This window comes from Arachis hypogaea, chromosome 17 (assembly GCF_003086295.3).
Source record: "Arachis hypogaea cultivar Tifrunner chromosome 17, arahy.Tifrunner.gnm2.J5K5, whole genome shotgun sequence".
NCBI lineage: Eukaryota > Viridiplantae > Streptophyta > Magnoliopsida > Fabales > Fabaceae > Arachis > Arachis hypogaea.
The window spans coordinates 30,217,094-30,289,182 of NC_092052.1; the positions used below are offsets into that span (position 1 = coordinate 30,217,094).

The 72,089-nt window shown below is 35.3% G+C and overlaps 2 protein-coding genes and 1 long non-coding RNA gene across 7 annotated transcripts; 1 reads left to right on the forward strand and 2 right to left on the reverse strand.

The window, feature by feature from the left end:
- The first annotated feature begins 13,299 nt into the window (after window positions 1-13,299).
- LOC112762554 (uncharacterized) lies at window positions 13,300-15,587 on the forward strand. The gene is made up of 2 exons (XM_025808427.3): window positions 13,300-13,500; window positions 13,701-15,587. Exon 2 carries the CDS (start codon window positions 13,738-13,740, stop codon window positions 15,445-15,447), a length of 1,710 nt encoding a protein of 569 aa, XP_025664212.1. The 5' UTR covers window positions 13,300-13,500; window positions 13,701-13,737; the 3' UTR covers window positions 15,448-15,587.
- Window positions 15,588-17,535: 1,948 nt separating this feature from the next.
- LOC112767118 (uncharacterized) lies at window positions 17,536-19,808 on the reverse strand. Of its 4 annotated transcripts, none has more exons than XR_011875107.1 (4): window positions 19,458-19,803; window positions 19,208-19,289; window positions 18,128-18,541; window positions 17,536-17,856 (listed from the first exon to the last, which is right to left on the reverse strand). It is a non-coding gene; the product is annotated as an uncharacterized lncRNA (long non-coding RNA). The 4 variants fall into 4 exon arrangements; XR_011875105.1 differs by lacking the exon at window positions 18,128-18,541 and adding an exon at window positions 18,969-19,115; XR_011875108.1 differs by lacking the exon at window positions 18,128-18,541.
- A 1,918-nt stretch (window positions 19,809-21,726) lies between these two features.
- Window positions 21,727-31,872, reverse strand: LOC112765189 (ribonuclease E/G-like protein, chloroplastic). 2 transcript variants are annotated; one of them, XM_025811070.3, is made up of 14 exons: window positions 31,407-31,872; window positions 30,171-30,274; window positions 29,646-29,827; window positions 29,149-29,401; window positions 27,995-29,058; window positions 27,558-27,875; window positions 27,386-27,427; window positions 26,560-26,684; window positions 25,601-25,748; window positions 25,315-25,387; window positions 24,566-24,678; window positions 24,068-24,187; window positions 23,550-23,705; window positions 21,727-22,457 (listed from the first exon to the last, which is right to left on the reverse strand). In XM_025811070.3, the coding sequence occupies exons 1-14, from the start codon at window positions 31,559-31,561 to the stop codon at window positions 22,278-22,280; spliced, it is 3,033 nt and encodes a 1,010-aa protein (XP_025666855.1). In that variant the 5' UTR covers window positions 31,562-31,872; the 3' UTR covers window positions 21,727-22,277. The 2 variants fall into 2 exon arrangements, with proteins under 2 accessions (XP_025666855.1, XP_025666856.1); XM_025811071.2 differs by having other exon boundaries at window positions 29,646-29,905; window positions 31,407-31,815.
- Window positions 31,873-72,089: the final 40,217 nt, after the last annotated feature.

The following is a 72,089-nucleotide window of genomic DNA, read 5'->3' on the forward strand; positions in this document are numbered from 1 at the left end:
ACAGCACTCGGATGCAAACAATGCAAGCTGCAATTCTCAAGTTGATAGAGCAATTTGATGGCCAATAGGAACAGCTCGCGGCTATAACCCAGTCGATAGCTTTACTCCAGCACCATCAGAAGGGACATCATGAACCGCCACCGCGACAATTTTTTGCGCCTCCACGTTAACTGAAGGTGGATTTTCCCAAGTTTTCTGGGTCGGAAGATGTCACACAATGGATTTACCGCGTGGACCAATTCTTCCGCATATACGAGACCCCAGAGGATCAGATGATGGATCTCGTTGCAGTCAATTTGGAGGCGCATGCCCTTGCCTGGTTCCAAGTTTGGGAAAAACTCAACCCGGTAACATCCTGGCTTGAATTATCTACTGCTAAGAAAATGCATTTTGGTCCTTCGTTATTTGATAATCCACGTGAAAAATTGTTGAAGCTCAAACAAACTGCTTCGGTGAAACTTTATTTCGATGCATTTAATGAGTTAGCTACAAGGGTTTATGGGATGGATGATGCTTTAATGCTTGATTGTTTTGTTGGTGGGTTACATCATGACTTGAAGCAAAAGGTTAAATCTCGATCCCTGACCTCTTTGATGTAAGCCGTTTCTTTGGTGAAGTTGTTTGAGGATAAATTCTTACCGCCGACCCAAAATTGTCGTTCGTCTCTTCGACCGCAGTTACCTTCCCAACCACGTACCCCTACCCATACACAACAAAGGATTGTACCCACTTTACCTCCACCTCTTAACATTTCCCATACACATCTGTTACTGCCTATACCACCAGTTTCAAACACATTGCGCAAACTTTCACCTACTGAGATCCAATTCCAAAGGGATAGAGGCCTCTGTTTCACTTGTGATGAGCGATACACCACAGGCCATAAGTGCAGTTCAAAACACTATTTTCTGATCCAGACCTTGGAGGAAGTTCCAGAGGAGTCACAAGCTACGGCACATGCGTCAGAACCCGTGCAGGCTGAAATCAGAGTCGAGCCAACCATGGAGGAATCATTGCATTTATCTTATAATGCTTTGACTGGGGTACCAAATCGACGCTCCATTTGATTTAACGGGGTAGTCAATGGTCGCCAGATAGTATCTTAATGGATGGGGGTAGCTCGGACAATTTCTTCCACCCAGCCTTGGCGAAGCGGTTATCGTTGCCTGTGTATGTAGCGCCCCCGTTCAAGGTAGAAGTCGGCAATGGTGAATTATTACAGTGTGAAGGTGAAGTGCGTACGGTGCCAGTTAAGGTGCACGATCAAACACTATTTATCACAGCTTTTTTACTCTCAATAGCCAGTGAAGAATTGGTACTTGGTGATATATGGTTGGAGACGCTTGACACACACTTGGTCAATTATCGAAAGAAATCCATTACCTTCTTGGACAATAACCGACTCATTACCTTACAAGGGGAATTAAATAACCAGCCAACCCAAGCTCAATTCAATTACTTGAAACGGTTGTGTGCCACTAAGGAAATTGCAGAAATATATACTATTCAATTACAAGGGCCGGAAGCTGCATCTCCTCAATCTCTGGACATACCAAGCAGTACTCCTCTTGAGTTGGCAATATTGTTGCGCCAATACAGTTCAGTTTTTCAGGTGCCTCAAGGCTTACCCCCGACACGAATGCAGGATCATGCTATTCATTTACGTCCAGGCACAACCCCTGTGAAAGTGAGCCGAAAGACTGAGATTGAGCGCATTGTGGGTGACATGTTACTACAGGCATCATTCGGCCTAGCTCGAGCCCATTTTCATCCCCTGTGCTTTTGGTGAAAAAGAAAGATGGCTCATGGAGATTCTGCACGGATTATAGGGCTCTTAATGCAGTCACAATCAAAGATTCCTTCCCAATGCCAACAGTTGATGAACTCTTAGATGAACTCTTTGATGCACAAAATCTTTCCAAGTTGTACCTCAGGTCGGGGTATCACCAAATCCGTGTGAGGCCTAAAGACTGTTTCAAGACAGCGTTTCGAACACACCAAGGCTTGTACGAATGGCTCGTAATGCTCTTTGGCCTTACAAACGCACCGGCAACTTTCCAAAGCCTCATGAATTCAGTTTTTGCACCTGTATTAAGAAAGTTTATCTTTGTCTTCTTTGACGACATATTGATATATAGTCCTGATTGGAATTCACATATTGACTATTTAGTGCAGGTTTTAACTATCCTCAAAGAGAATGCTTTATTTGCTAAATTCTCTAAGTGTTCTTTTGGTAGGACAGAGGTCGATTATTTGGGCCATGTAGTTTCCAAAGAAGGGGTGAGGGTGGATGCCTCAAAAGTAGAAGCCATCAAGCAATGGTTACCTCCTACTTCGGTGAAGTAGTTGCGAGCCTTTTTAGGCTTGGCTAGTTATTATTGCAAATTTATCTATAACTTTGCTTTAATTGCTGCGCCTCTTACCGACTTATTGCGCAAACATAACTTTGCGTGGTCTACTGCAGCTAACGCCGCGTTTGTGAACTTGAAGCGGGCTCTGTCGTTGGCACCAGTTTTAGCCTTGCCAAATTTCTCCAAACCTTTTGTTCTTGAGACCGATGCTTCTGGATCGGGGATCAGTGCCATTTTGAGTCAAGATGGACACCCTATAGCGTATTTTTCCAAGAAATTATCCATGACAGCCCAGAAACAACCGGTGTATGCTAGAGAAATATTGGCCATTATTTCAGCAGTCGTGAAGTTTCGACACTATCTCTTGGGGCATAGATTTGTTATCAGAACTAATCACAAGAGTTTAAAAGAGTTGCAGAATCAGACTATACAAACTCCTGAGCAACACTTTTGGTTGGCAAAATTACTTGGCTACGATTTCACAATCGAGTATAAGAAAGGTTCCGAAAATCAAGGAGCTAATAGTCTATCTAGATCATTTATGGGTCTCTCAGTGCTGAATTGTTCTTTGGTGCCTCAGTTGCAAGCTGAATCGAAGACTTATGACCCCAGGTCTGAGTTTTCAGAGTTGGAATTAACTTCGGGAAGGTGGCAGCAATGTCAGGGTTTGTGGTATCGCGGGGACAAAATCGTGGTTCCCCACACGTCTTCGTTAGTGAAGACCTTACTCTATGAATTTCACGACTCAATGGTGGGAGGTCACGACGGCTACTAGAAGATTTTGACCCACATCTCAGCACAGTTTTTTTTTTGGAAGGATATGGCCAAGACTGTGAAGGAATATGTCCAAGCTTGTCCTACATGTCAGCAGGCTAAGTACTCCACTTTACCACCTGCAGGCCTCTTACAACCTTTACCCATGCGCTCACACTTATGGCAGGATATATCTATGGACTTTATCACTAGCTTACCGGTGGTACAAGGACTATCGGTGATTCTTGTTGTGGTTGATCGACTCTCCAAGTTTGAACATTTTATTTCTTTACCCACGAATTATACAGCACCTAAAGTTGCCGATGCATTTTTGAAACATGTGGTGAGTGTTCATGGGGTTCCCCAGTCAATCGTTTCAGATCATGATCGAATTTTTACTTGCAGATTTTGGGAGCAATGCTGTCAAGGCCATGGAATCACCCTCGCACGAAGCTCAGCGTATCACCCCGAATCAGATGGTCAGACCGAGGTACTCAATCGGGGCCTTGAAATGTATTTACGTTGTTATACACAAGAGAATCCTCGCGACTGGCCAAAGTTGCTTCCTTGGGCTGCCTTCAGTTATAATACATCATACCATTCAGCTATTGTTATGTCACCCTACAAGGCTGTCTTTGGAAAAGATCCAGCCCCAATTATACACTACAACCCACAAGCTTCAAACACACCTGCAGTTCAAGAACAATTACAACAGCGTGATACTATGTTGGAAGCTTTGAATCGTAATTTACAGCGAGCACAAACTCGGATGAAGGCTACAGCCGATACCAAGCGACATGATATTGAGTTCAACATTGGTGACTTTGTTTATGTCAAATTGCAACCTTATAGACAACACTCTTTGGCTGTGCGCAAACATCACAAGTTAGCCATGAAGTATTTTGGTCATTTTTCCATAGTGCAGCGAATTAGTAAAGTTGCCTATAAATTGGAACTGCCACTTGGGGCTCGCGTCCACCCTGTGTTTCATTTGTCCTTGCTAAAGAAGTGCGTGGGTAACCCTACTCCAGCCAATATACCAGCCCCATTACTCATTGATGTCCAGGATTGCAAATTGTACCCCCACTTAGTATTGGGTCACCGAATGGTTAAAAAAGATGGCCGATGGTATGAGGAAGTATTGATCAAATGGCTTCAACTTACTGCTGAAGAAACCACTTGGGAGTCTTATGAAGATATGAAGATTCAATACCCTCAATTCAACCTTGAGGACAAGGTTGTTTTTCAGCACAGTGGTAATGATACAAATGCAAGAAGGGAGGCCAATAAAGGAATAAGTCACGTGGAAGAAGGTATGAATAGCAAGACCATAACAAACCATTCACGCGGAAAGCAACAAGGATGGCAAAAGTGGAAGGTAGTTAAGGGGAAGGAATGATCAGAGAAAAGTGTGTATGAATTATGGGCTCATTCTCTCCTTGCTAATTCTCCTCTCTCTGAATTCTTCAATTTTCTTTATCTTTTTCTCCTCCTGATTGAAATTCTACTTTCGCCAGGTAAGCTGGGAGTCTAATACTGCTGGTGGGCTTCTCCCTTAGTTTTTTTCTTTCTTTTTCTTTCTTGCAATTACTCTTGACCTCATACACCAAATATTATTCTTTGTTTTAGTTCTATTTTTTTATACTATACACAAATTATCATTGGACATCCGTATCATATTATTATTTAGGGGTGGCAAAACGGGTCGAGCCCGTCGGGCCGATCCGCTAAACCCGCTAAAAAACGGGTCGGGCTAGGATTTGGAGCCCGCCAAATTAAAAAAACTCGTCAAACCTGCACCGCCAAATTGGCGGGTTTTGGCGGGGCGGGGCGGGCCAGTCCGCCGGGCCGAAGATTTTTATTTTTCTTTTTTTTTTATTAAATAAAAGAGTGATTACTATTATAAAATTAATAATTATAGAAATTTTAAACACTTTTTTTCATTTTTTGTTTTTATTTTTCTTTTAGTTATTAACTTTATTTATTTTATTTAAAATTTCGTATATATGCTCAAATTATGTGACTTATTTTTTAAAATAAAGATGATTCTATTGACAAATATTATTTTGAACAATTTTATTGAAATTAAAAATTAAAAAATAGTAAAAAAATTATATTATAATTTGACTATTTTTTATTTGTATTTAATTTTTTAATTATTATTTTTGGTTAATTTTAATGAATTTTATTTTTCAAAAAAAAAAAAAGCGTCAAGCGGGCTAGCCCGCCAACTCGCCAATCCGCCATAAAGCGGGGCGAGCTAGCATTTTGAACCCATTTTAGTTAGCAGGACGGGCCGGTCCGCCCCGTTTATGGGGTGGCCTAGGCGGGGCGGGGCGGGGAGGGTTGGGGCGGGCCGACCCGCTTTGCCATCCCTATTATTATTACATTGTACTACTTTATTAAAAAAATAAAGACATTTTCATTTTAAAATTTGGTTGTTTTATATCAAATGAATTTTTGTGAATATTTTTTTTAAATGATCGAATTTTTTTAAAAAAAATTGAAAAGAACTTTAAATATCAAAATTTTATCTATTTTTTATTTGTATGTTTAAACTATTTAAATGTTTTTACACAAACTCAAAGTAAATAAATAAGATATTTTTAAATATAAAAATAATTTATCACTTATAAATTAACGTTTTATTATTTTTATCCCATTTAAATTTTTTTTGGAAATTTATGTATTATGTATGTTTTTTAAAATTTTTTATTTGATTATAGAGACTTTTAAATTTTAATATTTTGATAGCCTAGGACTCTACGCTGCACAAATTTAAAACTGTACAGACAAGTATGCCACTAAGTAGCAGCTGCACCAGAAAAGTTATAACACCACCGTAAAAGACTCTTATCATAATAATTACGGAAAAATATTAGGAATATTAAAATTTATTATTTTAAATTTTTAAGTATCAGTTAGTTATTAATTTAATTTGGTATTTCACTAATATATTTTATTTTATATTTTTAAATATTAATAATTAATTAATAATTAAAAAATAAATTTTGATAATTTTTTAATATTTTTTAATTAATATCTAAATAATGATAAAAAATTAACATCTAAATTTACCATGATGCCACTGTCGGTGACCAATATATATTCTATTTGATTATTTGCCATTATCTTAAGCAGGATACGCATGTCCATGTCCATGACTATTACTGTGACATCAATAAATCAATGTCAATTAATAATCCATATTTCGACCAAAAGAAAAAGAAAAATATTCATTTCCATGGGCACCGGCGATAGTTGCGCATTGCGCCACTGCTTTACATGTTCGCGTCGATTGTTTAGGTTATAACTATGTCCTGTATATATAAAAAATTAATTATTAAAATTTTTTTTTAAAATAAAAAGTTCAACACAATAAGATAGAGCATCAATATCTCAACAGAAAAGTACTAAACAGATAAAATAAGTTAATTTTTAATTATCTTTGACAAAAGCCATCAACAACTCAAAAGATCAAATATCACTCCACTCTTTGTAACTCTTAATCGACCTGTTAACTACTTCTGCAACACCTTATTCTTGATTCCTGAAAATTCTGTCATTCTTTTTCAACAAAGTGCTCCAAATGATAATAATGAAACCAAATTCACCAATATTCTATTAATTTGACTGCACGATTGACCCCCCTAAACCACGTACCTATATCCACTTACAACCTCATTGAAGACACTCATATAGCAAAGAGGAACCTAGCATATTTCCGATAAAAAACTCAACTCTTCTCACACAGTAAGCTTCTCTTCCCTTGTATGCGCACCATACACCAAGCAAACAGCACAAATAAAATTATTGTTTGTCAATTCCCCTTCTATACACAACCATCTCTCCCCTTTGTAACAATTACTCAACCTAAACATCATAACATCCCACATTATTAATAAACCTCCAGAAGCACCTTCCGATCACACAAATTCCAAACTCACCACATCATTACCCCAAAATTGCACTACATCAAACTTAGAAATCACCTCCTTCTTTGTCTCTATCAATCCTAATATATTCACATTATTTTTACTCTTAAATTTTTTACCATTTTTCACTTTCCAACACCCCCTAAACCCCTCATATTCCACAAACTAAAATCATTTAAAAACTTTATTACACACCTTATTTCGGTTTTTAGGGCAGCACCTTCTTGCTTTCTCTTTCTGTTTTGCTTGCCTTCTTTTTTGTGCCAATGCTTCATTCTGAGCTTGGAGAATAGCCATAATGTCCTCATCCTCGTCATATAAAACAGCTCCTGATTTGACAGCCAAATCCCAAGCAACTCTATTTTCAGCCAATCTTTATCCCAACTTCCTTCGTGTTCATCTTGATTAGTTTCACCGTCTGCATCCTACTCTGAGTCCTCCGAATCTTCCAAGTTCCTTACAGCCCTTTCATCATCCAACCCAATCTTCTACACCATTGTATTCTCATCCTCTAAATCTGAATCTTTCACTGCATCACCCCTCATCTGACATATGCCAACATGCTGCTTACCACTCTCATCCAAACTAGCGTGGATCTCATTAACTACACCTGGTGGAATATTTTTTTCCGCTGTGCTGTTCGAACAATTTTCCGCACCTCCGCCAATCTCTTTTCCAGCTTGATTCTACTCGTCAGGTGTATAAGGGGCTTCACGCTCCTCCCTGCCCTCCACGCCATCAAGTTCAGCGCGGACATTATCACATCCGCCACTAGCAGCTGACTTCCACACTGCTCCTATATCTGTCTCGTTGGCGCTGTTCACCGTGGCATCAACCACGCAAACTCCATGACTAGCCACGCCCCTCTCGTCATCGTCGCCCGCGGCAGTCAGCAAGGAGGCCATTTTAAAACGCATAATGACATACTCTCTGTCACACCACACAGCCACTTCGCCGCCATACCCCACTAACATATTGGGCCTTATATGCTTCAACTCAGCCCCAACTGAACTTTTGTTCAACACCAGATCAACCCTTTCTTTCCGTTTATCCCCGTATTTCTAAGTCTCTATTCTTTCAGAAATTGCTTCGTTGCTGATTGTTTGAGATCTCATAGATTCCGCACTCACCATAACTGCCAGATACATCAAAGGATTATCCGTTCGCGTTTTCAAAAAAACCCTCATGCCACTCATCTAAATCCTCAACAGCAAATACCTTTCTATCCTTGTCATGCTCTGCCTCCCGTAATCCATGTGGCATCATTACCATCGCATCCCATCCTACCTCCAACGGTTCCCTCTGAATTTCTAGTTCTTCACTTCTATGGTGTTCCAAGACAACTCTCTCTTTCTCGTTCACCTCAATATTCTTTTCTTTGATTTTTTCTTGTTTTTCATCAGGAGACTTCCTGACATCTTCATCGTGTGTAGTGGTTTTTCCCCGGACATCAATCCTCCTCCTGTACTTAGCCTCACCCACAAAGATCTCTTTGCTCCTTAATCGCATTCCATTCATCTCCTTGATGGCCTTTAATGCACCTCCTTTTGTAGTATATCTGATAAAAGCAAACAGATGGATCCGGCCATACTTCTCCTTACGTGCCAAATAGATGTCATTTATCCTTCATATCCACTTGAACATATGAAATAATTCATTTTTCGAAATTATACTCTCCAATCGGAGATACGTTTCCCAATTCTAAATCTGTGGATCTTTTTTAATATGAGGTTGTCTAACTTTATCCCGCCTTACATTAGACATAGATAGATTATAGAGTATCAGGAATACTTACTCTCATACTTTTATTTGAAGCACCATTCTAAATTAATTATTTATATAAAATATATATTAAAAATAAATTAAATAATATAATATTATTATATAAAAATATATAATAATTAATTTTTAGTATTAATTATTAGAAAATATTTAAGTATTTCGCTTACTTTATTGAAATTTCAATGTTCTATGTACCATTAAGTTATAAATTGATTTATCTCGTAACTATTCATAAAAAGACGGATATAACCCTTCAATCATAAAGAATAAAAGACAAAAAAGTAATAGACTTAGCTTGAAGAAACTTACACAGTCAAATCATGTACATTTGTACAGAAATTTTATTTCTTTATTTATTATAAGTTATATTGTTTGTGAAGTCTCGTAAAAAAAAAATTATTTAGAAGATATTTAAAACAAAAATTACTTACAGTAGTTTAAAGTAAACGTATAAAAATTAACAAATTTATTAAAAGAAATAACATTTTCTTTTATTCCAAAAATTATATATATCATGTTATTTTATATTGATTAAATAATTATTTATCTATTTTATATATTATTTCTTAATTTGAGAAGTTATAATTTATATAATTGACACATTTATTTTAATTGAAAAAAATTAAAATGATAAACTTTTATCTTATTTCATACATGATACATGATAAATTATTAAATTTATAAAGACTTAAATTTAATATTTGCAAACATGATAACATTATGTTGCTACAATTTATTTCTTCATTTATTTGATTAATTTATTTTTTATTTTTAAAGGTATAAATTATAATTATTAATTATGATAAATGATATTTCTAGTAAAGAAAATAATTAAAACTTATTTTACTTCTGTTTTTTAAAATCAAACTATTATTTGTTTTTAACAAAATCAAATAATTTGATTTGTTAGTAAATTTTTTTCTTTTAAATGTATTTAAATATATTTAAAATTTAATAAAAATATTTTATTATTTTAAAAAGTACTTTTTTCAAAAAAAATTCAATCCAAACAAATACTTATTTTTCTTAGATTATTCAATGTATTTCATATTAATATTATTTTTCTTTAATAAGTATAGATAAGCTAAATAAAAAGATAATCATATTTTTTTTACATATAATTATTTTTTTCTTATATAATAGTATTTAAATATAACATATATATCGCTTTAAAAGTATTTTTATATTATATTATTGAAATTTCACTTTTACTATATTATTTTAAATTAGAAAACAAAGAGAAATAAAAGAAAAAAAAAAACTAATGATAAATGTTAAATAGATCTCTATAATTAAACATAATTTTTCTTTCAACTTTTATTTTTTTCATTCGTTTTTAATTTTTCTGTTTCTTTACTTTTATTTATCTATTTATTTATAAAATATTAAAGGTGAAACTACATATTATTATGTTAAAAAACTAAATATAAGTAAGAAATATTGTACATACATCTTAATAGTGAAATTGGCATATTTTCACCATTCAATATTTTTTTTTGTCCATCTTTAATTTACTACTATTAAGATCTTTTTCATTTCGTTTATTTTTCTTAATTATCATAAGATATGAAAAAAAAAATAATAATAATATTTATTAAAATCTAAATTAAAGAATGATTACTCTAAATAAATTCTAAAAAATCACAAAAAAAAAAGTTCATGCGTGATAATTCATTTCTTTGATAAGAATTATCATTATTTTTAAAATGTTAAACTAAATTTTATCATAAAACAAAATAAAAGAAAATACTCGATCAAAAGAATATTAATTTAGCACAATTATGATTCTAAAATTTTTCATCTAATCAATTATAAGTAGTATAAGTAGTTATCCTTAATTTAAAAGTGCAAGGAATTAGTTAATATAATTTAACGAAAATAGATTTAATATTAATTTTAATTTTTTTAATTAAATAGTTTCTTATATACAAAAAAATTAATTCATTATAGCTTTACAAAATTTGCGAGTTTATAAGTATGTGTCGTAGGTTTGAATCTTGCCTTGTGTATGCAACAATCTATTGGCCAATGATAAATCCTTAAATAGAGTTCAGATATGTAATAAATTAATCCTTAGTCTCGGGTTAAAAAATACCGTAGGCAACTAAAAAAATTCGCGAGTCTAGTTCTGATTTTTTTTTTTTAACTTGACTACATATATTTTTCACTTAAAATGTTAATTAAAGATTTAATATTTTATATTTCTTAATAAATATTTCTCACTAATAATGTTAACAATGCACAAAATTATTATTTATTTTTTCCATCAATTCCTTGTTACTTATCCATTGTTAATTTCTATGTAATTTTTTGACAATTTCTGCTCAAAACTATCCACTATCCTATATTATAATTTAGTTAACAAGAATAATGATATTAGTTTTTTTCCTAAGGCTTATCATTAATTAATTAATTAAAAAAATTTTAATAAATTTTATTTCTTTAATTAATGAATATTAGGTAAAAATAATTTATTGTCAAATTCTATATTATTCTTAAAAATTTAGCACAATAAATTTAATACTCATACTTTAAAATGAGTTTAGTCAATAAAATTAAAATATAAGTAATATTATTTATGCACAAATTTTTATTAATATTATTACAGTGATGCTTACTTGAGCAATTAAATTTAATTTATACTAGTATTAAAATTATCCTATTTATTGTTCTATGCATTTAAAGAAAATATATTTATTTAAATTCATTTTACATTCAATTAATTAAATTAAAAATATATTTAGTGACAATTCCAGTCAATATATCATATTTATTTTTTTTCTAATGAAACAAATTAATAACACTTATTTACTAAAATAGTATCATTTTCTATTCAATAACTTTTTTTATTAAGCAAATATGTAAGCTCATTTTTTATATAAAAAAAAATTATAACAAAATTATCAACTTAACTCATCCAATGATCCAGCTTTAAATTTTAAAATATATAATATATCTAGTTATCTACCCAAACTAGTTTGAAGTCAACTTGAACAAAAAAAGATATTTTCAAATTAAATAAACTGTCCAAAGGATATAATGGTTGCATACCCACCATACACTTTCTTTGTGAATGTCCACAAAATTTTTTTTCTTAAATCTAGACCATTTATATTTTTTTATATTAAATCTGGTTGGTACCAAACAATGGAATAGCCATATTCCAGAAAGTACATGTGAAAAGTTTCCTTAACTATAATCGTAATATTTTTGTTTACCTTTAGATTCATTGTTCCAAATCCCAATGCCTCCATGTCTCCATGGTGCGCATTTCGCTCACTGCTCTATCTTACTCTCTTCACACACTTTTTAATTTAATTTTTTTCCTAACATGTATTTTAGTATTGAAAATTATTGGGCTTAATTAGCGTAAAACAACAGTTGAAAGTAAATTACTAAATTCATCAAAATCTAGTTAATGTGACTCATGTCCAATGTCAGTTTGATTTCTTCTGGTACTAACGTTTCCATTAATAAATTTAAAATTTGTATTTACAATTGAATTAGCAAGTAGCAATAATTTTACCTTTTTTGTAGTCTTAGCAATAATTTTAGCTTAGAAACCAGTTTGAGTCGTGTTAAACACATAATCAAGTTTTGATTAAATGATAGTTAAATCAATTTTTTGATATAAAAAGAAAAAAAAAATCAAGTTGAAAGTATTACATTTAAATATGTCCAGATTTTATATTAAATAATTTTAAGTCATTAAATTTAAATTCTAACAACTAAATTCAATTTTTGGTGTATAAAAAACTGTAAAATATATTACATTACACACTTTCTATGAAAATTGAAGACATGGGATGTTTAATAACTATGGTACGTATATAGTAAAAGTTAATTATTAAATATAAATTATATATGGAAAACAATTTAAAAATATAATTAGTTTTATGATTAATTATTTGTGTTTACGTAATATTTTTAGTTGTTTAAACAATTCAAATTCTATATCTTGTGATTTTATACTAAATAAGTTGATTTTCATTTGAACACTGATTTGGTTTTTAAGTCATTATTTAGTTATTTAAAAATATTATTTATATATTAAAATTAATTATTAAAAATAATTATTATATATAAATATGTGTATAATTTAATTTATTTTTAAGATATATTTTATATTTTAATATATATATATATATATATATATATATATATATATATATATATATATATATATATATATATATATATAATAGTTGGTTTTAGAAAGTGATTTAATGATTTTGGTGCATATAAAAGAATGTTGATAATTATTTTAGATTTGGATTCTCTAAAGTTTGAATTTTACTTTAAAGAGTAAAGTGTGATTTTTCACCATTTATTTTATAGGTAAGACCAAAAATAAATATGAGAGAGAAACCATTCAAGAATAAAAGATTACATTTTATCTTCTAAAATACGAATTTAAAATTTAGAGTATCCAAATTTAATTATTTTACTATAAAGTATAAAGCGAGCGTTTCATTTTTGTTTTCTATGACCATTTTTTTATCTTTAATGTTAGATCTATAAAGATCTGATTTTGAGCTTAAGAAGAAGACACAGCTCATGAAGGCAAGGGACCTTGACCTTATGCGTGTGAGTGAGTGAGCCACATAACACAGCGCGATAGATTTCAGTGATGCGCTTTTGCTCCATTCTTCGTCTTTCAAGGTAGCAACACTAAACAGGTTAGTCACCATAATCTGCATTCAGATCTTGCAAATTTCGAGATTAAAATGTTTCTCTCTTTTTAGCTTTTTTCAGATCCATTACTTCTTGTTCCTCTTCATTGCGTAAACAAAATAAAAAATGAGAACTTTGAACCTTTGGGTGCTATATTCTTGAATTTTAGTTAATTTGGTATTCTTGTTTGTTGATTTTTGTGTAGGATACATATATTGGGGTTGATCTTTTAGGCATTAGAAATGTTGGGTAGGTCTGTGTTTTCCAGACCTGGAAGCTTCAGGCCAGAGAATTTGGGTCACAGTGCATTGGCCATGATTGGGAATGTTTGTTTCTCTGTCTTTGTTGTTGGGGTTTTGGTTTTCACAATTATTGCTGCAACTTATGAACCTGAGGACCCTTTGTTCCACCCTTCAACCAAGATCACCACATTCCTCACTTCTGAATCCAATGCCACTTTCAAGTCCGATAACACTGTTGTTAAGACCGGGGAGGATTTTGTTGCTGCCAACGAGACTGTTTTTGGCTCGATTATTAACATGGAGGATGTTAATAACTCGGCTAATGCTGAATCCGGGGGCGAGGCTGCTACCGTGGCCTCTGAATGTGAGACCACTGGCCCTATTGATTGTAGGGACCCTGAGGTTTTTCATATGTTGATGAGGGCCACAATTGAGAAGTTTAAGGATATCCATTTCTACCGGTTCGGGAAAGCGGTTCCTGGCTCTAATGATAGTACTTGTGATATGGCATGGCGGTTCAGGCCAAAGGAAGGGAAGGCTGCTGCATTTTATAAGGATTATAGGAGGTTTGTTATTCAGAGGGCCGAGAATTGCTCGCTTAGCATTGTTAGCATTGGTGAATATCATAGTGGGTTAAATGCTAGGAAGAGGAAGAAGAATCAGAAACCTGGGCTTGAGAAGGCTCCACCAAAGGTGGATCAGGTGACTGCATTACCTGTTTTTGGTGAGACTAATGTTAATGACAGCCTCCCCGTGGTTGAGTCTGAGAGTTCATTTAGTCATGGTAAATACCTGATATATGTTGGAGGTGGAGATCGGTGTAAGAGCATGAATCATTACTTATGGAGTTTCTTGTGTGCTCTTGGGGAAGCTCAGTACCTAAATCGAACATTGGTTATGGATTTGAGCATTTGCCTATCTTCGATTTACACTTCGTCGAAGAAGGACGAGGAAGGCAAAGATTTCAGATTTTACTTTGATTTTGAGCATTTAAAGGAGGCAGCATCTGTGTTGGACAAGGAACAGTTTTGGACAGATTGGAATAAGTGGCACGAAAAGGATGGGATGGGTCTTCATCTTGTGGAGGATTACAAAATCACACCGATGAAGCTCAAGGAAGTGAAGGATTCTTTGATCATGAGAAAGTTCGGTGAAGTTGAACCGGATAACTATTGGTACAGGGTCTGTGAGGGAGAGACAGAATCCGTCGTTAAAAGGCCGTGGCATTTGATATGGAAATCGAAGAGGTTGATGGATATAGTGTCCGCAATAGCTTCAAGGTTGAACTGGGACTATGATGCTGTTCATATTGTGAGAGGGGAAAAGGCGAGGAACAAAGAGCTTTGGCCAAATCTTGATGCGCATACCTCCCCGGACGCACTTCTCTCAACCTTGCGGGACAAGATTGACGATGGAAGGCACCTTTACATTGCAACAAATGAACCCGATACTTCCTTCTTTGATCCCCTGAAAGATAAGTATACCACTCATTTTCTTGATGAATATAAGGATCTTTGGGATGAAACCAGTGAATGGAACTCAGATACGACAAAGCTCAATAACGGTGTTCCGGTAGAATTCGATGGTTACATGAGAGTCTCCATTGATACAGAAGTTTTCTTGAGAGGTAAAAAGCAGATTGAAACTTTCAACGATTTGACCAGTGATTGCAAGGATGGTATCAATACCTGTAATGTTCAAACAAACTAAAATATCTGAGAAACTTGAGATTCCAATGTTTTGGTTGAGATATACTTGTACTTTTAGTTGCTATTTGTGTTGAATTTGAGAGTTTGTAACCACAGTTACTAGTCCCTAGCAATGAGGAGTAAAAACGTTTTGTATTGTAAGAGTAGTGTTTACTTTTCTACTTGGAGATTTTTGAAGTCCTTTTCACCTTCTTTCGTTGACTCTATAGATCTAGATTGAAGTCTTTTTGGTGCCTAAATCTTTCATCTGAGAAGTTTAAGTGTCACGTAAATGGTCAAACTCGTTTATACTACTATAGTATTTTTTTATTTATATTGAATAGATACAAAGTAAATCCTTTGTTTTATATAAGTTTATCATATTTTCATTCCTTTTCCTCTTGCTAAATCCATACCGATTCTCTGGATATTCAATGATTTGAATGGTTTTTTGGAAAAATCTTTTATCATAAAAGACAACATAGAAACTAAGGATATATAGTAGTATTCTTGTTACCATTATGACATATATCTTTTCAATATTTGGCTAAGGTTTGTGGTGGGTACAGGCAGGGTAGGTTGATGATTATGTAGAAAATCATGTGTTAGTTAAGCTTTCACTATAATACTAAAAGGAAATCTTAAGGGGTATACTTAGGTGAACTTAAATGCACACAAAACATCAATTTTCATCAAACTACTCTTTTCACTATTGATGTCAATCTTTTGATTTATTTATAAGAAAACTGGGCCATTGATAAGAATAAAGCTAAACATTCAAAAGGACAAAAAGATCTTGTGGCTTTGTTTTTGGTAATAGGCTTCCACAAAGTAGATGCAAGCACCAAGCTCCATCCCAACAAAAATACTAAATTATATAGGGAAATTTCATAAATTACGTCGACGAAGAAAAGTTAAACTAGAAGAGGAATCTCTCACTAAGTGGGGTCCTTCCAAAAGATAATTCGAACTCGATTATCTACCTCGAAAGAAAGCAAAGATCTAAAAGTGGTATAACCTTAAGCAACATATAATTAGATCTAGTTATGAATAAAGTTGAATCCCCCAACAAAAAAAAAAAAGTAAAATGTTTGATGTTGTTTTTATGAACATTATTCTTAGATCATTAATTAGTATGGAAAAGTCTCTTGATAACAAAATAAGTATTTTAACAAAATAATTGCTCTCTTGATAACTCTCTTTACTCCTTTGGACACTATGAAAAGGGACAATACATTTACGAAAAATAAACCAAGAAAACTTGACAACATGAACCAAAAGCAAAAGACTTCGTCTTGGTTTGGAAAAGCTTTCTAAAAATACAAATTTTTTATTTTATTTTTGATAAATTAAAAAGACAATATGCTTATACTTACAATTTTTAAAAAGTATCGTACTTTTTTTGAAAACATCAAAGATAGAATTTTTTAAAAGATATCGTACTTTTGAAAACATCAAAGATAGAATTTTTTAAAATTAACTTGTACTTATTAAAATTAAAAAGTTTAATATAATCTCGTACATTATTATAATATTTTTAAATTTTAAAAATTATTTTACCAAACATGATTATTATTGCTTATGCTTATTAAAAATTATTTTTAATTTAATTTACTAAACATATATGTTACAACTTTAAAAAAAAGTTTAATTACTCTATTGGTCTCTATAGTTTCGCAAAATTTTCAATTAGGTCCCTATACTTTTTTTCCTTTTAATTGAGTCCCTATACGTTAATTTTTTTTCAATTTAGTCCCTACTAACGTTAAACGTCAAAAAAATGTTAGTGGATTGTGAAATTATTTTTATACCCTTATGGACCTAATTGAAAAGAAAAAAAATATAAGGACTTAATTGAAAATTCAGTAAAACTATAAATATTCAATGAAAGATATTCCTATAATCCCTATTCAATGATTCTAAGACATGAAAAATATTCCTATATAATCCCTTTTATTTTGTTACTATCATTCTTTTACTTATTTATATACAAATTATACCAAAAGTACTTTTTTTTTTTTTTACTTTCAAAATACCTTATCTTAAGAACCTAAAAAAAAAAAGAATGGAATTGGAATTGGAGCTACCAAAAGAAGAATGCACACAAAAGTAATGACAACATAATAAACTTTACATTAATACTTAAGAGCATACTTACATCTAGTTTGGAATTGGAGGAATGCATCCACCAATTGATATTGTATACAAATAAGCAATAATCGATGTAAAATAAAATACTACAATTTTGTGTGCGCCCTTTAGCAAATGGGCAAAAGATTATCACTATGAAAATCCATGCTATGCCTAATGAATGCAAAATTGGGTGACTTCAATTCAATAGGTAGCTACTCATGTCTGTCTAAGAACTTCTCTATAATGACTGAGAATGTCGCAAAGCCAGCACAACCAGCACATGCTACTTTTGGACCACCTACAATCACAAACCAACACCAAAGCATTCTGAAATAAAGGCAGAGAACATATTTTTGAACTAAACAAGAAACATTTAAATCTTAATTGAAAACAGTGTATTCATGCCACATTTAGGATCAGAATAATTATAGTTCTTCAGATCATCCTGAAAAATTTTAACCCATTTTTATCCTCCAACCAAACATACTCTAGTATTAAATTTTTAAGGTAATTTGCACGTTCACAACTACAGATTATGTCAGAGGCAGAGCAAAACTTGAAATCAATACCTTTCTAAGTTTATCAATCTCCCAAACAGAAGCATAAGACTAGAGATAGGACTTCAAATCAATGGCTAGCCACAATTTTGTTCAACGGTTATCTAAAGGTTTAGGACCTTACCACCTAAGAATGCAAAATCCTTAGGCTTCAGTTGCCACTTCTCATGTATAAACACATTCTTCCAAGCACCAAAAACGTCAAGAAACTAAATTTATAAAGCAGAAATTAATCCAACTATTAGCCCTTCTAAGGAGCTATGTTACATGCAATTAGAGCTACAAAGCTTTGATTCATAATTAGGTAAAAGAGAGAAGAAAACTTATCCCATTCATGGCATTCTGCTCACTATCGGTCAAACCCAAAAACTCCAATTCCCTTGGCTCAAATACTCTTTGAAAGATACGAGTGCAATACAATACATCCTTAATTTTGAAGAATCCATGGATCATAGCCATCAACAAAATTTAGAATATAAATTTAGAATATAATTTGAGAAATAAACAGAAGTTGCAAATAATTAAGCAAAACTGAAACTGAACTACAAATTCACACAACTTAAGAATTCACAGCTTGAGAGTCAGGAACTGAAAAAAACTGAAAAAAAATAACACAATACGAATAGAACACTCCTAAAACATTCAGCTTCTCCTTATTCCCAATCTCAGTCAATCAATTCTTCCTAAAAAATAAAGAGATTAAAATGGGACACCAAGATGAAGAAGAAAGGTTAAAATATCATCATATCTAAAATATCATTAACTATGTTGATCAATTAACTGGCTACACAAAAGATAAGAAAATATAACAAACACCACAGGTAAAGAGTAATCACAGCTAATTCTTAAATACTTGATATTAGTCCTTCACTGAGTCAGCATCGAAAGATGGACGATGGCAAACAAATGAGGGAGGTGCAGATATTATTGAAACATTTTTGGTAATCCAGTTTTACATTGAAAATCGGAGCCTCCAAGTTCGAATTGTTTTCCCCCAATTCTGAAACCAAGACAATGTGAAAAAATCGAACAAGGAGGTGAAAGAAGAAGTTGTAAATACAGAAAAGGGGAATGAAAATCAATGTCTCTCACCGTAAACTTACACTTGAGGAACAATCAATTCCTTCTGGAACTACCGCAACCGAAGAAAATAAACAAGCGAGTTTTCGATTTCCTGCAGAAGAAGAAAACGTAAGGAAGGAGAGAAAAAGAGATGAATCAGAGAAGCTATAGCCAGCAGATAGAAACGAACATCAAAATTGGATTCATCGCTGCAAGGTTGCAATGAGGAGAATCAAACGCACCCAGTTCCAGCTCTGATTAACTTTGTTTAGTTTCTCACCTAAATCTGGTTTCCCTGTCGCATGAGACGGAAAAAGCTTCCCGATTTCAGTTCCTAGGCTCTGCAGAAATGCGAATCTATGTCTAAAATCCAAATAATGGCGACATTTCAGAGCTTCTGTCTCCGACTATGGCTGTCAAATCCAGTCGGCCACGATCGTCCCTATAATGAGAAAGACACTGAAGACAAAGAAGAAGAATAGGGAAGGGTAGAGAAGGAGCTGGTTGTTCTGGTTTCTTTTCTGATAGAACGAAAATGGTGAGAACGAAGGTAAGAGAGAGAGGCTGGTGTAGAGGAGGGAGACGGAAATGTGGAGGAAGAGTAAAGGGTTAATTTTGTCTCTCTCAAAATAAAAAGGGAGACATAATTTATGAATTTAAAAAAATTGAGAGAATATTCAATTTAGGAATAGAATATTCCGTTAAATCAAACGCTTTTGTTACGGTAAGGATTTAATTGAAAAAAAAAATTTGTGCAGGAATCCAATTAAAAGGAAAAAAAGTATAGGGATCTAATTGAAAATTTTGTAAAACTATAGGAACCAACAGAGTAATTAAACCTTAAAAAAATTATATTTTAAAAAGAGGTAAATACCAAATCGGTACCCGAAAGATTTTGACGCTGACAAAATGGTACCTGACTTTTACTATTGACAAAATAGTCCTTAAAAAGTTTTAAAATTTGAGAAGCGTGTCCTCAAACTCGCCGGAGCAAATCTCCGGCAAGCACAATGCTAACGTAGCCGCCGTAACTTGGCAAACCACCCCCAAACCCTAATCCCTCCTCCCCATCGCAGCCCCCTTTCCTCTCCCTCCCCAATGCACACTCCCCCCTCCCTCTCCATCGCAACCCCCTACCCAATGCACACTCCCTCCCCATCGCAGCCCCCCTTCCGTCTCCTTCCCCATTGCAGCCCCCTCTCCAACGCACACTACCTCCTTCCTTCTCCCTCCCCAATTGCAGCAGCAGAAGCCTCAATAACAGCAGAAACAACACCATCAGAACCCAAAACAGAACCAATAGAAGAACCTGCACATTCAAAACCTAACCTTGCTTGTTCCTCCTTCTCTCTTTTCCCTCATTCCTTTCTTCTCTTATCGGAGGACCATAACAATAACAATATCTATTCACACACACAGACATTTACACAAACACATAACCTACATATATAAATATAAAGAGAGAAAGAGAGAAAGGCTGAGGGGCTGAGGAGATGCGGCTATTCCAGGCCTTGTTGTCGCTCCGATGGTGGTGGCAATAGTCCTTGATAGTGCTCTTGCCGTTGAAGTTGCTATTGCTGTTGAGGTTGTTGCTGCGATAGGAAGGAGAGAAAAGTGTGCGTTGGAGTTGCTGCTGTTGTTGTTGCTGTTGATGTTGAGGTGGTTGTTGCTGCGAGTGGTAGTGGAGGAAGGGAGGGGGGAATGTGCATTGGGGAGGGGGTGCGATGGGGAGGGAGAGGGAAGGGGGCTGCGATGGGGAGGGAGAGGGAAGGGGGCTGCGATGGGGAGGGAGTGTGCATTGGGTAGGGGGAGGGTTGCGATGGAGAGGGAGAGGGAGGGAGGGGAGTGTGCGTTGGGGAGGGAGAGGGGAGGGGGGTTGCAATGGGGAGGGAGAGGGAGGGGGAGTATGCGCTGGGGAGGGAGGGATTAGGGTTTGGGGGTGGTTTGCCAGGTTACGGTGGCCACTTTAGCATTCTGCTTGACGGAGATTTGCTCCGGCGAACTTGGGGACACGCTTGTCAAATTTTAAAATCTTTTAGGGACTATTTTGTCAATAAGAAAAGCCAAGTACCATTTGGTCAGCGTCAGAATCTTTCGGGTACCAATTTGATAGTTACCTCATTTTAAAAATCAACTTTTATAAACTACATTTTAAAAAATAAAAACTTTACCAAACTAAATTTTCGTATTTGATTTTTTGCGGCAAGCAGGGTATTTGTTTATTTCAATTGGTCGGTATTAATCAATCAACTAAAAAATTAAAAAAAAAAAAGAAAGAAAGAGGCGGATATTCAGCATTGTGTGACCGGTAATACTAACGTTATTGGAGCAATATGTCACAATAAAGTGTTCTTTCACCAAAGCTTCAAAGCTTCCTTTCTCTTGTGTTCTCTTGTATTCTTAGCTTTCTTACTAAGTATTGAGGGTTAGGCTGACTTGGTCTTAGCTCAAGAGGTTGAATAAATCTGAGTGCCGACACGGTAGCGTTGGAGTATGTCTAAGGCCGTGACAAATAGACCAATAGTTATGAGAGGACAGAGAAGTTATACATTACCATAAAATTGTGAGAAATTGAAAGACTAATGTACAAAAAGGTGGCACAGAAAACATTGACAGGGTAACTGGTCTTCCAGTTTCGTAGGTTATACAAATTTACAAACGCCATTCCATTGAATGACTCTGCTCAAGCTATTGTTCATTATGAAGAAAGCCAGCAGCCCCTGAACAAAATCTGATTTTTTTTCTTAATTTTTTAAAAAATAATATCCTTACTCAGACTGCTAGTTAATCTTCTCATTATTTTTGTAGATAACTAGTGAAGTGAATGCCTACTTTGGCTAGAAACTACTCATGAAATGAACCGTTACAAATTGCAATTTACAACCAAAATTTTCTCACAAGTGGATGGTATATGTCTGCCTCAAAGCTGTTCCCTGTAACTTCACCCTCAAAGGTCTAATCAAATCTGTTTACGATCTTCGACCTGCAGCTGCAGTTTTCTTCATCCTAACATGATATATATAGCATAAACAAAAAAAATGTATACAAAGGGGAAGAATAAGCCTGTTTCAAGAACCACCCCAGGGGAAAAAAGGGATATTTATTTTCCCCTAGCTTTTGATTTCTTAACTGGAACAATTGTCAACTTTTGGCCAGGTTTTTTGGTACTGGCCTTTGAGGATCTCAGCATTGAAATTGGAGCTTGATGCTGGTTTTTCTCTCCTTTGTCATCTATAAATGGTTTAACCTCGAATGCTCCTCTCGTGAACCCTCTAGCAACCTGAAGGATTAAAAACAGCCTGTCAATGTAATCTTCAGCAATGTTATATATGTATCTGAAAATAATTGATACATCAATGGCAAGCAAAGCAGTTCTTTATCTCACCCAAAACCATATTTAATAGGATTTACCACAAATATCATAGATGGAACAAAGGGAAAAGAAATGGCCCATCAAATAAAAAATCCAACTAAAAGCTTTTTAATTCCTAATCCTTCAAAGAGTTTCTGACTTAAAACTGTAGATGAACCCCCATCAGATTGCAGCCTGCTCGTATCCACTTAAATTGATGAATTTTAATTCAGATATAGTGGCTTGTAACTTCTGAAAATTAAAAAAATTCACCACCCGTTTCTCATTAAAAGAGTGAGCAAGTGCACGAGCCACCTGCCTAGTCGGGTCAAAGAGTTCACTCCCCTTTCAGAAGAATTTAAACCTGTAACCTTCGGATCACAAGGCAGCAACGTTACTATTGTGCCAAGGGCCGTCCTCCCCTCTTTGCTTCATGGAGGGTACATGCATCATTAAATGTATATCTAGTACAGAATCAAACCTAAACTACCTTGCCTAAACATATGTGCAATTCAGTGACTCTACATACTTGTCCCCTTATTTCAAAAAGGATTGTACGGCTGCCAGTTTTTCATGTCACAAGTATTGCCTACAGGCTCTCATTTGAAACCTTGCATGATCAACTTGGGGTTAAGTCATTGCCATTTAAGCGCTTGTTCGTATACCTTAAAAGGTTACTCTCCAGCTTCATAGTTAGTTTTGCACCCTTTCAGAGACATGTTATATTTCCATGTTGAAACTTATTTTGGGTCAAGACTTTAAACCCAGACCAGATGTCACAATGCAACATTACCATTTTGCTGAAACTCACCCCATTTATCTTCATCGAATCAATTTTGTATAAATAACCGGCACTAAAGTAATAAACAAAAGACAAGATGTTTTGTTTTGTAAATAGTGGGCAGTGAGGGGATTCCTCCCACACTTTGTGATGTAAATCCATTTCCTTAAGCAATAGCAGGTTATTTAATAAAGTAAGCTTAAAAAATTATTAAAAAGAAATTTGTTGATCATTTGTACCTTTAAAAGAATCCAGACTTTGAGGGAACTACTCAATGTTGCAAGCCTTGTCTTTTTCCCTGAAGTTAAGTACTCACACATATGATGGTCAACTCTCAGAATAAATTTTGGCCATGACTTGGGGCTTATACTGTCTGCCTTAATGTCCAATGTTGCCTGAGATATCACAGTAGAAACAAGAAACCACACTCACTACAAGGATAACAAGCTAACAAGATTAAGGGAAGTGGATAAAACATTGTTAAAATCTAAATAAATGATTGATGATTCGCCAGTAACTATAAGGAGAAATAGTACAAAGATAAAATATTACAACAAGTGACATGCACCAAGACAAATTCATAAGGAGATGCCGAAATCCATCTGACAGAAAACATAAACCTAGTTGATTCCAGGTGCTCAAGGAATTATAATATAAATTAGAGCTTTTGAAAGTTTTTTTTTTAATTCTCTTTCTGTTTCTTTTTGCATCATCTTACGGCTGAAACATAATTTTCGGATTGAAAATGTCTACTTACAATAAACCGACAGATTTGTTGTTCAATTTTGGAGAAGGATGTCTCTAAAGCTTCAACCCTGCCTGTGGCATGGCAACAAGCACATGGTTCGCTAATCATGAATGTCACACTTGGTCGAACCTGCCAAACATCAGTAAAGCCTTAAATTATTTTAATAACCTTGAATAAAACAATAATCAGAAATTCAGAATCAGAGGACAATGAACTTTGAAAAGTTGTAATCTATGCATTATTCTTTTTCAAACCATAGTTGTTTTCTTTTTTGGATTTGAGGCAACTAGAAAGGATCATGTTCAGTAAAATAACACAAATGAAGTGAAGTTGTCACATTGATTGAGAAATTAAATAAAGCCATAATAAATCATTGGAAGAATCATGAAACGATCTATCTATTTCTAAATTTGTCAATTATTTTTCCTTTTTGAAAAATCAACTATGGCATAGTGGCAACATCAAAGTAGAATCATCATCATGGTACACTAAAATACAACGGCATACCCTCTTTCGTGTTATTTCCATGAGTCCATGTCTTGACAATTCAGAGACTTTCACCATGGATTTGTCTCTCTCAACAGCTTTCTTGACTTCTTCGTATACCAATCTTTTATTTGCTGATAAAGATTGCAAATTCAAGAAATATTTATTTGTATGGACTACATTAACAACAGGAAATGCCAATTCCGAGTGGCACAAAAGGTGAACATCTTTAATCTAAATATCATTGCTTTACTTGAAATTTGAAAATATCACTCCATGAAAATATGTTGTGAGAGCAACAGTTGAAAAAACTTTATATCTCTTGTAGCATTAGTAACATTTTAACTAGAAAGTCCCAAAATAACCCAATGTCTGTTTTTTGTGGTATAAGGGCAACCACATACTGAAATGCAAAGCTTAGGTCAACCAACTACTAGTGTCAATTTACTTCTTTTTTTCCCAGCAAAATATTTCCCCTTACATTGGTTTTCCATTTGCTTACAAATTTGAAACACTATGTGAAACACTATGACAATCCAGAATTATGCATATATGAATTACACATTCATGACCTACAGAATAAGTTCGCAAATTGTGCAGTGAGGCACAACAAAAAAAAAAAAGATTAAGCAGACAGAAATATTTTAGGCAATGATTTTTGTACTCAAATCAGTGATATTAAATATATTCTAAAGTATATTTGAGATCTCGTAGCTTGTATGACTTGCTGTATAATTCCATTGCACAAAAAGTGGGAGATTTCTATTTACCTTCATCTGTCATGTCAATGAAATCTACTACAATGATCCCTCCAATGTCCCGTAATCGCAACTCCCTTGCAATCTATAATACATTGTTTTAATTAAGAGCTTGAATTGCAGAGTTTATGCGAAATAATGTCTCAAGATAAAAGGAAAAGAAATCCTATATTCTTTTTCAATGTAAATATAGAATTATCTAAATCTCTGTGCCACAAGTGTTAATGTACTGTCAATCATCCTAAAGCATTTGTGAAGTACAGATAAATAATAATTAATAGAATGACATCTAACATACTCGTTTTGCAGCTGCAAGGTTGACATCTAAAATAGCTTTCTGCTGTGATGTTCCATGACCAAACATCCCATGTCCTCCATTCACATCAATAGAAACTAATGCCTCAGTTTGTTCAATGATTAAAGAACCTCCATTAGCAAGTGGAACCCTATAAAATGATCAATACAAGTTAGAAATGTTATCATTAAGCTTTTCAAGGATGCCTAGATCAGTTGACATTTGTCATTTTATATAAGAATATTGGCTAAGAGAATGTCGATCAAGGTTTGGGCTTTCGCTTTCGTTTCTTATAATATTCCACTGAAAAGTAATTCAAGAAAGGAGAAATTTAAAGGCAGGAAAGACACTTTTTCAATTGATCATTTTGAAATAAAAGAACTTTTTTTTACTCTCTATAAACTCACTTGCTATAGAGTTCTGCCTTTGTTGTTTCTGAATATTTTCTTAAAAGAGGAATCCACATGACTTGAAGTCTGGAACTTAGAAGGCTACTCTTGCATATTTTTATGGTTTATTTGTTGAGTTTTTTGAAAGTCGTATCCTCTGAACTGCAGTTGTTCAGTTTGATAAAAGACTTAAAGTAATGAAAAATTAAATAAATATTAGATTAAAACTATAGCTACAAAGCTATAGTACTGCAGCGCCCTTCAAATAAGGAGGTTCATTAGAAATCAAAACCAAATTTTCTTCAGCAGTTGTATTTGGCTATTGACAAAACTCAGTTATGATTTTTCTCATATAAAACCAGTAATTACATGATTAACATCCATTACTTTTTATCATCAGCTTAAAAATTTCCCAAATAATCCTCTAGAATATTGTATGTCACTAGGTTAGTTTCATATGATGAGTCAAAATACATATCTAGAAGATGGGAAGGAAAGAGAATAAACAATAACACACTAGAAGCCACACATGATGATTAATATTAAGTAAGAAGAGAAGTAACAATATTTCACCTTTTCTTAAGGATATTGTCAATCTCTCCCTCAATGTTGAATTCATCAAAAAGGGGAACCTTTTTATCATACAGCTCTACTCGATCACATAGATCAGGGGCCATTTCCTGCAGGTAATTGGTCACCTGAGGCTCAACGGAAAAGGTCAAAATCAGCAAATCAGAATTATCATATCCGTTTTATGCTGAATCTTATATTAGTCACCAATACAAGTGTTGCAAATTGCAACGCAAAAGATATTACTATTCATATACGTCATGAAAACACTTATCTCAAAAGTTAAGCTGATAAAAGGAGGCATATGTATAGTTATATCTCTAACACACCCCTTAGCAAAAGCCACTATTGGGTTTGAAGCATGATTATGCATAAACCCTTTTTTTTTTCCTTTGTAGTTTGCCTTATGTTGAATTTCTTTTTTTGGGGATAACAAATATCGAACTCTAAACCTTTTGGTAATAGAAGCTCATGAAACCATTTATCCCAAAAGCTAAGTTGATAGGAGGAGCCATATAAATAGTTATATCTCTAACAATATAGAAGTAGCATTATAAGATTAAAACAACTGGTTCAGCATACTAATATAGAAGTAGCATACTAATGATAGAGTTCTTCTCGTTTTCCAGGCTTTGACTGGCAATTGATGACAGACCAATCTAGGACAGCCTATCCTACATTTGGGTTTGCAAACTATTGGTAGCAGAGAATTACTCAACTCTTCTAGATTACCTCTATCAATGGAGGTAGAAAAAGCCAATTTTGTTTAAATGCACAAACTGGTCTGCTACATGGAAACTTAACATTCTGCAATTAGCTGAATAATTACCTCATGAAATGTTCTTGGAGAGTCAACCACCATCCTGTTAACCTGAAGTATATCATAAAATGTATTCAGGATACAGAGTGCTAACCTGGACTTTCTTTCTGATATACATAGATACAATTAAAAAGCTATAAGATCTTTTGGAAAGTGACATAAAATTAGCAACATAACTAACATTTTCATTGAAATAATCCTGAACCACTGAGAGAGTCTGACCCATTGCCCGGTGTAAAATAACAGGAACAGCTCCTTCCACACCTTCATCCGCAGCAAGAGCAGCAGATTTTGCATGTTCGACTATATTTTTCCATGTTGAGAGCAAACCTTCCAAGTCTTTGTGCAGCTCTTCTAAAGAATGACCAGCAGCAACAGTTCTTAAAGTGAGACCAAAACCCTTAGGCTGCAGTGTCTTTGCAATAACTTTCAACCTTGTTCGCTCAACACCAGAGATCTTTTTGGAGACTCCTATTTTATCACAACGTGCAATCAACACCTGCAGGTGAAAGAGTTTAATTAAGCAATACATGAAATGATAAAAAAAAATTATGAGAAAGAACAAGAATGCTATAGAATCAAGCTTTACAGAAGGTGAATGCATAAAAATACACATACCCAGAATCTACTTCTTAGTTTAGGATAAGCCGTCAGAGTGGGACCCTTAGTACCAAGGCCCTCTTTAACAACTTGGACAATGATTTTGGTTCCCTTGCGAACTTTGATCCATTTGTTTTCTTCAGAAGCCACATGAACTGCTTTCTCTGTATCTTTCGTTTGTAATATATGAGAGTTGACTGAACCATTCATGCCAAAACCAAGAAGGCTGTTGCTAGTTTCGTCTATATGGATTTCACTTCCCTCTAGGTCATCCTCAAAGTCAGCTTCTACTTCATCATCAATCAAGCTACCATTCACATTTTCCTTAAGAACTTCTGTAATATAAAAATCATCCTCTCCTTCATGCTCATCATAGGCATTGTGTACAGATTTTAAGCAACCATCCTCACAATAGATGTCTGATATTCCATCAGAGACATCAGCATCATGAGACTCATGATCATTTTTATCCTTGATATCAAGTTTTTGCTTCTTCGTCTTTTGACGAAATGGTGGGAATATAAATGGCTCCCTGTTTTGCTTAATGTCCATAAGGGCAGGTCTAGAACTCCCAATATTCACAAAAGCCCCACCCATATGAGGAACAAGTTTTGAGACTACCCCAACATATACACTGTCACACTGCACATTACTCTTGACAGGTTCCAATAATAACTCAACCAATTTATCATTTTCCAATACTGCAATTCTTTGCATAGTACATATTGAAGAGTTAATAAGTATAACAGTAGAAACAGGATCTTTTGAAGTTACATTAGTACTGTCTTCAGGCAATAATTTTTCTGTATCAACCAACTTCACTGGCTCTTCTACAGTGTTATCAGTTTCAACTTCATTGGATTCCTTTCTATCCTTAGAGACAGAAAAACGGGGTGAAAGGAGTAGCCAGGGTTCCTCCAGAGGCTGGTAATTCTCAGAAAGAATATTAGTAGAATGTGAATCCTCATCATCCATGCTCTCCATGTCCATATTGTCATCATCGTAGTACAATTGATCTTCCAAACTGAATATATCTGACTTTAACACGTCATTTTTAAAGAGACTCACAATCTCTCCATCATCTGTCAAACCACTGGAAGCATTTGAGTGTTCAGAAAACATATTTGCAAAATCCAATATATTTATAGTATTGCAAAAAGATGTAGAAGTACCTTTGACTGGTAAATGACTAGATGGATGCTCTGGGAAATATGTTTCCTCTATCCAGGGGAACCAAGTATGAGCTGAAGACATATGGGAACTAGTCCTAATCCACACATCCCTCACCATAACTTTATTTTCACCAAGGAATGTAAGGGGTACTGACAGAGAGAATGCTGGTCCTGGCTTCCAAATAACATTGCTTGAGGATTTTGATTTTCCCTTAATGAAATAATTATATTTGAAGTTCAAGCCCGAAGCAATCTGTGAGCACAAAGTTACAATCGAGTTACTAACTCATGAAAAATATGCATTTCAATTTTCATTCAGATTTTAAGAAGATTGTAGTTTCATATAAACCTATATATAAACACAAGGGGCATTGATCTGGACGATACAAAACTTAGTGGCAATTAAAACTCACCATTATTGTTGCAACAAATCTCAGACATTTCTACTGACACAAAAGCAGAAAAAAAAAATAAACAGGATTAAACAGTTAAATTACCTCAAATTCAGCTTTCCATATATTTGCATGTTCCGTAGGAGACATTAGAACAGCTTTCTTTGGTTTCCAGCAGCCCAATACAGCTGGGTCACCGGTTATGTACAGAAGGTGACCATCTTCTAAATCAGCTTCTACAGTCCAAATAATCTTGCATAGTTCATCAACATTTTTGGTTTGCTTCCCTGAGATATCAGATTGTCAAGATTCAATATTCATTCTATGCTGAGGAGAAATCACACATAAATGCAGAAAGGCAGATGCTGCACCCACACGGAATCCATAAGGCTGTTAGATCCCTTATTTGTTAGTCCGCAAACATGTATAAATACAGTACCCTTCCATTATATAGAGTAAAGCACCTAGTGGTTTATATTGCAAATCCTATGATTGCAAAAGTACAATATCTTAACATGAAGCACATAATCGGAATCGTGACCCTGTGATTCTGTGACAAGCCAAACACAAAATAGATTCCACTGATATATATCCGTAAACTCCTTGTAGGAAAAATTATGATTGAATTACCTTTTGATGCTGGCAAGGCTGTTAATCTTCTCACTGATTTGTGATTCTTCATACAGTATATGATCCTGTATACGCCATGCAGTGGTATGGGATGGCATATGTCCCTGTCCAAATAATATGATATATAAGCACAACCAAGATCTAACAAAAGAAAAAAAAGGAGCAGGGTGTTGACGCTATAAAGAGCGTCCATATGTCAAGAGTGTAGGTCACCCTAAACTACATTCAGTTCTTAATGTAAACCATATATCGGGTATATGGATTAAATTAACTACCAAGTGGTCAACATAACTATTTGCTGTTCTCAGCCAAAATTATGAGTGATGTGACACAGGTAATGAATTTTAGTAACCAAGAGCACTGCTTTCTTTCAACACATTAATCATATGATGAAATATAAACAATGAGACCAACTCTAATTCAACACATGTAGAATCTAAAGCTTATAACTATCCAAATATCTAAGATGGTGAGATTGCAATGAGCATCAATTTCTATCAACTATAAAGGAAAGCCTCTCTTAAAATACATCCATCACAATATTCTTTTTCTTTTCCCTTTTTTTTTTCCATAGCAAACTAACTACAACAAAAAATACGCATGTTTGAGTAGGCGGGACATGAAAAGTGCAAAAAATCAAGTGTGGAAAACACTTCAAATTGCTTCGTACTACAAAATTGCAGTAATGTTGAAAGGGAAAGCACAAGACGTTTACATTCCAAATCAGGAACTCCATATAGAACAAAGTTAATTCAAATTCGTTTTCCACCCTTAACCAAGCAACTATGAGTGAAAATCTAAACCCTTTTCATCTAGCCCCATATTGTCTCTCCTCTCAGTTTTCCACATTTCCATCTCATACATGCATAGGAAAGTAATAATTCCCTCTCGGGTAAAAATCATGTAAACCTCCCACAAAACACTATTGTGCAAAGATTGCATAAACCTTGTGCTGGAAACTAAACACAAACCATTCCAATATAGGCTGAGCTACAGTATTCCTCATAATCTGGAAGAAATAGAGAAAGCTTCTATACAACATGCAAGAGATTGATAATAACATCAAAATGCACAAGGCATCACAACATGAATTGATATACCATCCCACGATACAAATATATAATCAAGGGAAATTCAGAAAGAGCACAGCAATAATTATCAAAAAAACAATGACACACCCCCTCAGAGACAACACATCAAACAGGTGGTGTGTAGAAAGAAAAAAAAAAAACTTACAGTGAGAGGAACCTCTTTGGAGGAAACACAAAAGGGGTATAGAAAAAAGGACTACTAGCACAGCGAAAAAGGTGCTGGTGGCGGTAGTGAAGATGATGATGATGATGATGATGATGGTGATGGTGCATCAAACCAAGTTCAGCAATGAGCTCCATGAAAACAACATGAAACCCCCCACTTGGGTAAAAAGTGCTACAGTGGGCACAAGAGGTGATATATGAGAGTTAGAGCGTGCAATTTCATCACTTGGGGGTCGCGGAGGATTGAAGCTTCGAAAGGGTAAAGCAAAAAGTGTTCCTTTAAGTGTTGGTGTTGTTATTGTTATGAAATGCTATGTCTCAATGGATAACATACTAAGATAAGGAAATGGTAGTGGTGCTGGGGACGGGGTGCTATGCTCTTTGCTGATACCTGATACCTGATACCTGATACTCTCATATACCCTGAAGATAATGGTTTACTTGGCGCCTTCTGTGAGTTGTTTATTTATATATTTTATATTTTTATTTATTCACTCAAATATAGACGTTTACAATGTCTTTTTTTTTAAGATATTTTTTAATAATTAAAATTTAACATTAAATTTTAAATCAGTCTAAATTAATATTATTTTTTATAAAAAAATAACTAAAATACTTTTATTTCATATATATATATATATATATATATATATATTTTAAAAACCCTAAAAATTCTAAGTTTATAACGACAGAGAAGTAAAACATTAGAATTTAAAATTCTCAAAATTAATATATATAATAGGAATATTTTAGTTATTTTTTATAATAAGGGTATTATAGTTATTTTTTATAAAAAAATATAATATTAATTTAGATTAGTTCAAAGTTTAATTCACTATTTTTTCGGTCAAATTAATTTGTCTGGTCTAATTTTAATAAAAATGACACGATTTAATCGATTATATGTGTTAAATTTTAATTACTAAAAAATATATTTAAAAAAAAAGTTTTAGATATCTTTATCTGAATAAATTCTTTATTCATAAACTATCATTTATTCTCATAAATATTCATAATGCAAACAATTTTATAAATAAATAAAAAAAATTAACGTTGTATCATAAAAAATGAATTATAGTTTATAGAATTACCAAAATTTTAAAAATTTACTCAAAATCCTAAGAGACTTTACAAATTAAGTAAAAGATGCTATTGAAAATATTAATCAATGATATTTTGATATTAGAAATAAACTCTTATATTGAAAATATCAACTTTTTTTTATATATATTTTAAAACAAATAGAATAGTATTTTATGATTTCAAATTTTCTTATAGTTCAATAAAATTAAAGAAAATAACTACATGGTTTGATAGCAATGCATTTTAGTCATCACTTAAATGTCATCATGTTTTTACTTTTTACCCTTAAGATAAATAGTTTTAAAATATTTTTAAGTCAAAACAAGTTGCAATAATTTAAGGAAAAGTCTTGGAGATCAGTAATTTTTGTATTTTTTGGCCATTACTTAACCATCAAAATAAAAGTGAGTGATCTTCCACCATTAGATGTAATCTCACACAATTAAAAATATTATTGATGTTCAATTGATAATTACAAAACACTAAAATTACTGGCTCCCTAACATTCCTCATAATTTAATATGCCTGTAGTTGTAATTAGTAAGGTACATCGAATTTATAGTGTGTTGTTTTTTTAACGGTGCATTTTTTTGAAAAAAAAAAAAAAACTTATTTTCAAATGACTGTGTTAAGTTGTAAAAATTTGGTATATAAGATTATACAATTTATTTTTTAAATATTTTACTTTATTTTGAGCTTAATATTTTACTTATAGAGAGAAAAGAAAACATATTACTTGATGTTTCAAGATGAATTTAAAAGAATTGAAGGTTTGGATTGAATTAATCGGAAGAATTTTATAAGAACTATTTGTAATATATTAAAGTAAAGAGTAAGAATTTTTTAATGCATTCTTTTTTTTTTTTTGGTAAATTTTTTAATGCATTCTTAATCTTAGTTCTTTTTTATCAATTAAGGGTGACAAATAGATTGAAATCTGTTAACATATTTAATCCGTTGAAAAAAATGATTCGAACTAGAAAATTGAATCCGTCCTAAAAAAAATCCACTTACTCTATTCCGCTTAACTCGTTGGCATTGAAAGAACAGGGCAACAAATCGAACGATACTTGTTTTTTTTTTTTTTTTTTTGCCAAATTGCTCAATCTAATTTTTATTTTAAAAAATAAACTATTATCCAATACTCATTCACCTCAACACCACTACATAAGTACTCCAAATTATGCAGATTTGAGTGACATATGAGTATTCAGGAAAAAATTTAGTATATGCTTATATTATTTTTGTTCTACAAGTGTATTTTGTTATGGAGTTACACATGAAAATTTGTTATAAGATATCATTAGTTTGAAAATTTTTGAGTTTGAACTCAGATCCATTATTTGACCTAGCATTTTTAACAATCTTATCAAATTGAGTATTTTACATATGAAATGAAACTTTGAATAAAGATAGATGCTTTAGATTTAACGTTCATAAAATTTTTTCAAGTAAACCTATTTTTATCATTAACAATGATAAAAAAAATATTCAAAACCAGCAACATAATTGCAATGGAATCCCAAATGTTAAAAGTGAAGCATATAAAATATTTTATTAAAAACTGTTGAGCAAGTATAATACGATAGTCTCCTTTGTTTAATATAATAGAAAGCATCGCAAGGTTCAATCATTTACTTACAAGCAATGAATGGATATGATTCCTTCTAGGAAGAGTGGACAAAGTACGCAGATTTTTACATGGTAGACAGATGTACACTTTAATTTTTTAATAAGTCATGTGTACATATCAATATCAAGCTTCGTTGGTTATTTCTACTTTTCCGTCGGTTGAGTAACTTTTTCGACAATAGTGACTGTCAGGTGACATCTTATTTGCCATGGTGGCACTGTACATTGTGTGATATGACCCTTTTAATGATACAATAAAAAATAAGTGTTAAATTATTGAATTTATTAAGTTAGAATAAAAAAAAAGATTTACAAGTTACAATGTCTTTTCATTCTCTTCCTTCTCAAAAGTTACTTCGAACACAACCCTAATAAAGAGTGAACAATGAGAGTGAATTGATGAAGTCTTCACATTCGAGTTTGTTGCTGTTTGTGATCTTCGTTCTATTCTGAAGACAAATATGAAAGGGCGAGAAGGATTTTTTCCACACGCAAAGTAATAAGCGAACAAGAAGAGTTGAGCAACAGACACGATCAAAGGTAATGCTTCTCCCCTTGTTAATTGTTGACTCTGGTTTATGATTTACTAAAAAAGGTTGTTCATTAGTGATTGATGTTAATTTAGGTTTTGGTTGTTCTATAGTTTGATTGGAGATTTTTCCATAAACATATGGCAAATCATATAACATGTGTGTATCATCATAAGGGACAATTTGAGAGAAATACGAATAGAGTTCTGAAATATGTTGGAGTGAATGTTGTTGCAATTCCAAGGGTGAATGTCGAAACCCTTAATACATTTTTCATGGTGGGGGTTATTTAAGGATTTGGAGTATGTTTCTTCTAAGGATTTTTACTAGGCTAAGAATGAAATAGCTAATGGTTTGCATTTAATTAAGCTTGACAGTGATGTAGTCCGAATATATGAATTTGCTATTGAGAATGGAACATTATGTCATGCTTATTGGGTACATACTGTTGATTTAGCTGAGGAGAATGAAGTGGTAGAAGTTATAGATGATGAGACAAATCCGATTCCTAACTCTATTAAACAACCTATACCACAAGAAATCCTAAAAAGAAGGACTAAGATGACAACCCGTAGAAATTTAAGTCCAAAAAAGAAGGTAGATGGTAAGAATGAAAATAGGAAAAACAAGACCAACCAATGAGCATATCAATGCCAAAAAGATCCATCTCCCAAGCCTGTAGTTATAAACCAACCAATCCCACAATCCCAAGCTCCCATATGTTAACCAAAACACCACCCAATAGTAAAGTGAAGCCTAAGTCCAAGCCCATAATGTATCCCAAAAGCCCACCAAAGGGCAAAGTAAAGCCCAAACACAACCTGAATCTGGAGTTAATGATGCAGTGGGTCCAACTTCGCAAATAAGATCTATCTCAGGGACTCATCCAGTACAACAAAACCAAGGCTAGAATGAAGTGCCCACCCAATAATCTAAAGCCAGCCAGAAGAACAGAAAAGCATTATATAAGAGGCCAGCTCCCACTAGTTAAATGTTTGTGCAAGGAGAAAGGAATCAGGCACCAAAGATCTTTATTCCTCATGTGGAGCCTAATTTTTCTAAATCAGATGATGACAGTGACTCTGACCCTAACCTCCATTAGTATGAATATGAAGATTTATATTGTCCAATGTCATCCAATTGTGAGGATGAATATGATAGTGATCACAATATGTGGCCTTACGAAAATCTATCAGCACCTTTTGGCCAAGTTCATCTAGCTTGGGATGGAGTTTGCCACCATGGATGAGATTAAGAGGACAGTGAAGAAGTATAATATTCAAATAGAAAGAAACATCAAATTTCGTAGGGTAGATCCTACAAAGTGTAAGGTAATTTGCTGGGACAAGAATTGTTCTTGGAACATATATTGTTCCAGGTCAAATGAGTCGAGGAGTTATCAAGTAAAGACTTTTGTGGATTAGCACATTTGTGCTAGAAGACATAATAACAAGTCTACAAATAGGGTGTGAGTTACTGAGATGCTAGAAGAAAATACTAGAGACCAACGAAAAATCACTTGTGCTGAGGCTGAAACTTGGTTTAAGAGGGAGTTCAATGTAGCTATTAATTACAAGATCCAAAGAGACATGAAAAAGGCAAGGAAAAATATTGAAGGTTCAGAAAGGGAATAATATGCTGTGTTGAAGGATTATCTTAACCAATTATTGCTTGCAAATTCAGGATCAATTGTTCATTTGGATACTACTCCAATACCTGACTCTCTACCCTTGTTCAATAGAGTTTACATTTCTTTTAAAGCATGTAAGAAGGGTTTTGTGCAGGGGCATAGACCATTCATTGGCCTTGATGACACATTCTTAAAGGACTTCTATGGAGGATAACTACTTATTGGAATAGGTCAAGATGTAAATAATCAAAATTTGTCAATTGCCTATCCTGTGGTGAATTTAGAAACCAGAGATAACTAAAAATGATTCTTGGAGAATTTACACAATGACTTGGGCAACCACAGCGTGCATAGTTGGAACTTTATTAGTGACCAACAGAAAGTATGTAGTTAATCTTTATTGAATTTAAAAGACCTTGAATTGTGTTAATAATTCAAATGTTAATTGAACATGGTATTATTCCGTCAATGCAACAAGTGATGTCCAGAGTTCATTATCGATTTTGTGCTATGCACATTTGGAACAATTTTACAAAGAGATGGAAGAACAAGCAACTCAAAGGGGTAATGTAGAAGTGTTGCAGAGCCACCACAACTTAAGAGCCACCACAGTGGAAGAACAAGCAACTTTAGTCCTCTGTTTTGATGATGATAAGCATAGACTTATTGTTTGCTATTTTGTAATGTGAATTGTAGTTTGGTGTTTAGGTCTCTGTCTTTATTACTTGTGTTTTAGTTGGTTTTTAATAACAATTTCCAGTTATAATTTTTTATTACCCACTCAATTGTTGATAAGTGTTAATTATTATGAATTAGCAATCAAATGTTTATTGAACTGGACTTGTTCTAGAAATAACATTGAAACAAACATTTCTATTCAAATTTGATGCAAATGAAAGCTACAAAACAATCTTATCACATATTTTTACTTTTACTTATAGGGCATTACAATTACTAATGAAAAGCACAACTACAAAATACAGATACTTATTTCAAAGCATACACACTACACCCATTTTCTAATGCTCTTCAATTATTGATTAATCCCATCAATTATCTGCAACATCTTCTTCGTCTTTTTTTCTACCTTCCATTTGCTTTCTTCTGTAGACTTTCATTTACTTTCTTCACTTTGCTCCTAAATTTCCCAATATTTTCTAGCATTAACAACTTTATCAGCCCAAATGAAATAATCACACTTCGATTTAACCTTCTACATTCATGAATCTGACAACAATTTCAACCTTTTCACATAAGATGCATAGCATTTATTATCATAAACAGAACAAAAAATTACATACCTCCCATAATGGATAACGAAGAAACGATCTCCCTGGGTTCCACTCCGTCACAAACTCAAGCATCACTACGTCAAGTCCATGCAGACACTTGCCATTGTGTAGTCGAACTTCTTCTTCTTCCTATTCTTTGGCACAGAAGAGGAACCACCACAACTACTCGTACAAGCATGAGTTATGTTCTTCCTTCATTGAGATTGTGACATTTTGGTACCTTAGGGTTTATGAATCCCTATTATGAGAGATGCGAAGAAGGTTTAGAGAGAAAATTTCTTTTTAATCTCATAAAACAAAGATCACGAAGGAAGATAATAAAGAAAATGAGAAATTTCTTGTTCACTCTCTGCTAAGGCTCTGTTCAAAGTAACTTTTGAGAGGAAAAAGAATGAAAAAACGTTGTAAATTGTAATTTTTTTAATTCTAATTTAACAAATTCAATCATTTAACACTTATTTTTCACTGTGTCATAAAAATGGCCATGTCACATAATGCACAGTGCTACCATGGCAAATAAGGTGCCACTATTGTCGAAAAAGTTACTCAGATGATAAAAGAATATAAATGACCAATGGAGCTTGATATTGGTGTGTACACATGACTCATTAAAAAATTAGAGTGAACATCTGTCTATTATATGAAATTTCATGTGTACTTTTTTCCATTCTTCCTTTTTTAATACATGCAATATTTCTTATGGAGCATGTCATAATCTAAGATGTCATGTTCTATTTCTATTACATCACTGTAAATGTAGTTTATTTGGTTTGTGTTGCATGATATTTTACTTAAAATTTTGAGTAGTGTTGATGTCATGTATGCTTGAATAAGTGCTTTGTGATTGTATATTTTGTAGTTGTGAATTGTGAATGGGTAGAAAATATTGAAACGGTTCTTTATTTGTGTTTGATACCAAGATATACAATTCTCCTACCTTCTCAATTATGCCAATCATTTTCTATATCTTCTAATAATGTATCTTGCACATTTTATCAATGAAAAAATATTTGCATTGCAAATTCCTTGTTAGCTTAGACATAAATGGAAGATGAAAATTAAATGATAAAACATAAAGTACAATTTTTAGGTATAAGTGTTTTGACAAAGATATGGTGCAACATATTATGGATGTAATGGTATGAGAACCATTTGAAAATTTGACTAAAATTGGCTTTATGTATTAACTCATAAAATTGGCAATTCATGACAAACATGATCCTTTGCTCCTGAATCTAAGATCCAAGATATAGAATAGAAAGACTTCATTGACAAAAGGTGTGAGATGTGTGTGCTCATATGTAAAGTTATGAATTTATACTTGACTCTGAAGAAAGAACAACACCAAGACATTTCAATTTTCTTGTTGGAGCAAAGAAATTAATTCTTGCTTTTGTTCACTAGTCTGAGAAGTAGATAATAGAGCTTTCAAACTAATGTCATCTATGAATCCTTGTTATCTTTCTTGTTGTATAAGTAAGGAAAATGCATGACTAACATTAGTCAATGGCTTCATTAGCATAATCTGCGTCTCTATTGTGCATCTTGCTCATTCAATCCCCTTATAGTTTCTAAAAATACAATGTTAGTTTTTATTTCTACAATCACTTCAGAAACTATTTCTAACATTAATAGAACATCTTGAAATTTAAGATTATCACATCATAAGAGCATAAATCAAAACATATCCCAATCCATGTCAGTAAGTATTAAAATATTATTTTTTCCTTGTGGTTGTTCTTTAATATCAGAGCTTGGTTCTAATTCAGGAATTTGTGGGTTGTGGGCACACCATGCCTCCGCTGCTCCTAAATTACCTTTATGTTTACAGGCACACCATGCTTTAATCAACCAAAATATTGTGCAATCTCCTAATAAGTTTCTATTTCTAGATATTTTTTCCCTTTCTTCCTTTTACCTTTTTACTTTCTCATTGATGGCACATAGAATAATTGTTGTTGAGCAAATGTATTTTTCTTCTCTTGTTACGTATTTCTTTTTGAAAAATGTAATATCTATTTTCTGTTCTGAAGAGATATGGGAAAGATATCCTTTATTTTATCATTTAAAACTCTCACTAATTCTATTTCTTTTATTAAGTAACAACTATCATATTTAACCCATTACAATTAGTTTTATTAATTACATGGACCACATTATTATTTCAATAAAATAATTTACAATCTCTCACTTGATCCAACCATAAAAGCACACTACTTTACGTTGAAATAATTAGATCGTCATCCTTACTTAAATTGAATTAATTGGACTATGGCAGTAGATGTCTATTAGTGACATGGTTCCTTCTATGTATCACAAAATCAACTCAACTCAACTTTTATATGAAGAGATATATAATAATATGTTATCACACTAAACAGTAGATATAATTACCGTAATATGATAATCAGTGTGTAAGTAGAAACATAACTTTAATTGAATTCACAAAGTGTCATAACAAAATAAACAAAACATATAGCCATACATATGCATACATATTATACTTTTATGGTAAGAAGGACTTATCAATTATGCTTATCCATATTACATGACCGGAAAAAATTTTGGGTAGCAATCTCTTAGTTAATGGATTCACTATTATCATATCAGTACCAATATGCTCCATGGACATTTTTTGTTTATGCACTTCTTCCTTAACTGTCAAGTACTTCGAATCCAAGTATTTTGCACCCTTAGAATACTTGTCATTCTTAAAAAAGAAACGTATGTAGAATTATCGCAATAAGTAGCTATACTTTTAATGATACCAAGTATTGAGATAAAGTACCGCAACCACAATGCTTGAACTGTGACCTCAAAGTATGTCACAAATTTTGCCTCCATAATAGAAGTAGCAATGATAGATACTTTTTTACCTTTTCATGAAGTAACTCTTCCAGCCAACATAAAAACATAACCAAAAATTTACTTTTCTCGAGTCTATGCATCCAACAAAATCTAAATCTAAGTAGCCAACTACTTCAAGGCAATCTGATTTTCTATAAGTGAGCATGTGTTCCTTGGTGCCTTGTAAATACCTAAGGACTTTCTTTGTAGCTTTCCAGTGGTTTATGTCAGAATTACTTTGATATTAATTCAGCATCCCAACATCAAAACTTATATCTGGTCTAATGCATGTCAGAATATATGTAATACTCTGATTCTCCACAGAGTTATTCTCAAAAATTTTGTAATGAGAAATTTGATATATATCTGAGAATAACCTCATCATAAAATAATAAGGCGGATTTAGACTTGATAGGTGAAAAGAATAGATATACCGTGAGAGATAAAAGCGTGTCCTGAGCCAAAAAACGTATAGATAACGATGAATTTGACCGTCGAGTTAAATTCATCTATGGAATCTTTACTACTAGATTTTCTTGACTAAATTAGCTTAGTATAATATTCTAAATTTTATTCAGAGTCGAGATACTCTTTGCTGCTGATTTTTCAGTTGTCGGTTGGTTAAACCGATACAGTTTGAAACAGTAATCTTACGGTTTAGTTATTGAACCATTTCCTTTTATCTCTTTGGCAATTTGGCCAAAACTTCAAGGAATCTATCTTCAATCTAAATTCATGAAATCACTAGAAAGATAATCTAGAAGAAAAATAAAGAACCGAAACACTTAGCTTAATTAAAATCTAACCGAACCGATTTTTTCTTAATCAAACCACTCTCTCTAGATTAGCCACTTAACCACAATTAAACCACTCTCTCTCTCTCTCTTCTTCTTGCTAGCTGAACCTCCTCTATATATTAGCCAAAGGTGCTGAATCATTAGTGAACAATTAATGAAGGAACACATGCATTTAAACAAGTGTCTTCCCTTGATTATTATCACCGAACCACACCTCTATTCAACCACCCAACCCTTTATCATCAGATTATTCCTCATACAAGTCCTGTTAGTATTAAGTCTGAATAAAAAAAAAGAACTGAGAAGGGAGTTAGAGAAAGAGAGGAGTTCGAGAGTGAGAATGAACCGAGGAAAAATGGAGTTCTTCCGATATTCACCACCTCCATGTGATTCCTCAAGCCTCCAGCCACACCACTTCATGGAGATGATCAAGCTAAGTAAGGAGAACAAAGGATGATAAAGAAAAGAAGTTGGCCAAAGCTTGGAATGAAGCTGACCAAGAAAGGAAGAGAGAGTTTAAACCGAGTTGGTGATCAGAAGGTGAAATCCAACAAGGTAGGGGTTAGAATAGCTTAATCGTATGTTTGTGTTTCTGTGAATGATAATGTGTGATAATGAATTGTGTGATTGCTTGATGATTATGTTGCTGAATTAAGCATAATAATGATGATGATAATGGTAATGCTACTATGCAGAATTTGATGAACATATATGTACTTGTGTGAGTATGTGCACTTGTAAAAATGTGAATTGATGATTCTGAGATCTTGGGACTGTTTAATCATTCTAGAGATTTTGATTAGTCAAAAGAAAGATAGAATTCTGGTTTTAGAGGAGTTTTAGGCTTAGATATAAAATTTGGTATGTGAGGTTGTTAAATTACTTGATGCAGAATTTCTGCATATTTGGCAGCGACTTAAAATAAATTCTGGGAGTAGTCCGAACCACCGTTTTAGATGAAATTATTTTTCTGTAAAACCTTGGTTTGTCTTTAATATTCCATAAAAATTTCAAGAAATTTGGCCAAGTGATTTGGGAGATATGAAATTTGAAATTCGGTAGTGGCTACTAAATTTTCTGGTTTTTTAGTTCTGCAGTGTCATCTTCTAGCCATTAGAACTTTCGATTTACTTAACGTATTAAGTTGCTACCAAAAGGATTTTGAAGACCTGTAAGTCTAGTTTTTTAGTACAAGTTTTATGTTTATAGCTATTTTGTAGACTTAACTAAGTCACTTGGAAGCTGGGTTGCTTGCTGGAAATTCTAAACTGATTTATGAAAATAGGACATCACTTTCAATTGGCAACTAATTAATCAAATGAAGTGATATGAACCTAAAATGTTTGTTTGAAACATAGGGGTGTTGAGTATAACCTCACCAAAATTTAGAAGAAACGGATTAGAATTGAAATTATTATGGATTTTATGAAAATACTGCTGCTTGCTGTTTTTCTGAATCCTTATGAGTGCAGTAGTAGAATTTTAAAACTTTGTATAAAATTTAATTCTGATCTAAATGTATTAAAACCTAATTCAAATTAAAGATTAAGATCTCTAGAATGACCTTATCAAGAGAGATGGCCCGTGTGCAAACTTTCGCGACGTAAAAACCATATAACAAAGCAGCAAGGTGCTGTTCCAAAAATCTAGAACAATAGTCTCGGTTTTTCTTCAATATCTAGAGTTATACTGCTCAGAAAATATTATTCTTAGTTCTTTAGAAACTGGAGTTCAATATAGACGTGTGGACATAAAGTTTGTGGGAATCTGAGTCCATTTGTTATATTAATTATTAAATAGAAGACTGGTCGCCAAGGAGGTATTGGGCTAAATAAGTCAGGAAAATGAATAAGAATGTAAGTTGTCCTCAAGAAGGTTTAAAGTTAAAAGGTAATGCGAAGGTAAGCTTAGTTATGCGGTGATGCGGAGGTATGCATATTTATAAGGTGATGCGGATGCATGATGAAAAGAAAGGGAATGAGAAACCATAAATGAGAAATATAATTGAATATTGCTTGTTTGATTGGGCCTTTGTGCCAAATTCCTAATGCGAAAGTTTCCGCCTGACTGATAGCCTAAGATTGTTAATGCGGGAATGTCTGCCTAATTGATAGCCTATTTCTTATTGTGATACACATAGAAATGCTAGCGACATTATTGTGATTTGACCTAACTGACACGGATAACCTGTGATGCCAAGGTATCCTGACTAACATGGGTTCGCCCATGATGATACCAATGTGCCTGACTGACACAGTAGAGAAACCATATTCGGGGTTTGCCTCGAGTAACGTCGGGTTGCAGATAGACAACCGACGCATGAGCTCATGGCCTGCACTAGGGACATGCATGCATCATAAATTGTTTGGGCATTTGATTGTGATTGTTTACTGTTCATTCTTTCTGCTATGTGATATGTGCTTCTCGATAATTTTCCATTCTCTAATTCTTGTCTGCATTTTAAAGTTATGATTTAACTTTCTCCAAAGCTTAGAATAAGATAGTAAAGTTAGGAATAATAGTTATAGAGAATAGCATAGAAACAGCATTGACCCCAAAGAAAGATGCCAAGAAAGAGTTATGTCAGAGCCCTCGATACAGAAGTAGCCAAGAGACTTAGCAAGCAAGTTATTATGATAGAGCCAGAATTCTAGGTTTCACGAGAGAGATGTGTTTTCACAATGTCACCTTACTGGGAACCATATAGGTTCTCACCCGTTCCTTTTTCCTTTCCCCCACAGATGGAAGATCCAAACTTGTTCGCTGCCACTGGAGTTATACTCAGAGAGGTACCAGAGAAGCATGTATTTTCGGACCCTACAGGAGATGTTAGAGACTAGTCCTGAGATGATGTCTGCAAACTTGTGCGTCGATGGTGGAAAGAATGTGGGATAGATGGTCTTGTTCGTTAGACTCTGCTTTCCCTCACTTTTGTAGCAATTTTGAGGGATAAGACTTGATATTTCCTTTTATTTTGTTAGTCCGGGCAGGTACCAGCTTAGGAGTTTTCTATATGAACCAGGTATCTGGGAAATTGTCAGTTGTGTGTGTGTGTGTGTGTATATATATATATATATATATATATATATATATATATATATATATATATATATATATATATATATATATAAGTATGCCAAGTTTGTATGAACTAACTTGAGATGCGTATATGTATGAAAGTTTTATGTAATCTTGTTGCTATTTGATTTTGCTGTTAGTTTGGTATTTATTTTATATTGTATATCTCTGTTCTCTAATGATGTTTTTGGTTGTTGCTAACAGGTTTATTAAGAAGAGTATATGATAAAAAAGTTAACATATGCGATTCCGTTAGTATGAAAGGCTCATATGTAGTAAATATTATCGAGTCTAGAGTTTTATGGGGTTATTGGAAAGTGACTCCTAATGACTAGTAGTGATCTGAACCTGTCGAAAAATTTGGTCATTATAATATACATCAGACTTCTAACCACAGAAGTATATGGAACAAACTCCATTGCTTTTTCGTTTCAATTTATTCTTGGGACATTGCATTTGACTAAATTTGTCTCCTTTCTGAATTGGAACTATTCCTGAAGAACAATCTTTGTTCTAAACCTTTCTAACACCTTTTTTATATATCTTTTCTCGAACAATCCTAATGTACCTTGTGATCTATCACGAAATACTTTTTTTCCTATTTCATATGATGCATCATGCATATCTTACATTTCAAACTTATTAGAGAAAAACTTGTTTACATCATATAACAAACCAATGTCGTTAGCAGCAAGAAGTATGTCATCAACCTATATGACTAATATAATAAACTTGCTCCCACTGATTTTTACTTAGATACACCTATCAACAGTGTTCTCTACAAAATCATATGATAAGATGGTATCATTAAATTTGATAAACCATTGTCTAAAAGCTTGTTTTAGTAAATATATTAACCTGTTCAATTTACACATTAAATTTCTTTCCTGTGGTTAAGACCCATAAAGTTAGTCCATATAAACCTCTTCTTTTAAGTCATCGTTGAGAAAGATAGTCTTTATATCTATTTGATAAAGCACTAAATCATAATGAGCCACTAAAGCTATAACAATTCTTAAAGAATTCTTCATTGAAACAAATGAAAAAGATTTTTTTGTAGTCAAAGCCATTCTTTTGAGTATAACCTTTGACAACAAGTCTAACTTATACCTTTCAATATTACCTTGTGAGTTACAATTAGTCTTAAATACCCATTTACAATCAATTCATTTTGAATCTTTTAGGCAACTTGACTAGATCCCAAACTTTATTGTCATTCATTAATTTCAACCTTTCTTCAAAACCGCCTTCTTCCTCAGCATTATCCTTTTATAGGTCCTTGTCAGCTTAGATGATTTCAGTTATGTTGTAAAAGTTGACAATGAAACCAATACATCTCATCTCTTTGTAGGACTCTTGGCTGCCTAGAATTCTATAGTGAAAAGTTTCATAGCATTTGTTCCAAGGGTTACCTGAAACTGTAGGTCGATCTCGGACGAGATCTTCTATACTGGTCGGAGATGACGTGTCCGGCTGGTGAGTGGCGGCCGGAGCCGTTGTATCCGACTTGTGGACTGGCTATGCTGCTGATCCTTCGTCACCGGAGGGTGGGGGGTACCTGCAAGGGACTCCGATACTTAAGTTAGCAAGGGTATTAAGCAGGTATTTAGTAGAATCAGAGTATGAGTTATACCTGGGTGCTCCAGTGCATTTATAATGGTGTAGAGTGACCTTCTTAGATAAGATAAGTTAGTTATCTTATCTTATCTTATCTTATCTTTGAGTGATGTCAGCTTATCTTCAAGGGAATCGCCCTTATCTCTATAGGCTTGGACTGCCTTTGGATCTGGGTCGTATTCCTTGAGTTGGGCCCTTTTTGGGCTTTCCTGTCGATTTGGCTGAGCTCTTTGGGAAGAGGTCGGATAGTCTGACCTGAAGAGGTCGGTCGCTTTGTCCCTAATCATTCCGGGTCGGGTAGCTCGACCCAGGGTATGAACAGTGCCCCTGTTTGAGCTCGGTCTTTCTTTCGGAGGTCGAGTCTTAGTTTTAGGACTTCGATCCTTCTCTGGTGAAGCCAAACTCGAGCATTTGTCGATTTTATTTTTGTAGAGTTCTTTTTTGAATGCGGAACGTTTCTTCTTTCGTTTCCTCTGAAAGCGCGCGCTTTTGTATTAGCGTCCTAGCCTTGGAAATGTGCGAGGGTTTAATGTCCTCATTAATTCATTTTTAATGCTCCGTTTCTCTTGGCTCTTTTATTTTGAATTTTGCATTCAAGAAACGGTTTTCTCTTTTCTGTAACTTCCCCTCTTTTCTCTTTGTTTTTCTGTTTCGCCTCATTTTTCTCTGTGACGCTTTGTCTTGGTACTTTGTTGGTGCTTTGCTTGAGAGACGATTTCCACAACTTCCTTGCTCCGACTTTCAGCTTTCTTCAGAGCTTTCCTCCTTTCTCCAGGTTTGGTTTCTACTTTCTGTTTCTTTACTTCTTTCGTTGTTTTGCCTTCGGTTTTTTGATAAAGCTTTGATTTTCGTTTGAAATGCATGCTGGAAAGTCTGAACCTTTTTGCGTCATTATGCTTAATTTGTTGTTGTGATGCATGTTTCTGGCATTTCTTCTGATGATTGAGGTTTTGTTTGTTTGCATGTTTGCTTACTGTTTCTGACTGTGGCCTTCGTATTTTGGAATTTTGGGTCGATGAACTGTTTGATAATCTTTTGAAAAAGACTACGCCTTTTGTAGCTTTTTTTATTGATAAACTTTGTAGCAGATAACGTTCTTTCTTATATTTGCTTTGTCTTTCTCTTCGTGTTGTTGTTTGTCTGGAAGGGGGTTTTTTTCTTCGTCGAGGGTTTTAGTCTTGTAGATTTTTCCTGAGTCCTTACTCTGTCACTGCCTCCAAAGGATGCCCCTAGACCTTGTCTTGGGATTTTCCTTTTATCTGTTTGTATGCTTGAGTCATGTTCTGCTATGAGTTGATTTTGACTTTGTCCGAGATGTTTGGGTTAGTAATCTATTTTCTTCTTTCTTGCTGTAGGACTAGTTGACCTCATGTCTTCTCGCAAGAACATTGTTGAGACATCTTCCCAAGTCCCTGAGGGCATGGCTGATTGGGTGGATTTTCGATGGTTCTTTTGTGTGTTTCTTTGGTTGATTTCGAGTTTTGTCAGCAGCTTAGGCAATTTCATAGGTTTTGTAGTAGTGGTAGTGAGGAAAAGAACTATAAGCTTGTACCTCCCGATTCTGAGGAAAAGGGTTTGTTTTTCTACCCGAATTGTTGGAGAGCGCCCCTTTTTCTATGCGTACGACTTCTTTTTTAGTCAAATGAATATTACTCTTCCTTTTACTCCCTTTGAGACCAACCTATTGTGGTCTTGTAATGTAGCTCCATCCTAGCTTCACCCCAACTCCTGGAGTTTTATCAAAATCTTTCAGTTGTTGTGTCATGAGTTTGGTATCCCTGCTTCACAATCCCTTTTCTTTTATCTCTTTGTTTTGACAAAGCCTGGGGTGGTTAAGAAGAAAGCCGCCTGGGTTTCTTTCCGAGCTTCCCAGGGAAAAAAGGTTTTCTCCATGTTTGATGAATCTTTCCGTGACTTCAAGAATTACTTTTTTAGGGTCCGAGCTGTTGAAGGAGCTCAACCCTTTTTTCTGGATGAAAATGATGAGCCCGCCTTTTCTTTGGAATGGCAAAAGAACGTAATGGTGTCTAAATATACGTGGGAGATGTTAGATGAGGCTGAGCAAGCTTTTGTGTCTGTGCTGGAAGAAAACTGGGGGCAGCCTCCCCATCTCGACACCAAGAAATTTTTAGCCAACCCCTCTCTCCTCCGAGCTGAGCTGGGTAGTGGTCAATTTTTGGTTTTGATTGTTTTGTCGATTGTATCTCTTGTAAGCTCTTTTCTGATTCATAACTTGGTTTCCCACTGTTGTGTTTTGTTTGCAGAGATGATTAGGAATAATGAACCCATGAAGGCCTTTAAGAGGGAAAGAAAGGCTACTGCAGCTCAAAACGTCTCGGCTAAGACGGCCGGTGAGGGATCATCTCAGGTTCAGTCGAAGCCGGCTGTACCGAGCTCGCCGGGGGTGAGGAAGGTAATCCCTACTCCCCGGGTTCGTTTGGCTGATCCTCCTCAAGTTTCTGTTGCTACTTCTGGTGCTCCTCCAAATAAAGAACAAAAAATAACTGAGCCTTTCAACCTTGATGCCCCTGACTTTGACGCAATTGAGTTTGTCGATCAGCAGATTGGTCCTTACGGTACCATTCCTACCGACGATATCTCTCTCCTTCACCACTTGGATTTTATTACTCGGAGTAGCGTCAAGATGGCACATATGGAAGCTGCCCTGTATCGAACTGCCCAAGACCTCCCTCTTTATGCTACCAAAGCTTTTATGGAGGAGGCTAAGCAAGAGTTCGACTGTATAAAGGGTTTGAAGGAGGAGCTCCAAGTGAAAGTAACCAAGCTGGAGAAGGAGTTGGAGATCGAAAAGGCTAGTTCTGTTGCCTTGGCGGCTTCTGTGAGGTTGGCTGAAGATACCGCATTGAGGCACAAGGATAGCTATGTTACGGCTACAGGGAAGTGATGCGTCTCAGAGAGGAGTTGGAGTCTGCCCGGGTTGATTATGCCGAGCTCCAGGGTCACCTTGTAGGCAGCGTAAATGCTGCTTATGAGAACCTGAAGGAGCAAGTTCGAGTTCTTGCTCCCGAGGTCGACCTTACTCTCTTAAGCCTGGACAATGTTGTAAAGGATGGCAAGATTGTCCCTGACGACCCTGACAATGATGATGTTGAACCTCCCTCTGTTCTTGCTGCCAAAGCCTCCGTGGTGCCGACTTCTTCAGCTCCTTCAGCTAAGGCCGGTCATCCTGTGTCAGATCCTGACTGTCAAATTTTGAATCGGGATGATGGGACTGTGGATGTTGTGCCCATTCAGACTCGCCCTCTTTCACCTCATGCTGCCGAGAAGCCTTCTGATGAATAGTTTTCTAAATGTTTGTGTAGATAGCCCGGCTTGTGGGCTTTTAAACTTTTTATGATGTTTGCTGACTGTTGACACTGTTTTGGTTGCTTGTTTAGCAACTTTATTTTGAAAAACAAAATAGTTTCCAAGTTCTTGGGGCTGGTTTTGGTAGCCTCTTGAGCTTGTTATTATTATAACTTTATATCATGTCTGTTTGCATCTGCCTTGGTTTCTTTTTAGGCTTTTCGGAGTGTTGGAGCTTTGTTGACCTCTTTAGATTGCCTTCATACTTGTGGCTTGATTCCTCTGAGGTTGTAGTTGCTTGGATCCAACTTGTATGTCGGCTTCCTTATGTCAGCTTTGAAGTTATTTCTAACAGCCCTATTTGTTGGGACCTTTGTGAGGTCTCCGTTAGTAATTACCTTTAAGGTTTTTGGGAAGCCGACTTCGTTATTTCAGTTACTTCTAGTAATCCTTTCTTTTGGACCTTGTTGGGTCTTATTTTAGGAATTACTCTTGCAACTTATTTGGGGGAGGCCGACTTCCTTGTGTTGGTTCCTTCTAAGTTATTTTTGTAATCCTCTTTCTTGGACTTTGTTCAGGTCTCTTTCAGGGATTACCTTTATAACTTTATGTTTTGGGCCGACTTCTTCATATCGGGCCTTTCTAAGTTATTTTTGTAATCCTCTTTCTTGGACCTCGTTCAGGTCTCTTTCAGGGATTACTTTTATAACTTTATGTTTTGGGCCGAGTTCTTCATGTCGGGCCCTTCTAAGTTATTTTTGTAATCCTCTTTCTTGGACTTTGTTCATGTCTCTTTCAGGGATCACTTTTATAACTTTTATATTTCGGGCCGACTTCATTATGTCGATCTCTTCTGAGTTATACCAATCCTCTTTTATAGGGTTGGCCAGACCTCTTTCCAGGGATTTACTTATAACTTTGGTTATTGTGACTGGTCCGACTTCTTTACGTCGGCCAGTCTTTAAGTTATCTTTTAGCAATCCATTTTATTAAGACCTCGTCAGGTCCTTTCTATGGATCACTTTCGATAAATTCTTGCATTATTCTGTTTTCACCTTTGCCGATTTTGTAGAAATTGGGTTTAATACTCGTTTGGTCGACCCTTTAATGAATTTGGTTTTCATATCTGTTGGTATTTATCGTGATCGTGCAGTGAATTTGGTTTTCACTTTCTGCCAATCTGTAGCTTTGTAATCAGACGATGAATGTTTCAGATTAATGCGTCTTGAGCATTTGTAGAAGATCTGAACAGATTTTATTCAAAGGAAAATGCAAATATATACATGTGGGAGCTTTATCCCTCTAAGTCGGGCAATTTATAGGTCTTGGCTTAGCGCCTCATTAAAAAACCCTTTCAGGAAAAAGAGTGCGCCTTATCCTAAGACCCTTTATCGTCCCTAACTATAGTACCTTCTTAGGTTGCAGGCGTGCCATGATCTAGGAAGCTCTCGCCCATCGAGTTCGGACAGTCTGTAGTAGCCCTTTCCAAGTACTTCTATGACTCGGTAGGGTCCCTTCCAGTTTGCTGCCAGATTTCCTTCTCCAAATCGAGTTGTTCCGATATCGTTTCAGATTAGGACGAGGTCGTTCTCAGCAAATCCTCGCGGTACCACCCTTTGATTGTATCTTGAAGGCATTCTTCGTTTTAATGCCTCTTCCCTAATCCGAGCTCTTTCTTGGATTTATGGGAGTTGGTCGAGTTCTTCCCTTTGAAGTTGGGAGTTGGCTTCTTCATTATAGTGGATTACTCTAGGCGACCCTTCTTCAATCTCCACTGAGATCATTGCCTCTATTCTGTATGCTAATCAGAAGGGTGATTCCTTTGTAGTGGAATGCGGCGTCGTTCGATACGCCCACAGGACTTGTGGGAGTTCTTCAGCCCAGGCTCCCTTTGCGTCCTGTAATCTTCGCTTGAGCCCCGCCAGTATGACTTTGTTGGTAGCTTCGGCTTGTCCATTGGCTTGGGGATGTTCTACGGAAGTGAACTGGTGTTTTATGTTCAGGTCGGCCACTAGCTTTCTGAAGCCTGCATCTGTGAATTGAGTGCCATTGTCTGTGGTGATGGAGTATGGAACCCCGAACCTTGTGACAATGTTCATATATAGGAATTTTCGACTTCTTTGAGCAGTGGCATTAGCTAGGGGTTCTGCCTCGATCCACTTTGTGAAATAGTCTACCCCTACTATGAGGAATTTAACTTGTCCCGATCCCTGAGGGAAGGGTCCGAGAAGGTTGAGTCCCCATTTTGCGAATGGCCAAGGTGAGGTCACGCTGATGAGTTTCTCTGGCGGGACAATGTGAAAGTTAGCATGTTTCTGACATGGTGTACATGTCTTTACGAACTCTGTGGCTTCTTTTTGTAGAGTTGGCCAATAGAACCCTGCCCGGAGTACTTTTTTTGTAAGTGTTTGCGCTCCGAGGTGATTGCAACAGGTGCCGCTGTGTATCTCTTCTAGGACTTCTTTTGTGTTAGAAGTCGGTACACATTTTAACAATGGTATTGAGATGCCTCTTTTGTATAGGGTATTGTTTATGATAGTGTAGTATTGTGTCTCCCATTTTAACATTTTTGCCTCCTTTTCATCTGTAGGAAGCGTTTCTATTTTGAGGTAGTTGATTATGGGAGTCATCCATCCTTGATCCAAGCCTGTTATGGCTAGGACTTTTTCCTCTTCCGAGATTGATGGGTTCTGCAGCATTTCCTGGATGAGGCTTCTATTGTTGTCCCCTGGTTTGGTGCTGGCTAGCTTTGAGAGTGCGTCAGCTCGGATCTCATATTCTCCGAGTTGTCTGAGCTGTTCCCTAGTTTTATCCAAGTACTCTTTCATGGTGGGATCCTTGGCTTGGTAGCTCCTTGTTATTTGTGAAGTGACTACTTGTGAGTCGCTGAAGATGATAAGCTTTTGAGCTCCAACCTCCCTAGCCAGCTTCAAACCAACTAGTAGTGCCTCATATTCCGCTTGGTTGTTCGAGGCGGGGAACTCGAATTTGAGTGAGAGTTCGATTTGGGTCCCTTGGTCGCTTTCAATTATCACACCCGTGCCGCTTCCAGTTTTATTTGAGAAACCGTCCACGTAGAGATTCCATTTTGTGGGGAGTTCTGGGGTGTCTGTAAATTCTGCTATGAAGTCGGACAGGTATTGTGATTTGATGGCTGTCCGAGCTTCATATTGAAGATCAAATTCGGACAAATCGATTGCCCATTGCAAGATTCTGCCTGCTAGGTCTGTTTTCTGTAAAATCCCTTTTATGGGCTGGTTGGTCCGAACCTTAATGGTGTGAGCCTAGAAGTATGGACGAAGTCGTCGAGATGTCAATATGAGTGTGTAGGCAAATTTTTCTATTTTTTGGTAGTTCAACTCGGATCCTTGTAATGCTTTACTAATGAAGTATATGGGTTGTTGCCCACTGTTGTCTTCTCGAACTAATGCTGAGGCTACTGCCCGACTTCCTACCGCGAGGTATAATATGAGTGGTTCTCCTTCTCGTGGTCGAGATAGGATAGGTGGTTGTCCCAAGAATCTTTTGAAATCTTGGAAGGCTTGCTCGCACTCGGTGGTCCATTCAAACTTCTTCCCATTCCTTAGAGTGGCGTAGAAAGGGAGAGATCTTATTGCCGACCCGGCTAGAAATATGGACAAGGCTGCTAACCTTCCGTTGAGTTGTTGTACTTCTTTGACACAAGTCAGACTCTTCATATCGAGTATGGCCCAGCATTTATCTGGATTTGCCTCAATTCCTCTTTGTGTGAGCATGAAACCCAGGAATTTGCCAGCTTCTACTGCGAAGGTACACTTTGCAGGATTAAGTCGCATGCCATGCCTTCTTATGGTGTCGAATATTTGGGCGAGGTCGGACAGCAATGTCTCTTCACTTTGTGTCTTTATTAACATGTCATCCATGTAGACTTCCATGATTTTTCCGATGTGATCCGTGAAGACTTTATTCATTAATCTCTGGTAAGTAGCTCCCGCGTTTTTAAGACCAAAAGGCATGACAATGTAGCAATAGTTTGCTTTTGGGGTTAAGAATGAAGTTTTTTCTTGGTCGGGTGGATACATTGGGATTTGATTGTATCCCGAATATGCGTCCATAAATGAGAGGTATTTATATCCGGAGGATGCATCTACCAGAGCGTCGATACTTAGGAGTGGATAAGGAACTTTTGGGCAGGCTTTGTTGAGATCAGTGTAGTCGGTGCACATTCGCCACTTCCCATTTGATTTTTTCACCAAGACGACGTTAGCTAGCCATAGTGGGTACTTGACTTCTCTTATGAATCCTGCCTTCAGTAGAGCTTGTACCTGCTCTTCCACAGCTTGGGATCGTTTCAGTCTGAGCTTTCTTTGTCTCTGTTGTACCGGCTGAGATCCTGGGTAGACCGCCAACTTGTGGCACATTAATTTGGGGTCTATGCCTGGCATGTCTACAGCCTTCCATGCAAAGAGGTCGACGTTATCTCGTAAGAACTGTACGAGTGATTCGTTTATGTCTCCTTTTAAGCTCGTACTAATATTGGTTGTTTTGTCCGGAATGTCTCCGATCTGGACTTTCTCTACTTCACCTTCAGGTTGTGGGCGGAGTTCTTCCCGCCTCTGAACTCCACCGAGTTCGATTGTGTGGAATTCTTCTCCTCTGCCTCTGAGGTATAGACTTTCATTGTAACAGCGGCGCGCCATCTTTTGGTCTGCTTTTATTGTAACTATCCCTTCTGTAGTTGGGAATTTCATGCACAGATGTGGAGTCGAGACTATTGCGCCGAGCTAATTCAATGTTGTCTGACCTATTAAGGCGTTGTAGGCTGAACTCACATCGACCACGATGTAGTCTATTTTGAGTGTTCTTGACTGGTTTCCTTTTCCGAAGGTTGTGTGTAGTGAGATGTATCCAAGTGGTTGAACTGGGGTGTCTCCCAGTCCGAACAGGTTGTTTGGGTATGCTCTAAGTTCTTTTTCTTCCAGGCCAAGCTTGTCAAAGGCAGTTTTGAACAAGATGTCGGCGGAGCTCCCTTGGTCTATTAGTGTGCGGTGGAGATTTGCATTTGCTAATATAATAGTGATGACCATGGGATCGTCGTGTCCTGAGATGATACCGGCTGCGTCCTCTTTGGTGAAAGTAATTGCGGGGATGTCGGGTGCTTCCTCCTTCCCCTCGACATGATATACTTCTTTAAGATATCTTTTGTGAGATGATTTGGAGATTCCTCCTCCCCCAAATCCTCCGTGTATCATGTGGACATGTCTTTCTGGTGTACGAGGTGATCGCTCGGTTCATCCGACATCTTCGTCCCTTCTTCTTTTTCTTTGCTCATCGTCTCGGGTGGACAGGTACCGATCTAATTTCCCTTCTCTTACTAGTTTTTCTATGACGTTCTTTAAGTCAAAACATTCGTTGGTAGAATACCCACGGATTCGATGATATTCGCAATATTCAGTCTGATTTTCTCCTCCTTTTTTGCCTTTGAGTGGTCGAGCTGGGGGTATTTTTTTAGTGTGGCAGACTTCTCTATAGACATCAACAAGGGACACCCGAAGAGGGGTGTAATTGTGATATTTTTTTATTTTCTCCCCATGTCGATCTTCCTTCTTTTTGGATTCCTTGTCCTTATCCCGGGAGGGGTAGGTGAATCCGGATTTTGCGATCTCTCCTAGTCGGGAGTTTTCCTCCATGTTGATGTACTTCTTTGCTCATTCTTGCACTTCGTTCAGAGATTCGGGGTGTTTTTTTGATATAGATTGGCTAAAAGGTCCCTCTCGTAAGCCATTGACGAGGCCCATAATGGCGGCCTCTGTTGGTAGGTTTTGTATGTCCAGGCATGTTTTGTTGAATCTTTCCATGTAGTTGCAAAGACTTTCCCGATCTCCTTGCTTGATTCCTAATAGACTTGGGGCGTGCTTAGCCTTATCTTTTTGGATGGAGAATCTGGCCAGAAATTTCTTAGCTAAGTCATCGAAGCTTGAGATGGACCTAGGAGGTAGATTGTCAAACCATCTGATTGCTGTCTTTGTTAAGGTAGTCGGAAAGGCTTTGCAGCGAACTGCATCTGAGGCGTCGGTGAGGTACATTCTACTTCTGAAATTGCTGAGATGATGACCGGGATCTGTAGTGCCATCATATAAAGGCATATCCGGGAGTTTAAAGTCTTTAGGGATTTTGGTCTTCATGATCTCCTTAGTGAATGGATCTTGATCCTTGCGAGAGCTGTCCTCATGGACGGATCGAGTAGCTTTAGTTTTGAGATCGATTTCGAGTTTTAGAAGTTTATCTTCTAATTTCCGACGCCGCCTTATCTCCCTTTGTAGATCCTTCCCAGCTTCTCGCTGATGTTGGGCTTCTTTTTTAAGTTGTTTTAAATGATCTTGAAGCATCTCTAGAGCTCCCGGGTTTGGTGAGCTTTTGTCCCCGTTAGATTCTGAGGTATCTTTTGGTGTAGTCTCCGCATTTTTGTGCGGCGTTCTATCTTCTAGATCTGAATCATGGTCGTTGTCATGGTCGTCCGCCATGGTGATGGGATGACTTCTAAATTCCCCGGCAACGGCGCCAATGTTCCGAGGGTTACCTGAAACTGTAGGTCGATCTCGGACGAGATCTTCTGTACTGGTCGGAGATGACGTGTTCGACTGGTGAGTGGCGGCCGGAGCCGTTGTATCCGACTTGTGGACTGGCTATGCTGCTGATCCTTTGTCACCGGAGGGTGGGGGGTACCTGCAAGGGACTCCGATGCTTAAGTTAGCAAGGGTATTAAGCAGGTTTTTAGTAGAATCAGAGTATGAGTTATACCTGGGTGCTCCAGTGTATTTATAATGGTGTAGAGTGACCTTCTTAGATAAGATAAGTTAGTTATCTTATCTTATCTTATCTTATCTTTGAGTGAGGTCAGCTTATCTTCAAGGGAACCACCCTTATCTCTATAGGCTTGGGCTGCCTTTGGATCTGGGTCGTATTCCTTGAGTTGGGCCCTTTTTGGACTTTCCTGTCGATTTGGCCGAGCTCTTTGGGAAGAGGTCGGATAGTCTGACCTGAAGAGGTCGGTCGCTTTGTCGCTAATCATCCCGGGTCGAGTAGCTCGACCCAGGGTATGAACAGCATTAAACCATTTTTTAGAATCGTGAGATTCCTTGACTTGCTTAAAAGATATTGGATCATTATCAATGCTTAAGTTACACTTTTTCTCAAGTGAGTAAATCACAAAATCATCTGAAATTGCTGCTCTTTTCTATCTTACTGACATTCTTAAAATTTCTTGTGGTTTATCTATCATTTACTCATTTGGGACTTGTACATCATTGTTAGGCTCTACATTTTATATGCTCAATTAGTTTGAAATGTTACATTATTGTCTTGGCATGTTATGTCACTGTGACACAATAAGAACAACAACTTGAGAAGAATATGTGTAGGAGTTGTTACATGATTCTCTCAAATATCCATCTTTCATGATTTCTTATTCCCACTAAGATGACCATTTCAAGAAACCTAACATTTTCATATTCAATTATTCTCGTATTATGATTAGGACAATAAAATATGTACCCATTTGATTTATCTAGATAGGCGATGAAGTAACCACCAATAGTTCTTGTAGCAAACTCAAGGTTCTAAAAATCGGACTGGTCATCAAACCACTTTAGTCATTGATTTACTGGTCTAACTAGTTTAACCGTGATCTAACCAGAAAAATCGATTTATAATAAAATAATAAATAAATATAAATAAATATTCTAAAACATAATTATAGTCTAGTATAAATTTTAAAATGTCTTTTAAATATAAATTGCTACGTCAACCAAAATCCAATATAACCTTTGATTTCATAATTATTAACAATTTATCATTCATTAGTTATTATATCACAATTAAACTCATTAAGATAGTTTCAAAAAAAAAATCATTAAATTAACCAAACCAATAACAAATATTCGATCATCTATTCAACTAGTTAATTAAGTTAATTCAATTCATCTATTACTTCATTGAATTAAAAACAATGAGTACAAAAGGCACAACAATGCAGTAAAATTCAAAGTAGAGAAGAACGAGCATAATAACAGTGAGCAGAGCTAATGAATAATCATTAATCAGATAATCATTCAACAAAAACCTAAAATATTCAATAACCATTCAATAATTTCTGAACAAAACATAGAAAGATTCTTTGTAAATTGTTTTCTTTTGTAAATAGGTTGTAAATATTGTGGAATACTATAAACACTCTTCCTATTTTTTCCCGTCCTTGAGAAGAAATATACATTTTTCCAACTTTTCAGTAATTTTTTCTCCATTTTCCTAGAGTTTTTTTTAAAGAACACCAGATTTGACAATTATTCTTGGAATTTCACGATTCATGCTAGACATTTCAAGTAAATAATGCTCAAGGTAAACATATAAATAGAATAACCATGATGGTGGAGATCTTAGATTCTAAGGATTCCTACATCTCCCATTCTCCATTATGCTTACACCACAAACAAGTGTATCGACATACATATACTAGCATGAAAACACACCTCAAAGACAAGCGAGATATCTTAATCAAATAAATAAGTTCAAATTCAAAGGTTGGAAATGCTACCTCCTGCATTAAACAATATTACAAAACATGCATTTGACAAAACCATACTGGATGTGCTTGCTCTTTCAAAATCCAAGCTTCAATTTTCAACATTTTATTTCTGCTCACCAAAAATCTACAAAGAACGGATTGGGGGGGGGGTGGAAAGTGAGCACTCAGCCAGATCGAACGAGAAGAAGAGGGAAGAACTTCAATCCGCAAAGAAAAAGGGATTCAATGGCTTGGGCGGCGGAAGCATGGCTAAGCAGACGAGACAATGGACGCCGAGCTGACAGAGGAAGAAGTTGTGATTGGTTAAAGCGAATAGGGGTTGAGACTTGGAGCACGAGGGAGGCTAGATGGACGGACGGATGACGATTAGATTCTTGCTAGTAAAGAATTTTATAAGAATAATCACGTTGTAAGTATAGTTTCTAAACCAACAGAGAATCCTTTCGTACAAAAGTTTGGTCGTCACAAGTAGCAAAACCCAATAAAATTTATAACTGAAGTATTTAAACCTCGGGTCGTCTCTCAAGGAATTGCAGGGAAGTATGATTTATTATTGGTTATGAGAAAAAAGTGTATTTTTAGGGGTTTTTGAATTAGGGAACGGGAAAATAAATTGGCAAGGAATTAAAATAATAACTAATAAAGCTCTTAGCAAGGTATGAGAACTGGAAATCCCATCCTAGTTATCCTTATCAGGTGTGATGAGAATTGGTTTTTGCTCCCTCTTAGTTAACCCTTACTAAATAAAGGAAAGTCAAGTGGACTAATCAATTTGATTCCTCAAGTCCTAGTCAACTCCTTTGGAAAAACTAGCTTTAGAGGGATCTAAATCAATCAGCAAATTCTAATTTTCAATCAACAACTGAGTTTGATAACTCAAGTGTCACCAATTACTCAACCAAAGCCAAAAGGAGAAAAATCTATTCGAATAAAAATGCCTTAAATTAGAAGCATCAATAACATAAATAAAAGAAAGCAATGTTAAATCTGAAATACCTCAAATTGTATTAAATATAAAATCAAATCTAACATTGGAATTCATAAATCAAATTGGAAAAATAAATAATTAAAGTAATAGAATAAATAAAAGTAGAAGAGAAACTAAATTAAAGGAACATTGAACCTGGAATGAAGAAAATAAACATACTCTAAGAGAAATCCTAATTCTAAAACCTAAGAGAGAGGAGAGAGCCTCTCTCTTTCTAAAACTACATCTAAAACCTAAAATTTTCAATTATGAATGTTGTATTAATGAATGAATGCATTCCCCCACTTTATAGCCTCTAATATGTGTTTTCTAGGCCGAAAACTGGGTCAAAAACAGCTCAAAAATGGCCCCCATTGATTTCTGGTACGTCCAGCACGCGGCAAAGTCACGCGTGAGCGTCGTCCACGCGTTCGCACGGATTGGATTTTTGCCAGGTCACGCGTGCGCGTGATCCACGCGTGCGTGTCACCTATCTTCGGGGAAGCTATGATAAATTATATATTGTTGCGAAGTCCCAGATGTTAGCTTTCCAACGCAACTGGAACCGCCTCATTTGGACCTATGTAGCTCAAGTTATGATCGATTTAGTACCAGGAGGTCAGGCTGGATAGCTTTAGCAGTTCCTTCAGTTTCTTGTATTCCTTCCACTTTTGCATGCTTCCTTTCCATCCTCTAAGCCATTCCTGCCCTATAAACTCTGAAATTACTTACACATATATCAAGGCATCGAATGGTAATAAGAGAGGTTTAATATTAGCAAATATAAGACCAAAAAAGCATGTTTTCAATCATAGCACAAAATCAGGAAGGAAAACGTAAAACCATGCAATTAGTATGAATAATTGAGTAAAGAATTGATAAAAACCACTCAATTGAGCACAAGATAAATCATAAAATAGTGGTTTATCATCGGACAGACGGCTTTGAGTGCGACAAATAGCGGTGATGTGCCACTGCTTGCGGCAGTGGGATGGCTAGGATTTTTTTGGCCCAGATTGTTTCTGAATGAAGAAAAGAAAGGGAGAAAGGGGCTGGGAAAGAAGAAAGGAAGCAATTAGGTTTTCACCGTGTCTGACCCTTTTTGTGAAAACCATCCAGGTTCCGGTTCAGTTTGACCTTCGATTTTACGATTTTTTGGCGGTTTTTAGATGGCATTTTTCATTATGAATCGAACCGCAAAATCCTTCAGTTCCCAGTCGGATTGATTCAACTGGCCGGTCCGATCCAGTTTTCAGAACCATGATCAAACTTCTTTTCATGTGGATTATATGCTTTTACTTCTATTGGACAACTCTAAACATGAAGATACTTTAAACTGGATTTTCTTCCTATCCATAGTTTATAAGGTGTCTTAGGAATCGTTTTACTAGGAACCATATTCAGCAGATACACAATGAATTTTAATGCATACATCTATAAGGATAAAAGTACATTGCTATAATTTATCATGGTCCTAACTATTTTCATAAGAGTATGATTCCGCCTTTCAGCTACATCATTTTGTTGTGGTGTACTAAGCACTGTATACCATGCACATATGCCTCAACTTGTAAAAAAGTTTTGTAAATGGACCTTGACATTGTCTATTTTCAGTAAAATTTTATAATATTTACCACTTCTATCGGATCTTACATTCTTTATTTTTCTATCTAATTGCCTCTATACCTTATTAATGAATATTTCAAGAATATTCACAGATTGAGACTTTTATCATTTCATTCAAAAGATATAAATAACAATACCGAGAGAAGTCATTAGTAAAATTGATAAAATATTTTTCACTACTCCAAGATGGATTATCAAAAAGACCATAAATATCAATGTATATCAATGTATATCAACTTAAGTAGTTGACTGCTTCTTGTATCTAGATTTTTTTGAAATGGTTTTGGTTTGCTTTCCTTTTATGCAAATTTGGAAAAATTAATTTATGAATAATCATAAATGAGGAGTGCTAGGGGGCATCACTTTTGTTAAATTCTGGCCAGCACTTAACCATCAAAAGGAAATTGAATGATTCTACACCATTAGATGCAATCTCACACCATTAAAAATATTATTGATGGCTAATTGATGGCTAAAAATCACAAAATTTGCTGGCTCTCTAGACTTTCTCATCATAAATTTCATAATCTTGCTTTGATACATGTTAGTTTTTGTATTTATAATCAATTCAGAAACTATTTCTAACACTAATAGAAGATCTTGAAATTTATAATTATCACATCATAAGAGCATAAATTAAAACATACCCACATCCATGTTAGCAAGTACTAAAATGTTGTTATTGACTTGTGGTTGTTCTTTAATATCAAAGATTGATTCTAATTCAGGGACATGTGAGTTATGGACACACCGTGCTTCCATTACTCCTAATCACCTTTGCAGTACGGGCACACCACGCTTTAACCAATCGAACTATTGTGCATTCTCCTAATTAGTTTCTATTTCTAGATATTTTTTTCCCTCTCTTTCTTCTACCTTTTTACTTTTTCATTGAAGGCTCAGAGAATATCTCTTGTTGAATAGATGTTTTGTTTCTTCTTTTGTCACGTATTTCTTTTTGAAAAATGTAACCTCTATTATTTTGTTTTGAAGAGAGAAGGAGGAGATATTCTTTATTTTATTGTTTAAAACTTTTACTAATTCTATTTCTTTTATTGAATAACAATCATCATATTTAACTCGTTATAATTAGAATTAATTTTATTAATTACATGGACTACATTATTATTTTAATAAAATAACTTACATACAAGACCATAGGTACAAGAATAATCACATGCACAATTTTCAATTGGTATGAAGTTATCCAATTCTTTCTAAATTGCCTTGAATTTTGTGAAATAAGAAGTGACATCGAGTTCTCCTTGTTTGAGAAGGAGAAGGAGTAGCTTTTTTTTAAATTCGGTCACCTTAAAACTATCTCCTTGGTAATTATGAAGTCATAGGTCCCTCCACATATCAACAATAATATCATTTCAGATCACACTCTATAGAATTTTTTTATCACTAAAAGACATATTGTGAGATGTTAGAGTCACATTTACAAGAGAGACCTAAGGATTTTTACCAGGGTGCAAAAAATAAAAGCTTGAAGAATCGAATTTGAGACTTGCATTCGAGTAAGATATTTGAGACTAAACGATCAAAATTTAAAAAAGAAATCCTACCAAATTGTGAAGATTTGAGGTTGAAAATTTGGAATTTCAGTGTTCACTATTAGATTCTGCCATTTTGGATCTATCATTAGTGAAAATTCTTGTTTGTGTTCCATCTTAAGTTGAATAAAATTTCAAATTTCGTAACTCAAATAATTACAAGATTTGTGAGGAACTTTAACTAAAAAAATTATTAAATTTAAAAAATATTGAAACTTTTTTTACAATACTCACCGCACCATGTCGAACCCGAAATCAGATTTTCGAGAAGGAAACTTGGAAGAAAAATAAGAGAAATGAGTAATTTGAGAGAGTGAGATTAAACAAAAAAGAAAAAAGATGCAATCATTAGGTGAATCTTATCCTACACCTAGATCAAATTCAGCTTATATACAAGTTAGCTAGTAACTACCAACCATAACCTAGTAACTACCATAACTAACTCAACTTGCATTAAAAACTAGTTCAACTAGTGATCATAACTAAATTTAGCAACTAACTTGGATACAAATTACATCAAATTATACCTACTAAAGTGACTGCCCCTTTCAATTATACCTACCAATAGTTGTGTCATAATTTGGCACAACAATATTTAATAATGTCTAACATATAACATTAATGCAAAGATAACATAGTCGACTCCCAGTCGAATCAAATGTACATTGAAGAGCTTTAATTTGATGTAAGAAATTGAAGAGAAAGAATCCAGCAGTTGGTGGAAGTTGAGTTACCTTAATCAAAATAAAAGATAATTATCCTTGACAATTGGTAAAATTGGTGCCACAGTTTGTAGCATGGAAGATAAGTAGATAACAAGTGGAGCAATAGCAATATGCATTGCTTAATTGTTTCTTAAATTAATCAATCAATGAATGTCACTTTCAGGTTTCAGGTGGTTGCTTTGGGTTATTATTTCATGCCGCCTACCACAAATGTCGCCGCATCTTTCCATTAATAACTCAAGATTAATTATAAGCTCCAACTCATCACATTCCTTTTTAATTATGTATTTTCTATATTAGAAAGAACTCAAAATAGAATGTTACATATACAATTGAGATGAAGAGTTTGACTCACAATTTTTTCCAAAAAAAAAAATACTCATATATATATCACAGAAAAAAAATCAACCACTAAATTAACTATTATATATTTATATATAAATATATGTATAATTTAATTTATTTTTAATATGTATTATATATTAACAATTAGTTTTAGTAATTAATTTTGATATACATATAACATAATTGATATTTGAAGTCTATATTATTATACATATTCGATAAATAAAGCAATGAAGTAATCAGTATATAAAATTATCCTAACTAAATTATAATCATATTAAAATATTTTGTTTATATCAAACTACAAACTAACAATTTTTAATATTTTTTTGTGTGTCTCTTTTAAATATATAAAACAGTTTAATTAATTTTTGGATTAATAATTAATAATATATATTATTTTAAAAATTTTCATCATCATAAAACAAAATAAGAGTTTTGAAATTTCATGTAAAATTATAAATACTCTTATTTAAATAATTTATTTTTTATTTTAAAACAATAAGTCGGATTATGTCTAGACAACACATTTACCACATATACTAATTTAATGCCCTGCCTTGGTCATTTTATTTTCTTTCCATTAATTATTAATCCCATCCTATATATTTTGGTCGCAATTTGGCGCTTAATGAATTTTTTTTTTTGATAAAACAGGGAGCTCCAGGACCCAAAACAAAAACAAACTAAGCTTTTAGAATTCTAACAAACATGACTTTCCTTTTATCACCATCTAGCAGGGGGTCAAGAAAAGAAGGCAGAGTAATGAAACGATGAACACCCATCGGGAGATTGTGGGCGTGCTTCGCCAGAGCATCTGCATTAAAGTTGGTCTCTCTGAAAACATGGCTGACATTGAAATCTCCGAGATTGGCTTGGAGATCTTTAATAGCCCGAATAAGGGAGGTGCAACTATGGAGGGGGATTGAGCTATTCTGCAGCAGCTTTACTGCACAGGTAGAATCCGTCTCCATCCTTACCTTCTTGAAACCCATTTCAATGACAATCTTGAAACCTAAGTATATGGCCCATAACTTTAACTGTAATAGTGATTTTCTCAATATTCATCATGAATCCTTCGACAACGATGCCGTTAGAATCTCTAATTAGCCTGCTATACGTACTCGAATCCCTAGCTTAAAGAATTGAGCCATTAACATTAACCTTGTACCATCGTTCCTCTAGCGGTTTCCATCTGATCAGAACAGAGCGTGAAGCTTGGAGGATGTCACTGCTCTTCTCAGTAAGAACAAGAATATCATGGTAATTTTTAGCTATTACCTTAATTTCCTGAGCAACTGGATGGTATGGAGTATTCTCTTGTCTAAAAATCAAGTCGTTTCTCTTTTCCCAAATTATGTTACAGGTGGTAAGAAAAAAAGTAGGTCATGAAGTCCCACTGTTAGATGGAAAGACTCTGTTAAGGTTTTCATATAACCAGACTTGGAGAATTTGGCTAAAGAAATGGTCTTGATAGTCTCTATTCAAGCTGCTCATCCAAATGCTTTGGGCAAAAGGGCAGTCCCTAAGCACATGGAGCAAACTTTCTTCGTGATCAATGCATCTCGGACAGTTCCCGTTGTCTGTAAGTCCTCTATTTTTTCTCTTAACATTAGTTAGCAGAGCATTATGACATAATAACTAAGAGAATGTTCTCAGCCTTTGAAGAACTCTAGTTTTTCAGCAAGTTTTATAAATCTGACTAGGTTCATCATCTTCCACATATATAGCATTGTAGGCTGATTTGATAGAAAATTTACCTTGAGAATCTGGTAGCCAACAAATAGAGTCTAGGCCAAGAGAGGGATGAGGCGCTTTCATATGTGACTCAGGTCAGTAACCTCTTCTGGGACAGATTGGGAGATCTTCGCCCAATTCCAACATCCAACAATTGTAGCATAGCTATCCAGCGTATCATCTTTTATGTGCTCATCAATTTGAATAATGGGTAGTTCACTAAGATTAGCAATTTCCGGAATCCAATGAGCTGTCCAAAATATAATGCTTTTCCCATTTCCTATACGCCATATTAGATTGCTTCAAAATTGATTCCAAACTTTCACAATTCCTTTCTAAGCATTAGAGCAATTGGTCCTGTCCATTACCTTAGGAATGAGGCTACCTCCACACCTATATGTGGACTTCATCACTTTCACTCATAAAACTTGGTCATCATGAATTAAACCCCAAGCCAGCTTCATAAGAAAAAGATTATTCGATTCTTGAGCTTTATGTAAACCCAAACCTCCTAGCTCTTTCGGCTTGCAAACAGTGTCCCAGTTGATTAAGTGAATTTTCTTCTCCTCCTCATTCGATCCCCATAGAAAATATCTACAAATTTTATCAATTTGATTGCAGACTTCTTTAGGAATCTTCATGGTTTGCATAGTGTAACTTGAAATTGTAGAAAGCACTGATTAAACAAGCGTGCATCTCCCCGCCAAAGAGAGAGTACGTAGACTCCAACCCGAAAGCTTCGCTTGCATCTTGTCTAAGATAGGTTGAAGATGGATCCTTCCACACTTTTCATAGATGAGAGGGACGTCGAGGTACTTTTCGAGGTTGCTTGTCAGAGGGATGCCAAGTTCTCTGCTGAATTTCTCTATAATAATGTGGTTAACATTTTTAGAAAAAAACATGCACGACTTGTTTAAATTGACTTTCTGATTGGATGCTTCACAAAACGTGTTGAGTGCTTCTTTAATAAGTCTTACTTGATCTTTACTTGCTTGTGCAAACAAGACAAGGTCATCTAGAAAAGATAAATAAGACAAGTGAGGTCCATTCCTAGATAGCTTAATTGGTTTCCATTTTTTGTTATCAATAAGAAATGATATCAAATGTGAAATCTTTTCAATGCACAAAACAAAGAGATAAGAGAATAAGGGATCTCCCTATCTTATGCCTCTTGTCGGGTTGAAATCTTTGGAAGGGGAACCATTCCAAAGAAGGTTCATAGAGGGAGAAGAGATGCAATGATGAATAACATTGATTAAGTTCTCCGGGATGCCTATGTCACATAGGGTCTCCATAATGAACTTCCAACTTAGACTATCATAAGCCTTCTCTAGGTTGATCTTAATAGCCAGGAGACCTTTGCCATTTCTCCTAGTCCTCATAGTGTGGATCACTTCTTGAGCTACTAAAATGTTGTCAGCAATAACCCTACCTGGTACAAAACTTGCTTGAGTGTTAGAGACAATATAGCTTAGATTAGGTTTCAACCTCTCAACAATACCTTTGAAATAATCTTATAATAGACATTACAAAGGTTGATGGGCCTGAAGTGAGCATAATTCTCTGGTGAAGGAACTTTAGAGATGATAGAAATTAGGGTCTGGTTCACTTTGGCAATCTCTTCTGGGTTTTGAAAAATTATTTGCACCTAATTAATAACGGAATCAGCCATAATATCCCATAAGTGTTGGAAGAATTTTGCTGGGAGACCATCCATTCTTGACACCTTCTAACTACCCATGCTAAAAAATGCATGTTTAATCTCTTCACAACGAATATTACTGTTGAAGAGGCCTAGGTCTGCCTCAAATAATCTAGGAAATCTACCCTCAACAGAAAAATTTGTAAACACCGAATTATAATTATAAGGGCCATAAAGAGATTTAAAAAAGGATACTCCTAGGTCCTTTAGTTCCTCTACATTATCTATCCATTCACCCTCGCTATTCTTTAGAGCCTTGACCATATTTCTCTTTCTTTTGCCATTTGCTTTCTGGTGAAAATACTTTGAATTTTTATCTCCAAAGTTGATAACCTTGCATCTGGACATCTGCTGCCAGTAACTCTCCTCTTGGACAATAATCTCTTCGTACTCCCTCCATAAGTATTTTTGGAGTTTATCCAAAAAAGGGTTACTGTTGAAAGATAGATTCTGGTTGACACCGTCGAGTCTGAACATGATTTTTTACTTCTTCTTGAAAATATGACCAAAGACCTCCTTATTCCACACCTTAGGTTGTTTAGTAAAGGTATTGATGTTAAGGATGAGGTCTCCTTGCTTACACCAGTTGTTCTTCACTAAGTTGTTGTAGTCTTCATGAAGAATCAAAGGTGTAAGAAGCTTGAAAGGTCTATTTCATCGTTTCTCCCTTAAAATATTGAAGTCTAATAAGATTGGTAGGTGATCTGACTTCATTTTAGAGAGATGTTTCACTCCAATTGTTGGGAATACATCACTAAAATCCAAGTTATAAAGAAAACGATCAAGTCTGCATTTTATTCGGTTCCTTTGCCAAGTAAAAGGAGGTCCAAAAAAACCCAAATCTTTGAGCCCACAATAATGAATACATTCTCAAAATCTGTTTGTAAATTTAGTTTGTAACGACAAGTTAAATCCTTAATAATAATGGGGAATCCTTTAGAGGAGACCCCTCTACAATTCCAAATTAACAGATTCATTATAAACAACAAAAGAAAGTTGAAGAAACTTCCTGAACACAGTAGGAACTTAGACCATAGTAGCCTTGTTATTGGTGGTTTTCCGACCGTAACTGTATCTGGGGTCACATCTCCCTCTATCTATGGTTCTGAATCGTTCATGGTCGCATCCTTATTTGCCATGTTGCTAGACTCCTCTGGGTCCGGAGGTTTAGTATGCTCTTCCATGTTGGTTTGATTTTGGTCCCCTCCTCCCATGATTCTTTCAATAAGAGTTTGAGTGGTATGATCTAGGATGCCTCCGACGTGAACTGGTTGGTCAGAATTTATTTTAGCAATTTGCTTGTTAAGGTAATAGAATTGTCTCCAATATTCTTGATGTTACTCTTCTTTTTCTTTTTTATTTTCTTGTGGTGGTTGATTGCTGTCCTGATTAATTGGAGTGCATTGAAAGATTTTCTGAGAATGAACTAGTTTATTGACATGTTTGAAGGCGACTAGGGTCTTCTTACTCATGGTAGTATGCTTTCCCTTTATGATGGGAATAGAATTCTTTTGTCTTTGCTGGTCTTTTTTTGTGAGATTTTTCTTTTTGGTTTTTTGCTTAGTTCCTGCTCTCCCATGGGTCCTGATGAGCGGATATTTTATCCATTTTTTGGCATCATTTTCATATAGTTTTCATTATGTTTTGTTTAACTTTTATTATATTTTCATAGGTTTTAGTAAAAAATTCATATTTTTGGATTCTACTTTGAGTCTGTGTGTTTTATGATGATTTCAGGTATTTTTTGGCTAAAATTAAGGAGCTTTGGCAAAAGTATGATTCAGAGACAGAGAAAGGACTGCAGATGATGTTGGATTCTGACCTCCGTGCACTCAAAAGAGCATTTTTGGAGCTACAGAAGTCCAAATGGCGTGCTCTCAATGGCTATAGAAAGCTAACATCCAGGGCTTTCTAGAAATATATAATAGTTCATATTTTTCTCTAGAAATGAAGGCTCAAAACTGGCATTCAACACCAGATACCTATCCCATTCCTGGCGTTGGACGCCCAAAAGGGAGTAGCTGGCATCCAACGCCCCAAAAGGAGTCCAAAGCCAGCGTTCAATGCCCCAGAGGGAGTACCAACTCGTGGCTTCACTCAAGCTCAGCCCAAACACTCATCAAGTGGGTCTGAAAAGTGGATTTTTGCACTACAAGACTAGTTTACCTTATTTCTGTAATCCTTAGTTATTAGATTAGTATATATAGAACAAGGGTCACTCTTGTTCAGGACTTTTAACCTTATGCCATATTTTCGAATACATTATTACTTTATGTACAGTATGAGTCACTAACTTCCTAGGTTAAGGTTAGGAGCTCTGCTGATTCTTATAGATTAATAATATCACTATTCTATTTCAATCTATGCTTGATTCTATTCTAAGATGTATCTTCATTCTTCATCCTAATGAATTGGAAGTGTAGCTTAACCATCATCCCTATTCACATGGGTTCTTGTGAGTCCTTGACGGGATAGTATTAAACCACAATCTTGATTATACATCTCTTAGACGGCCAATCCACGACTTCGTTGGGTACTTGGAGACATCAATGCAGCCGAGGTACGGGGCGATTAGGGCCTTTCTGGTATAGAAAGAGACAAAAGATGAACTTAAAGGCCAACAATGATGATGAACTTAAAGGCCAACAATGATGATGATGAGAAGAAGGAAATCAAGCAAACTTCAATAGGTTGTATTGCTAAGTCATTGTTTTGCATCAAATATTGCTGTGATTGAAAGTTGGATTGTATCCTGATCTACCCTGCCAGTCTGCATAGTATAGTTTTCCTTCTATATTGCCCTGCCTGTCTGCATAGTATAGTTTTCCTTCTATATACCCCTGCCTGCCTGCATAGTATAATTTCTCTCTTTACATTCAAATAAGCAAAGATGTTTGATCATTCACAACATTCTCATCTTCAAAACTTGTTTGCACTCAATTTTCAAGAATGCATCACATGAAAGTTCTTTGAAAGGAAGGATTGAGGAATTAAACAATTTTGAGGCAAGCAAAAGATTAGGAGAAGTGGTGGTTCTAGTTGTATGACTATGTATTGAGGTTGCATGCTTGTGAAAACTTGCATGGGAGCTCATAGGCGGGACATGAAGTTCAAAGAAGTATTGTGGAGATTCTCAAAAATCTATTGATCCAAGAAGCAGCAAACAAAACAAAAGAAAGAAAAGAAAATACAAAAACAAAAAGAACATGGTCCAAGGCTCTGAGCATCAATTACTAGGCAGAAAAAGAAAGAAAGAAACAAAAACTCTATGAGTTGTTATCCTAGTAAATGCTTGTGGTTGAAGTGTGTCAAGGAAAGAGGCTTGAGCAAGTAAATCCTTAGGGGTGCTTTAACACCTAATACCTTAAAACCAACTGGTTTAGGAGTATTGATTGAAAGCTTATCTAAAGAGCCGCCTTGAGACATGATACTTAGAGTCGAGGCCAAAGCACAGAAACTATAAGCTGCTTCAAGGTGATTACATATATAGAGATCTCCATGATACCATTTGGATGAAAATCCTAAGACCTACGACTCCCAATATGTAAGGACTAGTGAGCACTGAAGCCCTTACATGAGCATATGATTTAGAGTTCACCCCACTGATACTTGATCACTTCACTCACTGTACTTTACAAATGTTCCTCAATCCATCTTAATTAAAAGAACCTTGGAGCATAAATCTATTTCTTGCTTGAGGACAAGCAAGTTTTAAGTTTGGTGTTGTGATGACAAGTCATCATATACCCTTTTTAATAGTCTTTTTCTTTATTTTCATTTGGTTTTATGCACTTTCTTGCATCCTAAGAAAGCAATTGGGAATGAAAATGCATAACTTCTTTGAATCAAACAACCACCATATAATTGATGCTAAATCATGAGGTTTAGGCCAAATTTAATTGCAGTTTTATGATTTGTAAACCTTGTGAATTTGGTGATACTTTGATTGGTTGTTTTGATTAATTGTAGGTGAAGAAAAGAAGAAAAGAAGAAAAGCGTGACCTAAGAAGCGTGGTTCAAGGAATAGAAAGTGTGGCCATCAAAGGAGAAAGTGTAGTGCAACAAACCATGGAACTCATTCCAAGAGCACCAAGCACTAAGAGAGCGCTACACTCACTTCCAAGGGACCAAGGCACAAAGCTCAGCTCACTTTGTGAGCTGAGCACAACACAAGGCCAAGAAATAAGGAAATGAGGAACCAAGCTCAGCTCACAAAGTGAGCATTATCGAGAGCGCTAGAGGAGAAATTCAAGAAAAATGATTTCCAAATGCATGCTCCAAGACTTGAACCCATGACCAAAGGGAAAGGGTGGAGGCGCTACTCTCATGGAAAATAAGCCAAAATTGGCCAAATGCACTCCCCAAGCTTCGAACCCCACACCTTGAGGAAGCAAGGAAGCAAGGCAACCAAGAAAAGGGGTAGCGCATGCTTCCCATGGGTTTCGAACCAAGGACCCTTCCTTGGATACACCAAAGCTCAGCTCACTTTGTGAGCTGAGCGCTACTTCTTGATGCATGGAGGCACATCTTGACACGGCCAGGAAAGGAGTGGAGCGCATGACACGGCCCAAGGGGCAGCACAACAAATTGGCACTAAGGCACTAGCGCTCAGCTCACAAAGTGAGCTGAGCTCTCCCCTGATGCACCCCAAGACAGCAGCACGCTATCAATGCTTCCCCACACTAAGTGTCAAAGCTCAGCTCACTTTGTGAGCTGAGCACTCCCCTGGAAGCAATTTCTTCATGGGCTGAAAATTCAACCAAAAATCCAATTTAATTCAAATCTTCACCAAATCAAAAGCCCATCCAAATTCCAATATCCAAGAATAGAAAGTGTATAAATAGGAGTTAGTTTGATGTAATTAGGGAGCTGAATTTTACTTTTGAATTTTCCTTTCATTTTCATTTTGAGCTTTTAGTTTTGGCTTTAGATTTCAGAGAACTTGGGAGGAGAATTGATCTCTCTTCTTCTTGGTTCTTGCTTGAACACTCTTTAATTTTCTTGCTTTGGATCTTTGGTGGAGAATTGAAGAAATTCTGTTTCAATCTCACCTTGAGATCCCTTGTTTATTTTCTTTCTGCATAATTGAATTTGAATTTCTGTCTACTGCTTCTTCATCTACTTTGTTTCTGCAATTTACTTTTCTTTGTTTCTTTTGCAATTGCTCTTGTTGGATCAAGGAAGGATTTGAGATCTAGACTTGTTATCTAGTCTCTTCCACTCCTGAGATCTCAACCCCTTTTAATTTGCTGCACTTAAGCACTGCTTCCTAGTTCTTTAAATTCTCAAGTCATTTTACTTTTCTGTTAAGATCTACTTCACTGCGCTTCAATTTTCTCTTTTATGTTTAATGCCATTTACTTGTTTCTTGTTTAATTCCTGCAAGTCCACGTCCCAATCCCTTTTATGATTCAAGCAATTTACATTTCTTGCACTTTAAGCTTCTGTTATTTACATTTCTTGCAAGTTAAGTTTCTGCACCTTATTTTACATGCTCTTTAAGATTCAGTATCTTTATTTTCCTGCTCTTTAGTTTACTGCAATTTTCCCTTTCCCTTTTACATTTCATGCAAATCTAGCTTCTGTTAATCACAAACTCTCAACCAATACTTGATTCGCTTGACTAAATC

Bases quoted from the DNA above. Each gene is read 5' to 3' on its own strand.
- LOC112762554 (XM_025808427.3), top strand. From the start codon at position 13,738: ATGTTGGGTAGGTCTGTGTTTTCCAGACCTGGAAGCTTCAGGCCAGAG.
- LOC112765189 (XM_025811070.3), bottom strand. From the start codon at position 31,561: ATGGAGCTCATTGCTGAACTTGGTTTGATGCACCATCACCATCATCAT. The intron at 30,275-31,406 runs GTAAGTTTTTTT...TTATTTGGACAG, and splicing joins CCAAAGAGGTTCCTCTCACT to GGACATATGCCATCCCATAC. The intron at 29,059-29,148 runs GTACTTCTACAT...GTGGTTTGACAG, and splicing joins TAGTCATTTACCAGTCAAAG to ATGATGGAGAGATTGTGAGT.